General features: G+C 32.0%; 1 protein-coding gene across 2 annotated transcripts; it reads right to left on the bottom strand.

The window, feature by feature from the left end:
- Positions 1–2,994: 2,994 nt before the first annotated feature.
- LOC143255261 (glucose-6-phosphatase 3-like) lies at positions 2,995–41,408 on the bottom strand. 2 transcript variants are annotated; one of them, XM_076510662.1, is made up of 7 exons: positions 41,322–41,408; positions 25,186–25,263; positions 23,912–24,076; positions 22,070–22,176; positions 16,027–16,102; positions 14,877–14,995; positions 2,995–6,164 (listed from the first exon to the last, which is right to left on the bottom strand). In XM_076510662.1, exons 1-7 carry the CDS (start codon positions 41,375–41,377, stop codon positions 5,671–5,673), a joined length of 1,095 nt encoding a protein of 364 aa, XP_076366777.1. In that variant the 5' UTR covers positions 41,378–41,408; the 3' UTR covers positions 2,995–5,670. The 2 variants fall into 2 exon arrangements, with proteins under 2 accessions (XP_076366777.1, XP_076366778.1); XM_076510663.1 differs by lacking the exon at positions 41,322–41,408 and adding an exon at positions 40,978–41,286.
- Between the last annotated feature and the right edge of the window lie 19,540 nt (positions 41,409–60,948).

Genomic DNA, 60,948 nt, shown 5'->3' with positions numbered 1-60,948 from the left:
AGAACCCAAATATCGGATAAGAAAAGGCAATACCAATGGATGAAGGCTGTAAGGCAAGTTCCCACTGGACCCAAACCCCTTAGGTAATCACTGGAACTGTTGGTGGAGTATTGTGCATCATTGAAGAATCAGCGAGTTGAAGAAAAGACATGAAAGTGGATATATGGAAAACTAGAATCAGCATGACACTTGGCTCTGAATAAGATACCTGATAATCTCATAAGTAATATCCAATAATTTAATACAGAAAGTGCACCATAAATTCTGTCTTTGTATAAGGCTTTAATGACTAACGTGTAGTAGGACGTGTATAAAATATGTTCAGACAAATAAAAAAAACTAGCCCAACTCCACTTTTTCAGATAATTAATCAAATAAACCCTTATAACAATGGATGTGTCTGGGGAGCACATTTGGCATATAATGCTTTATGAGTTTAAAAAAGGCAATAGTGCAGCAGAAACTACATGAAATATTCAAGGTGTTTATGGTGCAGAACCTCTCAATGAATGAAAATGTCAAAGGTTGTTTCAGAAGTTCATATCAGGTAACTACAGCTTAAGTGATGTGCCAAGTTCAGGTCGTCCTGTTGAGTTTAGTGATGACTTACTGCTGGCTGCACTTGATGAAGACTATGCTGTAACATTTGAAGAACTAGCACAGAAGCTTAATTCAATCCATATTCAACAATTCACTGTCATCTGCAACAGCTTGGAAAGGTGTCAAACCTTGGAAAATGAATCCCCTGATTTGACATAAGCAAACCTTAGAGCAAGCATGGACATTTGCACTTCTCTGCACTGTCGTGAATGTAACTCACCTTTTTTGGACAGGTTAGTGACTGGAGATGAAAAATGGATATTTTATAAAAATGTGAAGCATTGCAGACAATGGCTCAGTGAAGGTAAACTGGCTAAAGCACAGCCCAAAATGAACCTCCACCCAAGGAAATTCTTGTTAAGCATTTTGTGGAATATTGTTGATGTGATCCACTTTGAGTTGCTTCCACTCAATGTAACGATTACATCAGACTTCTATTGTCTACAGTTAGAGTACTTCATTGTTGCACTGAAAGAAACAAGGCTTGCTTAGATCAATTGTAAAGGTGTTGTGTGACACCAGGATAATACATGGCCCCATACAGCAAGGATCGTATCTGCAAAGTTTGAAGAGCTAAACTGGGAAAAACTTTCACATCCTCCTTATTCTCCAGACCTTGCACCATCTGATTATCATTTATTCCAAAGTTTCCAGAGCTATCTTGATGGAAAAGAGCTTGTAACACATGAAGATGTCAAAATTACCCTCTCTACATTCTTTTCCTCCAAACCCCAACAATTTTATAGAAGTGTCATTCAGAAGCTTGTGAATCGTTTGCAGGAAGTAATTAATAATAATGAAACATACATTATTGATTAAATAACACTGAAACTATTTGAAATCCTTTCTCTTTTTCTGAACCTAACATCGAACATTACTTAAAGGATGGCCTGATAAATGAGCAACCAGATGGGAAATTGTAGATTGTTGCTGAACAAATGCCACACAAGACAGAATAGTATCAATGACAAAATGTCTTAAAATGGAGCCATACATAAATAATGGAGATAGAAAGTGGGTAAATGGGTTCAACATAAGACATTGTCATGATCCTAAAGATCCCAACAACAAGTAAGTCATACTTGTGAAGCGAGAGTGGAAGATAATAAATGAGCCAAAGTGAAGGTATGAAGGCGGAGGATGTCTTTAGAAACTCCTCAGGGTTTTTTGAATAGCCTCAGATAGTAAATGGATCATGGAAAGATACTGCAATAGGTGATGATGAGAAAACCCACTTGTAGAGAAAAATATACATGGGAAGTTCTTTCTCTACCCATACCAGCCATTTTTACATATATATATATAGTGCAATAGGGTCGTGAGATTAAGACAGAGGCAGAAAAATAGAGCATGGGTGAGACTAACGGAAACTTCAGAGCCCAAAACAGGGAAAATGGAACCCAACAGCTGTAGGTTGAGATGTGGACAGTCAGCCTGATGAAAGGCAAGGACTGACTGGTTCCAAGCCTGTGGGGAACAAGACATATAAACACCATTACCAAATTAAGATGCAAATTGGTCAGCATAAACCTGGATATTTGGGGATGGGGGAAACACCAAATAGGGTTAGGAAGTGTGATCATGCAATAACAAAATATTTGGGTCATAAGGAGCAAGGGATAAAACATCACACACCTGAGAAATAAAGTCCAAGAATTTGTGGACAACCAAAATTAATTTTCAACAAAGGTACAGAAGGGCACAACAATATTGGGAGGAGGAAACAGGCATTCAAAGACCTTGTTAACTTAACCATGTTCAATAGGTTTAGCAAAAAGAGGGTCAATATCTTGAGATAAATGTTACACATTTATATTTCTTCTCCTTGTGAATACATGTAGATGAATCACCTGTCAGGTCATCAGCACCTAAAACAAGGTATTGCACTTATCAGTGCTTTTATGTCCAGAGGAGACATTAACGTCAGAATTCATGTTGACTTAGTTAACAAAATCATTGAAAATAATGAAGAAATGCAACCAGAATATAGGTAAGTAAATTGAAATAATGTTAAAAAAAAAAGAGGATATGAAATTCAAAGAAACCACTTCAAGAAAAATACAATTTCAAATACTGATAAAGAAGAAAAAAAAGATGTCTGAGTGCAAGCACTCCTATTCGTACACAGGTGACGCACGGTGATTTTCATGAAAGATATGTTGACATGATTTGATTCCAACAGGAGGATGCATAAGATTATGCCATGCATAAGCAAAAAGGTCCCACATACAGTGTAGCAATAAATGAGAATAGTTAATCTTGTGAAAGAGAAGTACCATATCAGAATTTTAAACTTTTTTTAAAACTTACAGAGTGGAATTTTTCATATTTATATGTTTTGGACTTGTTATATCTCGAAACATTCATGTACTTGAATATTCTACACAAGGAACAGAACTTTTAGAATTTTCATTTATTTCTTGATTAATAGTGTGCTTACCTTTCAATTACATATAAATACAAGAGCTTGAGTTTTACATTTCTGTAAATGTTTTGGACTATGAATCTAACACATCTTTTGGTTATAAATACAGCTATTTGGAACATAATTTTTAAAATACTCTGTCATATTACCCCCTAATGTTTTAAGCACTTGAAAAGTTTTACTCTATTAACAACAATGTACATCTTCCTAGGGAATGTAACTAATGTTGAACGATGATATTCAGTCTGTGTGATATAACTGATTACTACAAGAAGCAATTAAACTGTTATGAAAACAATAAATAATAAAAATTCAATTCAATTGCTGCTGGTTTTGATCATTCCAATAATCATTTAATCAAAATTAAGATTAGACCAATTTTCATGAAAATAAGTAAGTAATTGAAATTATGGTTCCCGTTTATTATTATTCCAATTATCAAAGTAAACAAAATACTGCTATAATGCAATATTAGATAATGGGTTATCCGTGTTCTACATTTGCCACTAATGTTTTTTTTTTTGCTTGTATGTATCATATTTTGATAAATTTGTGTTAACTGATTAATCATATGTAATCATTAACAGGGCTATTGATTAACTAATTAGAAAAACTACCCACCACATAGTTCTAATAACAAATATAAATAAGCAAATCTGCCAATCCAAATAAAATATTTTTTAACAGTTCAATTCAAAAACTTTTAACAAATGTATGTGCAAGAAACACATCTTAGCAATATAATATGAATGATATTTTAGCAAAGCAACTGCTTTCACATATCAAATTATATTATGATAAAGAGTATTAACATACATTTACAGTTTTTTCTCTCACCCTCTTCACACACATAATCAAAACATGACAGACAAAACAAAACTTTTTCTAAACTTGAAGTGCACAACTGGTGATAAGCTTTGCAAACTCTAATAACACTTTAATGTAACTAATTAATTTCTCTTTATCTATCTACACTATGCAGTTCATAACTGTTGCATGCATTTGATTAAATAAGTGCTAATACAAGATATATGTTTTCAGAAAAAACATCTGAGTAGTAAAATTACAATTTAATCTTTAAACTGTTAAGCTTTTTAAGACGTTTTGTCATGAAAAGAGGAAAAAAAGTGTACAAAAGCCAGAACAGGATTAATCAACTTTTAAGCAACAGTAAAATATTTCAATTAAGAAATTTCAAGCTTTAAACATGTAAAATCCAGTCACTCAGTGTATGTAAATATGAAGTTTATTTGACCAATATCAACTTAGATATTCAACTTAATAAATACAATGTATAGAATAAAATGCAATTTTGATTAAGAACTTGCACCCAAGTAAATGTTTGGGAATGTCTATAAAATGTTAAAAATACAGAAGCACTTTTAAAACAATAAATTAAGTACAAACTAATCACATGAAATAAAATTGAAAAGAAAAAGCTTAACATAATAGTAATTGTAAAAATACAATAAAAAAAATACTGTTTCATAGTTAATGATGAACTATTTAAGAAATTTACCTCAGTGTAGGCTTAAGCTTAACATTAACTTAATTATCAAAACAAAAGACAAATTTTGCTAACCTTTTACCTAATAAAATGCCAATTACTTAGGATTTTATTACTTTTGCCTCAGAATTTACTAACAAGATTGAAATTTATGAGATATTATAACCTCTGTTAGATGTGTCATGTAGACATTTGACAAGAAATAAATTTATGTTATTTCACTTTTAATTAATTAAACAACCAATATCATTTAATTACAAATGATGGTAGTTTTAATAATGAAGGAAATAATTTAAGCACACTGAAACACATGTAGGTAACTGACCTGATAGAAAGTAACACAGACACATATTTCAAATTGATACAGTAGCATTCTATGCAAATAGAAAGTGATGTCAACTTTTTAAGTTCTCAGTGGAAACTCTATTCAACACAATGAAAATTGAATAAACAGTTTTGAGACATTCAGCAAAACTAAAGAGGAATTTATTGTAAAATACTTGAATAGATTTACTGCAATGATGCAAAAGCAACATTTGCTTTCAAAATTGTACTCTTAAAAGAAAAATTTCTAGAAATTACATAATGAAGGAATCTTGACTAGATCTATTTAAGAAGCTAAAATTCTCAAGAGATTTTAACTCATTTTCACAGATGCAGTTCTGAATATGTACAAATATTTAAAAATATCACAATTTTATATAATACTAAAGTAAGGTTAAATGTATTATGCCAAAACAATAATGAAACTAATAGGAAATGTTCAACAAATTAAACTGTATTTAGTTTTAAAAGTTTGTCATTACTGTTGAACTTTATGTCTCTATAACAAATAGTTGTTATATTAGTAATTTATAGAAAGGGTAGTTTTAATAATTTTTAGACCAATCTGTTTTGAAACATATGATGAAACAAACTGAAATTTCAGTTAATAATCATTGCACTTTGATTAAGACAAACAAACTATAGTTTTTAATTAGTCCATTATGTAATGATTTACAGAGAATACATGGTATGACTGTTTTAATTTACTCATAATAACTTCCTAATACTTAATATATTGTTTCTATCTACCAAAAATTTAATAATTATATTTCATATTCCAACACCAAAAGCTTATTTATTAATACCAATTTAATTAAGAAAATCTTGAAATACATAGCTTTAAACATAGTGGGACATAAACAACAACAAGAAAAGGAAATAGAAAGTAATGTATGAAAGCAATAATGTAAAGATAGATAACTTCTTCTGGGAGAACCATGCTAAACATTACTCGTGTAAGAAATATTGATATAAATGCAGTTACTAATTTGAGAATATAATGTCTTACATCAATAACAGGCACAAGTTTATATTTTTTTCCTAGCACCAAAGCTGCTCCAAGACCAACCAGAGAACCAACATATCTCATTGAACAATACAGAGGTGTTGTATCCACATGAACATATTCCTGTTTCTCACACCATTTCAAAGCTAGAGAAAGAGCATGATTTGGATTGTATCCAATAATCTGCATTGCTTTATAATGGCCCATAGTTATTGCAAACAACAAACAAGAAACTAAACAGTGGTGCCAAAATGTTAAGCGTGTTACTTCCAGAGAATTAATTGCAGCTCCGAGACCTATACCTAGGAAATATATATTTATTTTAATAATTGTTAAATTACATAAGAAACTTTTCAAAATAACAATATTGAGTAATTAATATCATTTAAACAGCCCTCAAAGACAGTAATCATAAAGAATTTAAGAGCAAAAAATGATAAGGACAGAATTAATTATACTACAATATCAGTCTATACAAACTTTTACCAGTAGTACAATTATCCTGTTAAAAATACTTAATTTTTTTACAGATTATCTCATTACTAACATGTGCTACACAGGTTTATAAACACGTCACATAGTCACAGAGAAAACTTGATTTAAAGAATACAATAATTCTCTTTTTTAAATGAGAGTAAAACATCAAATTAACTTTCATATATAAACTATGGTAAATCAACAAAGTGTACAAAATTATTAAGCAAAAAACACTTGGGGAAATAGGAATAGTTAAAAACAATGAGGCACACTGATGTTTACAAGCAAAAATGTACGATATGTGGTTCAAGCAACTTTTATGTAGTGAATACAGTTCAACATACTTTAAAGTACAAAACTCTTTTACTCCTTATTTTAGCAACATTTTTCTCTTCTATAAATCTATGAACTAATACTAGTTTTCTCCCTGTTTATTGGAGAGAAATTTGTTGAAACTGGTGTGTTGGTATATCTATGAAATAGCTAGCTCTTTAAAATAATTGCATGATATAGTTACAAGGATACCAAAACTTTGTTGTAATACTTGTTATATGAGCATACAGTAGATGTTTTAAATTTTCATATGCTAACTATTAAAAATAGAAAATATGATATATAAACTTTAAGGAAATTTGAAAATTGGAAAGCAAAATTATTCTTCATATAATCCAGATATTTGGTACACTGATATTAACAAGTAAAACACATCACTTCTAAAAACTCAGGAACTTCAATTCTTTCTTTTGAAAGAAAGATTTAGTCAATTATAATGCTAACAACATTTTCTTAGCATCTTTGCAATATTCTGATACATATGTTGTTGATATATGGGTAAGGAAGCACAATATGCTAATATAATGTAACAGTTTTATAATCATAAAGAAAAATGTTATTGATGATGGAACATACTAATGTTTTGAAAGTACATTGATCTGTCTTTTTCAAGTGTAATATATTTCAAGCAGTAAAGGGTTTATATATAGTTACAACGACAAAAGACACAAGGATTAAATGTGACACAAATGATGTCAGCAGGCAACAAGACCAGAGGTAAAGGTCAGTTATGTCCAATTGGTGTGTGAGTGGCAAAGATAACTTGCCAAATATGACTAATGTTGCTAGGCCATTATGATGGTTCAGTGAAATATTGTTTGCTTTAAACAGTCTAAACAGTGCCTTTCATTTTTAGTTTTGGGTTGTTGTAGCAAAAAACAAAATTCATTTGGAAATGTATTGGCTTGTTAAACTAGATACCTGAAATTCACCTCTACCCATGTAACCTAAATGTTCTTTATGTCTCATTCCCATGCTTATTTACTTGAAACTCAATGTAATAATTTTTACATATCAAGTAGAATCTAATAGTTATCTCCCTATTTTAGATGTTAACGTAAAAAATAAAATAAAAACACCACCTGCATGTGCATGATATCCCATTCTGTCACCATGCTACCACACAAGATTTAATCACCACCTGTCACAGAAAATATCTTCCAATTTCATCTATATAAATCATGCTAACAAATATACACCTGCAAAGAATACTTACTAACTGAATTTAACTATTTAAAGAACAGAGCACTGTGAGGAGGTTTCAACCTCAATAGCATAGACAGGGTTTTAATTAAACTTCAAAACCATTAAAAATATGTTATTTATAACCTTTTGCCTTTCAACAACATAAAACATATCAAATTTGTTCCATTCAATTTAGGCCAGAAACTGTTAATGGAATTACCAACCTATTTAATAATTCAAGCATTGTTTACTGTTTGTTTGTTTGTTTGAAGTTAAGCACAAAGCTTCATAACGGGCTATCTGTGCTCTGCCAATCATAGGTACTGAAATCCAGTTTCTAGCATTGTAAGTCTGCAGACTGTGCTACCAGGGGACTTTGAACACTGAAGTAAAACCTTTATTCAAGTCTTCACATAAGATTAACACCTTACTGCCTAACCTAAAGGAATTTCTACTAGAGGAACAAAAACAAGGTATATATAGCATTCCATGTGAATGTGTAATAAAATAGGCTAGACAAACATTAATTTTCTTGGAAACAAGATGCAGAGAACACTAAAGTTGCATGCATAGAGATGAACGTCAGATACCTGCTTTAAGTTATCATCAATATGAAACAAGTCACAAGATACTTTAGGATGAAATTTGTCTCCCACACCAACATAAAAAGAAAGATTGTTTGGAAATTAAAGATACAACCACTGCAAACAATCTTTCATAAAACCACCATAATGGTCCTAACAAGATCAGGCATATTTGGCAAGGTTTTTTCATTGCTCATACACTTCATCACACTTGACATTTATCTATAATCCTGTCAGTTGCTAACATCATTTTGGTTATATTTAATCCTTGTGTCTTTTGTCTTTGTAACTATATATAAACTCAGTATTCTTTAATACAAAATGTACTTGAAAAAAACAGACTAATGTTCTATCAAGACATGTAGCATGTTCCACCATCAATAAAGCTCTTACTTACCATTATAATTGATGGTTTGCCTACCTATTATAATATACTACTGATATGACAATGTTTGTACATGTGAACAATTTTGGTTTGAATTTCAATAACTTAAAAGGCATAAGGGTTAACTTGATAAATCACAGTCTTGATTTGTAGACCAAAACAGTAACTGTTACTTGCAACCAAATGAAGTGTACAATACCTTACCTTTCAAGGAAGTTTATGTATGTTCTTATAAGATCTATTTTTATAATCTCCTATGAAGCCAATTTTCGAATCAGGCACATAGTACATAATTTTGCATTTGTCATAAAAATGAAAGAAACAGAACTGCATAGGTTTTTAGAAACTAAAAAAAATCAAGTAAACTTAAACATTTTGAGAATATAAAATTTTGTAATTGAAATTTTTTGTAATAAATATTTATAAATAATGCAACAAAAAATATTATTTTATCATAAACCATTATTTCATTATCTCAGAAAATTATTTTAATAACACAAAATACACACAGGTAAATGTTTCTATTAGTTTCTCATAAATTAGCTTGCAAATCAAGAGAGATAAATGGTGATAAAGATGAGGTGTGCATATGAATTAACCAGTTATTTACTTTGTTTCTTCCTTTAGAGTTATCAAGGTTGTAAAGATAAAAAATAATTACTCAAGTAGGTGTTTGTACAATAAGATTCACTAGTTTCATATTTAGATATTTTATTCATTCAATAATAATAAAATGCTTTATATTACAATAATCTAAACCCATTGACAAATGACAATGTTAACCAGTTTGCTGAGTAAAGTCATCACATTACTAAATTACAATATGTTTACTTTTTTAGCCAAGTGTATGGTTGCTTTTGTACATTTCAAATGTACTTGCCTAAATCAATGGGATTCTACCAGACTGTTTGGCCAATGAATACTTAGAATGTGTAGTTCAAGAACAAAAATGCTATCTTTCTGTCTATTACATGTGTGCCACAGCAGGTCTATCAGGTGGATCAAGATTTTATCACATGGTTTGTTTCTAGGTAAATAGATTTATAGTATTATAGCAGTATGTATGAATCAGTATGACAATGCACAATAAATCACATGTGGAATCTGCATGTGTACATGCTTGTGTTTGCTTATAGCTATGGTGAGGATAAATGTCAGTGTTTCAGCACCTATTTTTGTGAATCAGAAAGAAGTGCTTGCAAAATATTGATATTTTCAATAAATTATAGTAAAATTAGCACAAATTTCAATCTCAGGGCACCTTTTTTTCAAAATTTTTCCATGAGGGTATGCTCCCAAAACTCCCCTAACACTGGCATGCTTTGCATACTATTATGAGTTGCCTGGTTAATTCAAAATTACTTCCTCCATTCTTGTATTACATTGCATAATTAAATCACCCCTATGTTATTTCAAGATTATACAATTATTTAGAACACACTCTGCTTTTTGAAAAAAACAAGTGAAAATACTGTAATTCATCCAGATAAAGAGGTGTTTGTTGCTTACACTGGATAATAATCCTTATTTTTAGATGAAAGAGCTATGGCAATAAAATATATGTGTCTATTAGAGTATGACATTAGTGTACATGCACTACTCAAGATTGGCTGTTGCAGCGTGATACATGGTTTCATGAGATCATATGCAATGTGATATGATACATCTGCATTGTACAGGAGTTTTACAATGTCATTACTTTCACATGACCATACAATAGTGTGCATGTGAGAACATGCATCAATTCAATGAATACACCTAATGCCTAATTATGCCTAACATTTCATCTAGTGAGTCTAATAAGATTTTGAGCTAGTGGCTTAGATGCTAAGTAATGAATTCACTAGCTAGATGTGAAGATTATTAACCCATGTTTTGTTGAGAGATAAACTTGGCTGATCTGTGTAGTATGGCTAATGAAATGCATCAAGCCATCCAGGAAAGCTGCAAACATCTCAAGCTATGAATATGAAGTCTCTGTGAAGAAGGCACAAATGGTTGATAGAGAAATGTGATGTGGACAATGATAATAGACCAAAGTTATGACAAAAGCAACAAAAGATATGAATCATGGAAATTAAAGAATTTTTAGACAAATTGAAACTGTTTTAATGCAACATATTACATTTTATGTAGTATTTGTACCTTAATAGGTACAGGCCAGAGTCTAGCAATAATGCAGTTCAGATGTTTATTCTCATTTCTTTACTGATTACTTTAAATTCATTGAATGATCCCTTTTCATAGCTAGAATCAAGGGATCCAACTTCCAAGGTGAAATTTTAGTTTAGGGTGGATCTACTTTGTTCATTTAATATATGTAGCTTTCAGTGTATAATTCTTTGTTTACAATTAGAGGGTTTTGCACAGATATACTATAAATATTTTGAGGTGGAGCAGTGGGAAACTAGGTTGTTTTTTTTTTCATTATGTTTGGTGAATCTTGCTTCCAAATTACTTCAAGTTTCCTTCATGTAGAATTCTGAAGATTTACTTCATGTTATTTTATAAACTGTTACTACGATGTGCACTTAAAACTTAAAACGTTTCTTGATGGAATGTCTCCCAGATTCATAAACATTCAAAGTGACTCTGTTAAATGTGCAAAACAAAGATGGATGGGTTTTTTTATGAAATAAATCTTGTGTTAGATAATTTGTATGTATGTAGTAAAAATGTGGTATGTGGATCTTTATGAAATAAGTGTGATTAATAAATAAATCATTTTACATGAAACACAAACAAAACAGTTTTTAGTTATCTGTACTGAACTTTTAATCTATCCTATGAAATAAGTATGATTGATGAATAAATTATTTTACATAAAACAAAATTTTTTAGTTATCTGTATTGAATTGTTATCCATAATAACTATTATTATACTGTGTACTAAAACACGGCATTATCTGACTATCTATACAGTATATAAACTATTATACTCAACACCTGGGAACAGCAATTTGCACACCTTGAGCTTGGTTATTTTTTATCTGGATATTTATCTGTTGTATAACTACTACTTGTCAGAAGCAAATTATATCTAAGATGGACTACTGTACTAGATAAGAAGGATTATCTTAATAAAGTGGCCCACCAAAACATGTAGATGTTTTTAGTAATGGTTGGAACTTCAACAGTTCTTTAAGTGTTATGTACTTTTAAATACTGTTTAAAGTGGGTTTTAAAATACTCTCTTTAGAAAATGCTGCATTCTTATTATTTTTAATTCCTAATAATAAATAACTCATTCTTTTTATTTTCTTTTTGATATAGTATTTGTACACATTATAAAATGTTGTTGTGAAAACAAGTCAAGCAGTAAAGGTAAAATTATTAAATTTTGCTTAAACTTTTATACAAGTTAGTTTAGTAATCAATTAATTCATGATAAATCAAATGACACCAAGTATTTCTTTAGCATAAAAACCTCACACTTGCATAATTCATTTGAAAACAGGCAATGGGAAGCAGCTAATAAAGAATCCCTAATGAATAAGATTGAACAAATAGTTGGTCTATCTGTACAGTAATTTGTGAAATACAATGTTGTTCAGAGAAAGGCAGCATTTTCATATAATACACTGTATGTCAATGTTAAACATATTTATTGTGAGAAGACGTGATGTAATAAGAATGGTTTAGTGATTCAGTTTTTAATAAGAGGTAACATTTGATATCTAAATGTATGATGAAGAATGTATTTTAACATCAGAGACACCAAACAATTTAGCCTGAGACAGTATCTGTCATAATCATAATACAAAGTAAAAAAAACAACAAATCAAACAATATAATTACACATATCTGTAAGAAAAATAAACTAAGGTATGAAAGACTAAGTCTATCAAAGTATATATTAGCAAGAAGAGACATTACAGCAAACATCTTTTGCACTAAGAGAAATTTAGCTACAATTACAAAGAGTTAATAAAGTGCTGTAATAGAAAGAGAATACCTAATGCTAAAGGGATTTTCTAGAACAAGATATAATCTAGAAACAAACATGAAAAACAAGGCAGAAGATCAGTATGCACCATCCTATTTCACATTATAATTAATGAAGGAGAAATAATAACAGTTTTAAGTACCTTAGATTTATTGAAATAGGCAAAAAGATGACATTTTTCTATTTTTGTGGTAAAAATATTATAAGTAGTGTTTTAAATACAAACATTTTTCTAAAAAGGTCTAAACAAAAAGTTCTCAAAAATAAGGTCTGAATAGAAAAAGATAAGAAAGTTCTGTTATCTTATGTTAAAGGTCAACTACCTTGTATCATCAAGACAATTTGCTAAATCCAATCTTTCTGCTAAAGAATCCCTTTTGAGCACAGTGTGAAAATCAGACACTACATGTGGATAGAAGAGTATCATGACAACATCTCCAGTCAAAAACCCAAAGATCTTGGTACAGAAAATCACCACATTCCTTATTTTACTAAAATTCTCTGATGTCACAGCTTTTGCCATCTTTACAAAGGATGGAAGACTAAACTGATATCATTATTTAAAATAATCTGATGAATACTAATACTGGGCCTTTGGATATGTAAAAGATTTAGAAAAGGAACAACAATCTTAAAAAGATTTTGAAAAAAGTGGTGAGAAGAGTGGAATAAAAAAAATTAAAATTTTGCACACAAACAACAGCTGAACATCTCTTACACTTCTTGAAGACAAAATCTAAATAAGCCTTTGACACTATTATTCATTTTTTGTACAACAGTCAACTTTTACCATAAATATTATTAAAAAGTAATTGTTCAGGAATAAGATAAAGCAATGAATGATCAAAACACATGGTAGTGTGTTGTGCAGCCAAAACAACCTGCAGGACACAATGTGCCTTATTAACATGAGTGATAGTTTAGAAATATTCCACCTTTCGTATATATGACTCTGGTAATCCAAACTATCACATATTTTCAATGGAATGTGCTCTACTGGACTCGTACTTCATATATCATATTTCAAGGCTATCCATTAAGAAATGTACATGATATAAAATTTCCAGTTTTGATTGAATTTCTTGTTTTTTAATGAAAATACAGAAACTATTTGACAGAAAAACATGGATTTTTTTTTCCAATTTTGGTACACTGATAGATCTTTACAACCTACAATTAGGTATCTAGATTTTGTCTAAATATAAGTCACACATGCAAAGTTATTCAACAAAACCTGCTCATTTTTGACCAAAATGTTTGTGCACACCTGTGCAAAATATCACATATTAAACGTTTTACTGCAGCTTCACTCAAGAGTAAAAATGGACCATACTTAGTTTTTGTTAACTAAAGATGGCTGATTTTGAGCAATAAAATTGTTGGATAAAAACACATGTAGACACACAAGTAATGGTTAGGACAAGCAAATTAGACCAGGTTCTAGCTCAAGCTTTCAAAAGAATCATGTGAGTGGCTGGTTATTATTCACTGCCAACTTTTCAGTACAAATTTGCTAAATTTTATGAAATTCTCCTAATTTAAGAGCATTGGTTCTGTTCTAAATAATAGAGTTGGGATCCTGAAGTAAATGATGGTTACTACTGAGTGTCACTTTTTCACTTACTGTAGTTTGTTGGTGCATAATGACAAAACATTGTGACATTTAACCAAAATGCACCTGAAGCATAAAAAAAAAGGTGTAACCAAGAAAGGACTGAGCATACAACTTAACAAAATGAAATGAAAATTGGTGGCCAAACTGGTGGCTATATTTATAACATTGATGCAAATTCTACACCAACTATTATTCATTAGCAAGCTAGGATGCATATTTTATTTACCCACTTTCATGTCCCACATTGAACAAAATATGCAGTCTGACTAACTAATGAATGAACATTTGTGGTAAAATCCTTATCATTGCTATAAATGTAGCTACAAGTCTGGCTGCTAATTTTGTTCTCATTTCTTTAAGTTGTATGCTCAGTCCTTTCTTGGTTACACCTTTTTTCACACTTGAAGTGTTTTTTATTATATTTTATTACATGAACTTGTGGAATGAATTATTTTTAAATAGGTCATAGAAAAATACATGTTTACTTACCAACTATAAAGCCAAGTAAGCACTGATGTGGAAAATGAGCAGCAATAAACACTCGAGCAATTCCAACAAGCAGTATAACTACAGCATAAATACTCCAGCCTCCAACTTTTACAAGGATTCTGTAATGTTATTATTATTGTATTGAATTATCACAAAAACATGCATGGAAAGAATTACAGTACGAATTGAAACTTCAGTTAAGTTTAGAGTTACAGTTCGATGAAACATTGACATTTTGACAATCTGAACAGACTAAACTAGTACAACAAATATAATTTTAAAATAAAAACAAATAAACTACCTGCACGACTGAAAGAATCCAAGAAACTACCTTCATACTCAAGGAAATATTTACTGAAAGTGGGTGTTAAAGTTAATTTATTTGAGTTTGTAAAAGTATAACATTTTAACAAGGAAATTAATTAAAAATAAATGAATAATATGGAACAGAATTAATTATATTTATCAATAATATATGTGGGGTAGTCATTTCTACATATAATAATGTGTCACATACTAATTTAAATGCCCCTCAATGGTACAGTAGTATGTCTATGAACTTTTACTGCTAGAAATTGGATTTCAGTACCTTTGTACATAATAGCGAAACAAACACAAATTTAAACTGATGGGGATTGATTGCACATCTAGTTTAAAAATTATCATACTACACTTATGTTTCATTTCAAAATGAGAGAAACTTAAGAGTTTCTAGCACGACACTATAAACAGTAATTTAAACTTAATTCAGAACCGAAAAATGTTTTCCTGAAAATTCATAAAACATTATTCTACTAAACATTTTTATTTTTAAGCAGTATATTGGTCACTTCAAGTACGTAAATTTGTGAAAAAATGTCAAGTTTGTTTTTACAAATATTTTTATAAAGAAGTACTTTAATTTTTTGCTGTTACTTAGTAAATATTTGTTACCAAATTAAAAATACATATAAACTCATAATAATGGATTAATTCATTCTTTGAACTGCAAAATAAGCCATGAACTCAGGCACACGTGAGAGTAAAAAGAGTTTTGAGTTTTGTTTTTACAAAGTATGATAATTTAATAATACATTAATATTTTAATTTACTATTGTAGTCTAGTGTAATGAAGAGCTACTGATATTTTAATAACTTGCAATACTCATACCCCTGTTTTTCTGTCAGAGCCTTAATAATCTGAAACAGCACACATGTTGTCACCATCACATGTCCTGAAGGGCTTCCTACAAAAGTGAATTTAGATTATTTTTATGGTTTTATATGGTGCAATATCAAGTCTTTGTATAAGATAAACATTTCTGAATTTAGTATAATATTCTGAAACATGGTTCCTAACTTATGATCTATTTGAATAGCCAGACAATGATCTGGATTTAATGTTTAATTTAGTGCAAGTATTTTAATATACTTGAACAAAATTTAGTACTGCTCTTATATTTTATTTTTGCTTTATTTGTTCAAGAAAAATTTCAGGATCATTATTTTATAAATCATTTTTTGATTGAAATGTGTTAGTGCTTTACCATATTTTATCCTGTAAACCTTCCCCAATACCTCTTTTTACACATCAGTGGGTAATGAAACGAATGTGATCTACACCATATAAATTTATGTTAAGTACTGAAGAGTGGCTAAGTTAGTCCAAGCAAATGTGTTACAAGTTAAATGTATTCATATGAAATTACTTTATTCTAGATTTTGGTATTTAAACAGTGAGAACATCAATGGTACTTTAAATTTTCATTTACAGTGCACTGGCATTAAAGAACTTAACATTTTGTAGTCAGAATGAAAGATTTATGTCATCCATTTAGCATAGTGATTTATTTTGCTCAGCTATTCAAAGTGCCTAAATATAAAATTATATTAATAAGAACATTCTAAGGGTATAAATGTACAAATCAACAACTCTATAAAACAGATATAAAGTATCTAAACATTACCATTTTTAAACTGGATTAATAAAGGCTCATTTCTCACATATTGGTACTACACTGGTTTCCAAAGGTTTACTAACAAATGTCAAAATTTATATAAATCCATAATGATACAAGATTTAATCACTCAGTTTCATCATAAACACATTTGCACATAATACAAAAACATCTAAAGTTAGTCTTGTCAAAAAATGTAAATTAGTGTCTGTATAAGGACACACGGCTACTGACTCTTGTCCACTTTAGCTTTGACACTAGTAAAATAACTATTTAATATCATTTGAACAAAATGTGAGGCCAGAGTATTCATGATGAAACTTTGTAGAATGGATGGCAATTGCCTGTTGTGTAGACACAAGTGTAGAGGACGACGTTTCAAAAGTCTTCCGCCTAGAAGACAGAAGGTGGAAGACTTTCAAAATGTCATCCTATACATGTGTCTACACAACTGGCAGTTGCCATCCGTTCTACACAGTTTCATCAAAATGTGAAGCCATCATCATTTGGAAGTTTCTCTAATATGAACTACTATTGGGCTTGAAGCTGGCTCATCACAGACTTAAATGGCTGAATGGTTAAATATAAATAGAAATTTTGTTTTCCATCTATGGATACAATTTAAACTTTATTGAGATCAGTGATCAATGATCAGTACAAGAATGATAACAGCTTAACATCCCCAGCAGGTTACCATTATGTGTCACCTTGTGCCTGATGAAACAGATCATTTATACCAACCCAAGTGTCTTTCACCTGTGCAAAACCACATGGAGGTAAGGCATAAACTTTAACATCATACAAAAGGTTGCGTGAATGAGGGCTTCGGTGATGTGTATTCTCTTGATCAACAAATACAAACAGGAACATTTGGAGTAGTGCCATGAACATGTTTTCTGGACATCAGATCAATGGATTAATGTTATTATTACAGATAAATCATAATTCAGTCTATAATGTGGCTTATGGTGTACACTCATCTGGAATGCACATGAAATAAGTACCCAGTTCATATAGATGGTAATAGAGATTTGATAGTTTAGGCAGGAAGTTCCATGAGTGGCTGTTTGGACCTCAATGTGTTCAAAGGTGGTACTGTGACTGGCCTTTTGTTTAACTTTATTGTAATAAACAATAATGCTTATCTGCACAAAGCACATTATCAGTTAATACCTGAATGACTACACCATGACTCACATGAACTGGCCAAAATGTTACCCTAATCTCATTCTCATAGAGTGTAGGTGAGATGCTTTATGAAAATGTGTTGACTCCTTCCAATTCCTTTCAAGATATTTAAAACTGCTCTGATAGGTCAATAGGAACTTTTCCTTTCTTCTCTTATATATCATATATAACCAGTATGCAAAGATATTCTGATCTGGAAATAGCCATAAGAAGAAACCACACCTCCGACTGAATATCCCTTCTTTTCTTAACAATTATTAATTTTTCTTTTTTTCTTGAAAGGGTGATTCTTGTTTTATCCCTTAGACACTGATTAAATATTAAATTAAATTAGCATCTGTTTTGCTACAAGTTGTATCATGTAAACACAGACATTATGTCCACATCCAGTAAATAAACCTTGCACCATTTTGCCATTAATTTATTTTAGGTTTATTGCTTAATCACTGAAAGTCACTGTGTATACAGATTTGATAGAAATAGCATTATCATATATTACAGCAGGCACTTACCATTAATGATGTCACATGTATATTTTATCCAGTTATATTTGTGAACCGATAAATAATAAAATCCTAAGATTTTTTCTCATTTCATCTTGTTAAGTCCAACTTGGGGATGATATTACACACCCACACACACATTGTTATCCAATCAATCAGACTGCCACATCAGCATAATGTCTTTACATATATATATATATATACATAGAAAGATATAATATTTCTATTTGTAATGTGGTGATTAAATGCACTCATGACTACAAGCACTAGAATGCCAAATGAAGGTGTAGAAGTTAAAGTGTTGGTTGGCAAATGTGATGTTAAGAAACTCAGAGTATATTCTTCACATGATGCATGATAATCCAACAGAGATCTTGCCAATGACCTGGCTGGTACGTATGGATGGGAATGCTACCTCTAGAATACTAAGAAGCACATTAGTAAGAAGTACCCTAAATGAGTGTGTGGCTGCTCAAAATTAGTTCATAGAAGAGAAAATTAAGTGAAAAAACAGAAATGCATAGCAAAACTTGAGCAATGATTTCAGCAAAGTTGGAGGAGGATACTCTTCACAAGTTATCTAAATTCAAACCATTGGCAACAATCAACACTACTGTGTTCAATGGTAGAGAGATAAGCAGTAACTATCCAAAGTGAACCATGTTATAGAGCACAACAACAGAAATGTTGCCACATTTCAACCAATGGTGTTGGTGGTCTAAACAAAACTGAAAGCACTCTGACTTCAGACAGATACAAATTGGTTTTTATTCATTAAGTCATCCCCTTAAGGAATAAGACCTTTTTGGCAGAGATTCATCTTTTGAGTAGACAGTGATCCATAAGGTTTAATAAATAACAAGGTTAATGAAAAAATCATAACTGTAGCCTGGCTTGGCCTGTGCAAAGTCCTGTAAACATTAATAAGAACTGTATGGGCTCTAAAAGAAAGTGAGAAGATTAAGCAGCAATAAATAATGACTACATCACACTCACCTAGAGTACGTCTGTTCCAGTACATTTGATCTGTGCTGAACTATTCACAAACCTTACATTTTAATGTTCCTTCAGGTAAGCTAACAGTTTTCTTTTAATAGAACCAATAAAACCTTGCTAACAGCAAGGACCTGAATTTATAAACAGCACTTGGTGATTTCTCAGTAATGATATGATCTATAATATAAAAATATTCCTCAAGCAATACTTAGGTTTAAAAATACATCTCTTCTGTATTTGATGATATATTCTATGAAATATATTTTATAAGTGATACTTCATATTTAGAGAATATTTAAAATATCTGATGAAGATATAATTAATGGGTATTTAAAAATTTCTTGCTGAGTTGGTTTAATAAACATTTACTTGTTCAAAGTATTTGATCAACAACAAGTATAGGAAAACCAGTTCCTCTCTTTGCTTAAGAACTGTATGATATCATTAAAATTCTTTGTGCAAGATTATATAGTACTGGAAATTCTGCAGACACAATAAGATTATATATTAACCAAATTTCTAAAACAAAGTTGGTAATACAGAGCTTGAAAGTTTAAAATATAAGTCAGTAAACATTTATTTTTATGGTATACTTATATCTGAAGTTATCATTATTCTTATGAATAAATTTATTCAATAATGAGAATTTATTGATCTTGTAGATGTTCAACAGTGAATTTTATAGTGTTATACTTGCTATTCAAGTACTTCATAAATTGAGAAACATGATTAGTGCTCCCCAGTGGCACAGCAGTATGTCTGCAGACTCACACTACCAGAAACCACGTTTTGATACCTGTGGTGGGCAGAGCACAGAGTCCATTGTGTAGCTTTGTGCTTAATTCCAAACAAATAAATACAATCAAAAGTTTCTAAAGATGGTGAAGAAGCACCTACATACCTATGGTAATATAAAGGTTTTTAAGACTGATATTAGAGTGATAGAATGGTTATAAATTCTAGATATGCTTCCTGTTTAGCCAAACTATTTCTATCAGGCAGAAAATGAGATTTATTAGTTGCAAAATTGATCAATTTCAAAAATACTGATTTGGAAATGCTCAAGCCACTAGACTTGTTATTAAAATTCAAATTAGCATTTAACTGCATAGTTATAACCTTAAAGGTAGTACAATGAACAATACTTTAAAATTTGAATTTTTGTACTTTATCAGAAAATTCAAAACCATCTTTCAAATTACATTCATTAGTAAAGACATTCATAAAATCAACCAATTGAAAACAAGTAGGAAAGCATGATTGTAAGCTTAAATATTTGAAATTATAGGTCATAACAGACATCCTCCTTCATGAGTTATAGGAAGATCATAAATAATTCATGATTGACAAGTTAATAGTCTAGTTTTTAAAAGTTGTTTATCATTTAAAACACTTATCTTTCTTTAGTTTTAATGAGTATCTTTGTAACCTAGTCCTTGTTGTATCAGTGGGATGAAAGTGTTACTTATAAAACTTTGTTGAATCACTTATAATGTTTTTAGCCTTTTTCATACATTACTCTTCATTCAAAATTACTATACAATACCTTTTTACCAGACTTTGAAATATCAGTATTACCAGCTTTCCTTAAATTCTTCAAAGCTGTTAATGTATTTGTACTTGAATTAGGAAAACGTTTGTTATCAGACTTATAATAGTTAAAAAGTGTTAAGAGTTGAAACATTAATGTGAGTTCTAATGTTATTAATACACTATCACATACTGATATGACATAAATTGCAAAAAACACTCAAACTGCGTATAAAATAATTTTCAACTTCAACTTTTTAGGAACATGAACACATCTTATTTTATAAACAGATTTTTACCTTGTTGTTGTTATAAATTAACTAACTGTTTTTCTGATATTGTATTATGGTTTTATTATTCAGTGTTTCAAATAAGAATTTACAGAGTAAAAAAAAACAAATAGTGTATTTAGTGTTTGAATGAAGTAAAGGTCTTTGAAGATTTAAATTTGTCTGACCTCAAAATTGAACAGTACTTTTTTGCACCTTATAATACTGTCTAGAGAAACAATATTGAGATATCCCCACCTTAAAATTTAAAAACCAAGCAACATCTTTACATGCTTGCATTCATTTATGAAATTTATATATCTGATTTACTTTGGAAATATTACAAATACAGATTTTCAGTATTTTGACAAGTATTATTTTAAACATTAAGTAAATAATAAAGGCTCATCTCTTTATGAAAAGCCTAAGGTGTAGTTTAATTTACATGCAGAAGTTTAGAGTAAAACAACAGAGCTGTCAAATGGTAGAGACTAGTAAGGAAACAAATGCAATAAAATATAGTATGTGTAATTTGTTAAATACTTGGAATCATGTTTAAAATGTATTACCTGTTTACTTGAAGAAATGAATTTATATTGGGCATTAGTATAAAAAAATGTTTAATGTGGTCTCATTTGAATTATTGTGGTATATTTATATTTTAGAAATGGTGTAATATAACAAAGCATAACATTTTATCACTAGAACCTAGTTCAGTAAATTGCCATCAGCTTAATAAACTAAAAAAGAGAAAAACAACAACAAATCACCTGGTCCCGTTTCACATGTTATAGGAAACTGCCTAAGTGTCAAATTTAGTTCACGGCCATCAGAATCCTCAGAAACCCACCAATATGGACGATCTTCCTGAAGTAGCCTACAAGTATAGGCAACTTTTTGTGATAAAGAGAAATCTTTTCTTGTGACTGCACATTATTAACACTTTTATGTATGTTCAGAAAAGCCAAAATTAAACAGTGACTAATTCAAGCAGTTGCACAATTTTCAATTAGAGAATTTTACTACAGTATAATTCATCTCTCACAGATATGAACATAATGAAATATATAATACTTGCAAGGTGAAACATTTCTAGAAGGTTTAAGTATAGACTCAGATTGTTGTAGTTTTTCAAATATCAACTTTTAATATTCTGAAACTAATAGAATCTTATCTCTGTCATAAAGTATCAATATTTTTCTGGTAAACTGCAAATATATATATATATATATACACATATATTTCTAATTATTTTTATTGATCTCTAACAGTGAAATTTCTCAAGAATCCATATAAAATACTAATGGTTACTACAAGACTCAAAAGAAAGCTTTAGGAAACAATGAGAAATTTAAACAGAGTACCTAAAGTTCAATGACCAATTAATAAAGACAGAAGTATCAGACAGTTCTTTAAATAAGTATTTATGGCTTTCTGTAGCTGTGAAAGAAACTACAAGTACACAAAAAGACAAAAATAGAACAACAAAAAATAATAAGCATAAAAAAATCATCAGTTGAGACCCCCTGACTCGAAGCCTGTGTAATGGCACTTGAAGTAATGCTAAGCATATCAGAAATTGTAACACAGACTTTAGAATTCATCTTAAACTGGGAAGAAGTCAAAAAGAAGGAAAAATTATTGATAAGCAAAGGTGAGATATTGTGGCAAAATACTAGAGAAAACTTATTGTAGCAAATGAATAATAGATAATGCACTATAGTGCAAAAATGTAAATGAACGTGTGAAGAGAGCACAATTGAAAAATTTCTGAACCAGGTCACTGCTTAATGGGAAGTGACAGTTTGGTAGAAACAAATAAAGGAAGTCACATGTACCAGGAAGATGTGCCTCACTCCTATTGGTAGAAGACTGTTGCAGATAGTTTACATGCAAGTAAAATAATGTATATTATTGTAATGACTCAAAACATGGAAATATTATCAATAATATCAGATCAGATTTCTAGGCATTATTACTGACAATAATAAACATGAAGAAAGTACAATTACACTAATTTAAAAGGCTGAAAAGAAATCAGAAAGTTCTCATGCATAATATGAAAGATATTATTAAGATAAAAAAGAGAGAGAAAGAACAAACTACTCAAAAGCAAATTTACGTTAAAAAGTGTTTGTGTCACTATAACAAAGCCACATCAGGCTATCCTACTGTGTCCACTAAAGGGAATCAAACTTCTGATTTTAGCATGAAGTCCATAGACATACTGCTGTCCCTCTGGGGTCTTTAAAAAGTGACAATAGAAAAATATTAAGTAGCAGGACAGCAATCACTTATCTTATGAAAATACATATAGAAAATAAAATGGTGCTGTTATGTAAAAGAGATTTTACAAATTATACAATTTCAACATGAAATAAGAGTAGTTAAAAAATATCAACAAAAACAGATTTAATGTTTATATACAATAGTGTATATTTTATCAATTACCCAGGAGAAAAACAAACCACTATAATATTTAAGAAGTGGGTTGTGATTATGAATCAATAATCCCTTTTTTTTTATAGGTTTGATGGATACATAATGCAAACAAAATGCTGAAAAATATCGACTCAGATTAGACTTAATTCACTTAAAACTTGACTACTTACCACTTTAGTGCTAGATTCAACCACTCAGACAATGTAGCAGCCCAAAGTACTTTTATACCAATAGAATGGCTGAAGTAAAAGACTAAAGGAAAATAAATAACATAGGCATGTCGTGGATCCCACATGTAACAAGCAAAGAGAAACAATTCATCAAGGTTGTTATACCTGTAAAGTTCCAAACAACTGTTTTAAAAATGATATACAACACAAAAAAATCACAATGTAATAATGATTTAGAAAAATCATATTTCATTCGCTATTGACTATTGTTCTCATAATACAAAGATGCACAAAAAATTAAAAAAAGCAAGTGTCCAAAAAATTTACTCTAGGTGGGGAAAGCTGTCATAGAGTGCAGACCATTTGCCTTCAAATTTAAATTTGATGCCTTGGCTGATTATGGCTTATTTCATCATTTATATTTAAACTGCATTATATTCTATTATAGTTTAAGAAAAAATTACTCAAATACAATTTACTCTAAAATGCCAGGAGCGAGGCAACAGGCGTCTCTTGTCTTATCCTGCAAATACCAATGTTTAAAGAATATTACTGAACTACTGGCATACTGCATTTAGAGTAGTCTACACAAGAATTTCACTTTTCACTATAAAAAAATAAGCTTAATTCACTTTTTTTTCACAATTTAAAAACTTACAACCCTAAACTACAAAAAACAATTGCTACAACACTCAGCAAATTGTTACCATTGTCCTTATATGTAAAAAAACAATAAAATTTCATAAATATAAGTTTTTACATAACATTTAAATACAATCAAAGTATTTTGGTTAATATACACAAAGACGATTTTTTTCAATGTAGCAAATAACTGTCACCTGATAAAGCTTTATATGCTTTAATGTGTTTGTCTTAATATTATTACACTTCTGCATAAAATGTTGAAAATAAATGATCCTTGGGTTACAATCATGGGATTCCATATGCTAAAGGGGTTCCTCAAGTTTTGGAATTTACAGAAGATAATCCAGGAATTCTCCAGATTGTATTCACTCTTTCTTGACTGAAAGGGTATCACTAATTTCTTTCTTCTCAGAGTTGCAACACTGAAAATAGTTTTTCTTCCAACAATTTCACTAATTTCTTCTAATATTTAAGATTTTATCATGATATAGTTGCACTTGTTCATTATTCATGTTAATTTCAACACGTGTAAAGTGCGGTTATTTACATGTAACTGGCCTACAGTAAAACATCATAACATTTTGTGACAATTTAACTTACACAGTTGTTAGAAAAGAAATTAATATCACCTTTGTTGAAGGTAGTGGATACATTTAACACCCAGAGAATTCAAATGAAGTAATGAGTCATTCATCCTTGTCAAGAACCTAGGGAAGTATTAGAAGATAAATAATTATTCATATCAACTGACAATAGATGTAAAATCTACATACATCAAGATCAGTTTTCTTCTTAACTATAGATTTTCATATTATTTCCTCTGTCATTGTCAAAGACAAAAGAAAATGATACATGCAATTTGATGTGTAATTGTATAGTTTACTTGGCATAGGTAGGAAATATACAGACTGTGTTTCACTTAATTTTTTTTTGTCTGAAGTTAGAACTCTCTCCAATGATTACAAATTTTCATATTATGGGATAAGTACAATTTAAGTACATGTAATGTAACATGAAGTGTGATATCCACACACTACATGTACAATGCAATAGTGCACACAAAAGTAATAAATATGCAAGCTTAGTTCAGTAGTATATTTAATGTTGGTGCAAAAAGAGCAACACACTGATTGGCTCCTCATACTGAGAGCCCATAAGTAATGCATATAAATAAATTTATATTTATAAATCTATATACTTATGAATGAGCAGTATGGACAGGCTCCCTAAGAAAATTGCACTGAGTAGTTTTGAGTGTTAAAATTTTCCTGGCTTAGCTTGAAATCATTTTAAAACTACATAGTAAAGTTCCAGCTAAATGTAATTCTTTAGTGCTCTAGATTCCTCTAGGTTATTTCTTTATAAAAGAAATCACAATTATATACAGCACTATAAAAATAAGACTAAACAAGTCATCAACAGTTAGAATAATTTTTTCTCTTAAAGATTTGTATTTTGAAATCAACCTTTAAACTTTTATTTTAAACCATACTACAGTAGCCTATTTCTACCACAACTATACATTCAAGTGGCAGTTTCACACAGAGCTTCAGTTTAATGACCATCTACTTACCAGGAACAGGTAAAAATGGGTGTACCACATGCCTCACAAAGCAGGAAAATTATCCAAAAATGTTTTCCCACACTTAAATTGAAATTGTTTTCCCCAATCACATTTTCCATAGGTACCTGTTTTGTACAATGTCCACGTAAAGCTTAATAAAAACTACTCTTAGGTGAAATGGAATGGTTAAACCCAGATTGATGCTAGATGAAACTGCAAAACTAAATCAACATATATATGCAGGCAAAAGAGATGTTAAGTTTTGAGAAAGAGCAGTGCAAGATACAGAAGCGTAATGTAACAATGATTGCTTACCTCCTTCCCATATCAAAAACACTTCCAAACTATTTCTGAAAAACTATAAAAGATTTAAAAGTTTATCATTCTTTTACATTGTGAATTATTTCTAACTAATCATAAACAGTAGCTTACAGGGGATATTAAAAGGGCAGGTGCTAACTGAAAAAATATAAACACTTTTAATTCATTGTAAGATAAACATTTTGTTTTTCTTGGAGATGGGTGAGGGAGGTAAGAGAGACTATGAGAAGGTAGAAAACCATAAGAATCAAACAGATCCTCTTTTTATCAGTCTGTGTTATCAACATATTTGATGTCTAAAACTAAACAGTAAATTCTTGCATAATAACACTTAATACCAATCATTTTTTACTGTAAAGACATACAAATTGCTATGTTTTAATCAGTTTAGAGTAAAAACCTTTTATTTAACTCACAGCAAGCAAGGAATGGAATCAGATGTATCTTTTAGTAGTTGTGGACAATTTTTATTACCAAGAAAAAGTTCACTTTAGTGCACAAGAGGAGAATAGTGTGGCATTTTTAGGTGAAAGTGATGTCACAAAATGTATCAGATAAGCAAATCTGCAAATAACAACAAATTCTATCAAGAACTAAGAGGAGTATTCTGCAGTAGATAAATTGACCAAGTTTTGAAATAAACAGACTGGATACATTTGAAGGACAGAAAAATAAAACCATATTTAGACAAAACAACAAAAAACCATGTGTAGTTAAATGGACAGTTAAATTAAATAAAATTGAACTAAGACAATGCACTTAAATTCAACAGTAAATTGTTTCTTTGTCTAGTTGACATCATCACCTCAGGACTATTTAATTTTTTCACAACAATGATGATTGGCTGACTCATTCAGACAATGTCAAACTTGGCCAGAAAATAATATAGAAGTGCTAATTCTTTCAACATGAATGGTGTCAATTACCTAATATAGAAAATAAAGAAACTGGACTAAGACAATCTCAGTGCCTTTTCAAGCCACATATTACTTCCATTATAGTGCAAAAAATTAAAAACCAAAACTCTTTAAAAATCTGTATCACTAAAACAGATAGAAAGCATGGTGTTCCTATACATTACTTTTCTTTATATCTCTTGTTTTAGTAATAATGATGGTGACATTGCAATTCCATTATGGTAGAATGGACAGACATATCTGGTGGCAGTTGGTGTTGAATCACAAGCAAACTACCTTAACTACTGAACTTTGTTGGCCTGGGGTTTCATAATATGATTGAAAAAAGATATTCATTGATGAAAAGAATAATTCAGAATTCTTATGAATGTAGCCAGCCAAATGCCTTCTTTCTTATCAGTAGTTCACAGTTAGAAAGGACAGCATACGAGGTCTGTTAAAAAAATACACGGACTGTTTGAATTGCGAGGCTCCAGTTGGTTCCAGGGGAATCCGCTTGGTGTCGCTAGGTTCGCACAGATCAGCTGATTACGATGCCATTTCCCAATTGCAGATATCTTCATTTGTGTATTAGCTAGGCGGGTTTAAGTGAAGTGCGATTTTTTTCGTTTGGCGGATTTCAGAATGAATGACCTGAAGGAGCAATGACTTGCTGTGAAATTTTGTGTTAAACTTGGAAAATCTGCGACTGAAACTTTTGCTATGCTTAACACGGCTTATGGTGATGTTGCTATGAAGCGTACGGCATGTTTCAAGTGGCATGAACGTTTTAAGGATGGTCGACAGTCCATTGAAGATGATGGCGTCCTTGGCGTCCTTCCCGTCAACTGGCGACCCACACGTCGACAAGATCAACACCCTGGTGTGGGCAAATTGATGTCTGACTGTCAGGGAGCTTGCTGAAGAGTGTGGGATATCAGTTGGATCTTGTTACGAGATTTTGACCAAAAAATTGAAGATGCACCGCGTTGCTGCAAAATTTGTGCCTCAGAACTCGTGCATTTTTGGCCAAACACTCGATCACTGTTCTTCCCCACCCCCCCTACTCACCTGACCTTGCTCCTTGCGATTTTGTCTTGTTCCCCAAACTCAAAAGACACTTGAAAGGAAGAAGATTTGAGACGATTCCCGAGATTAAGGCAAATGCGATGACGGAGCTGAAGGACATTACAAAAGAAGGGTACCAGGACTGTTTCAACAAGTGGAAATACCGTTGGGATAAGTGTGTGCATTGGGGAGGAGAGTACTTTGAAGGGGTCCCAGACCTGTAACTTCTAAATAAAGTACATTTTGTTTTATGACGTCAGTCTGCGTATTTTTTTTAACACACCTCGTATAGCCTTAGAAGCTTTGCCAATTTGTTAAGCTTCAGATGTGTACAACAGGAAATCGTGCACACTACAACAGTTAATACTATTTCCCTTGGTGTGGCATCATGCATGGGTTCTGCTTATACACATCACAAATGTGAAGTTGTGGCCATTGGGCTAAATAACTAACCACAGTAATGTTTGCTGTTCATATCCACTTTTTGCCTTAAATGTGTCTTTAACTTAATATATTGCTTATGTAAGGTGCATATGAATGAAAGAGAGCTTTAGCCCTCTTCAAGACCATAAACTTTTAAACTTTGTGCATACATTTATATTCAGAAAATTCATATACAGATAAGCTCATAATAGTTAGGCAACTAGATGAACTTATCAATCAATTTATTGTATATCTCATTAATGAATTACATTCCATATAATAGCTATTAAGTACTCCCTTTTGATCCTCTAGTCTGCAAGTAATTTTCCCTTTGGTCTTGTGTGCTGTTTTCACCCTGGCACTGTCTCAAAGTTTTTGCACTGAAAGGTTTTTCTTCTATGCTTTATTCAGTTCCTGTATAAATTTATAAGCTTTTTCTTGCGAGAAGTGGGCTAGAATAGACTGCTGTCTCCTTTGTCCCAGTTCTGAATTTAAGCAAGTATTTCATACCTCTCTAGGACAGCATCTATTTTGTCTTTCTGTTAATCAAATTTGAAAAGCTTATGTAAACTGGCCTTAACCTCACTGTCACTTTTGGGTCCTTCCTCTTTCTGTTAAGTGGGCTTGATGATCTCAATTTGTGCTCTTATTCTCTCTATATATATATACTCAATCTCTCCTTTTGTCTTTCTCAATTTGTATTCTTATTCTCTTCTCCTCTTTTCTCTGTTGACCTTCTCTTTCTAAGTCTTGTTATTGTTTAGTAAACTCTTGTAGATAACTGTTTTTGAATCCAAGTTGCTCACCTCTCTATTCACTTATCAAAATTCCTTGACACAGTTGTATAGTGTAACCATAATTTCTACACTATTTTGCCATCACTACAGGTGTACACATATAGACCTACTTTTACTGTCATTCACAACTTTTCTTTACTACCGTTTACCACCTTATAATTCTTGCTGGTTTGTCAATGTCAGGTTTTCAAAGGTACTGTGAGTCTATACAGTAGGTGTCTGTGATTTGTTTGTGATAAATTGCAACAATTACTGGACAACACCCAGTCCACCAATGTATGTAAAAGAAAAAAGTATTTACAGTACAGCTAAACAGTTGTATTCAGAGGTTTAACTGTATATTTTTTGTCAAAGTCCACACAGACAGTTTCAATTACTTTCAGAACACTGACTGACAAGCCAAATTATTCTCTCCTACTCTGTTATGACAATACAATTAGTGATACAGACACTTACATTACTCTGCAAGTTGTCACAGCTGTATCCAGAGCTTTAAACAATTCAATTTTACATCAAAAGTCCACATATGCTGGCTTAGTTACCTCATAATCCAACTGACAAAAGGAATTATTGTTCTCTATTCTGTTATTACAGTACAATTTGCAATTATAATACTTTAAAAGTTGCCACTATACACTCTTTATAGCTTAAGCTATAACAAAGTCTAGGTCAATATCTACTATTAATTTTGTCTTACTTTCACTTTGATTAATTTCCTTACTTGCATTAACTTAGTCACCTATAAATATATACATATATTGAGTAACTGAGGCCTAGAACTACAATGGCTGTGTTACCTCTGCCCTCTTTCACTAATTGGCACCTCTTATTCTAGCCACAATGGTTAGTTCTGAATGTTTCTTCATGGTATGCCACTACAGTCCATACAAATTGCTCCATTCAACAAAAAACAGAAAGGAATTCATAATGAGAAAACCCATAGAAAATGCCCAGATCTCTATTGGTCTTGTTTCAGCTGAAAATGTCTTTCTCCAAAACCAGTACAATGGATGACCTCACAACCCTATTTTCAAAAGTGAGCAAGTACAAACCAGAGGAGCAGACAAAGTACCACCCCTGGTGTGGTTCTTTTTTTTCCATGAAAGTTTATGTAGTAGGTGTGGTCTGCATTGAAAAGGAGTCAGATATTAGAATATAACATGAAAATATCTCAAATGCTCTTATAGTTGACTGACTGATTGATTTAGTGTTTTATGGCACAAAGCAGCTAGACTATCTGCACCAAATGTCCTGTAAAAAAGTAAAAATAAATTAAATGTAGCAAAATACATAAAAGGAAATGAAGATAAAACAAAACATAGAAAAACAGAAAAAGCATAAAACCAATGTTGACACCTAGGCTACAATGTTAAGAGAGAAAGCAGAGTAAGAGAAGTTGTAAAGGACTTTCTCTAGCAAAGTGGTAATGATCATAACCTGCCAGGAAGACTAACAGGTAAGTACAAGAACCACCATCAGTTACATGAAGTTGGCCTTTCCAGTCCTGGTTCTGGGCTACGTTGTCATTACAGCCATTATCAAAAGGTAAAATAAGAAAAGTGTTAAAAGACATATAGCAAAATCGTAATAAAAATTAGACAAATGTCCTGTAAAAAGGTAAAAGGAAAGGAAATTTAGTAAAATTCGTAAAAGGAAAGAAGGTATAAACAAAACAGAAATTAAGAATAGAAAATGGCATAAAACTAATGTTGACATCCAGTCTACAAAGTTGTAAAGGGCTTCCTGTAGCAAAATGGTAATTATCATAACCCACCAGGAATAGATTAACAGGTAGGTACAAGAACCACCACCAGTCACCTGAAGTTAATCTTTCTAGTCGTGGTTCCGGGTTATGTTGTCATAACAGCCATTATCAAAAGGTAAAATACGAAAAGTGTTAAAAGACATATAGCAAAATCGTAATAAAAATTAGCCAAATATCCTGTAAAAAGGTAAAAGGAAAGTAAATGTAGTAAAATTCTTAAAAGGAAACAAAGGTATAAACAAAACAACAAAGTCGTCAACATAGAGCCTGTTTGCAACAGTGAGAGGAAGTTGTTCAGTGATGGCATTTATCTTTATACTGAAAAGTGTGACACTCAAAACACAGCCCTGAGGGACCCCAAGTTTCTGTACAAAAGAACGGGAAAGTGTCGAACCCACACAAACTTGGAATCTCCTGTCCATTAAAAATTTTTTAATAAACCTGGGTAAATGGTCACGTAACCCATATATATGGTGTCGCAAAATGGCATACCTCCATGTTGTGTCATAAGCCTTCTCAATGTCAAAGAATATTGAAACAAGATGTTGGCATTTGAGAAAGGCTTCTCTGATTGATGTTTCAAGTCAAACTAGGTGGTCCGTGGTGGAATGCTGTCATCAGAACCCACACTGGGTGGGTGAGAGGAGGTTGTTTGATTCGAGAAATCAAACAAAATGAGCATTAACCATCCTCTCTAAAATCTTACAGAAACAGCTTGTCAAAGCAATTGGATGATAGTTTGAAGGAATCTTGGGATCTTTCCCAGATTTAGAGAAAGGTAAGATTATAGCCTGGCACCAGGCATCAGGAAAAACATTCTCCTACCAGATCCGGTTAAAAACAATTAGAAGAATATCAAGCGAAGCAGGAGAAAGATAGAGCAACATGTCATAGTGTACATCATCAGGTCCAACAGATGTAATGTCAGACCGATGAAGGGCCATTTTCAGTTCCACCAGTGTAAAGGGACAATTATAGTCAAAGAGACAGTCAGTTCGAAAGGAAAGAGGTGAACGCTCTGCCCGACTCTTGATGGCCAAGAAGGTGGAGGAACAAGCAGAAGTGCTAGATACCCTCCAAAAGTTTTCACCTGGAGTATCGGCAATGCTCCTGATATCAGCTACCTCTTGGCCATCAGAGAGTAAGATGAAGAGGGGGACAGAATTGTAGTGCCCACTGACCTTTTGAACCCTGTCCCATATGACCTTGGAACTGGTGGTAGAAGATATGCTAGTTGTGAACTTAATCTAAGATTCTTTCTGGCTTTGACGTCTTACCAGCATGTGCACGGGCCGTTGGAAAGCGATGCGGTTCGAAAGTGTGGAATATCTATGGAAAGTATCCCAGGCCCGTTTTTGAGCCTTCCCTGCCAAGTGGCAAGCAGGATTCCACCATGGACGAGGATATCGTAGAAAACGTGTCAAGGTTTTAGGAATACACTGAGCAGCTTGTATAATACAATCAGTTACCACTGCCACACATTCGTCTATTGATGGCTGATTCACGATGGCAGGGTCAAGTTTTGCGAGAGCAGTGAAAGTGGACCAGTCTGCCTGATCCAGCTTACACTGGGGCACGCAGGTAGGGTGACATCAACCATGGTCAGTCTCTCTCAAAAGTATAGGAAAATGATCACTGCCCAGTGGATTATTGTCAACTTTCCAGGAAAAATGGGAAAATAATGAAGGGGAGCAAACCGAGAGATCAATAGCAGTAAAGGACTGACTAGGTGTGTGAAAATAAGTGGATGAACCAGTATTGAAAAGAGAAAGGTTGTGATCAGAGAGCATATGCTCTGCAGAGCGAACCTTCCTATCAATAACAGCACTTCCCCAGAGGGGATGATGTCCATTAAAATCCCCCAGGATTAAAAAGGGAGACAGCAACTGTTCAACAAGAGCATCAAGGTCTGATTGATCATATGTCTCTCCAGGGGACAGGTAGATAGAACAGTGACGGTATGACCCAAGGAAACATGGATGGCTATGGCCTCCAAGGGTGTGTTGAGTGACAAAGACAGGGTAGGCACATGCTGATCAACCAATAGTGCCATCCCTCCACGTACTCTTCCATCACACAGCCTGTCATTTCTGTACAGAGAAAACTGCTGAATGGTGACTGTATCAGCAGGTTTTAGAAATGTTTCTTGTAAGGAAAGACATCCACGATGGTAGGAAGCAATCAGTGTTTTGATATCATCCAGATTAGAACGTAAACCTCGATAGTTCCATTGTATCAAGGTGGCCATTTTTAATGACAGGTAGGCAAAGTGGCTGGAGAACCCTTCTGTTTACGACCACATCTTTTTTCTTTACTGTTCTTATTTGGAGGAGGTCTATCAACCTCCATGGATCCTGCCCTGGGTCAATTGGGCAGGTCTTTGTTTTTGGAAGGGGATTCCAGTGACTGAGGATGCAAACGAATGATTGTTTTGCATTGTTGGGTGGGAAAAAAAGATGTATCAGAAGAAATGCCTGTATTTGAAACCGAGGGATGTGAATCTTGAGATTTGTTGGAATGTATGGGAGGAACAGAGATGAGTGTAGAAGTCGATTCATCAACCTTTTTAACCATGGAGGTCAAAAGGCTTTTCATTTGTTTTGAAAACGATTCTCTTGGAGCCACAGAGAGATCTGTCTGCACTCCCACTGTAGTTGTGGAATGAAGTGCAGCAGCATATGTCCAAGATGGAGTGGCGGACAGCAATTTCCAAGCCTCAGGATAACTAATGTTATGAGTCGTTTTCAAATGCTGCATCTCTTTTTCCTACAACCAATTTGGGCAAGAACGAAAGTAGGAAGGGTGGGAACCATTGCAGTTGACACTATGTGGGTCTGTGTGACACTCATAGGCATCGTGGTCCTTGCCACCACAACGAGCACATGTCAGGGAATCACGACAGGACGTCTTTGAGTGGCCGAACCTCGGACATTGGAAACATCGAAGAGGGTTTGGAATGTTCAGCCGTACCCTGCAAATTAGAAAACCTGCCTTGATGGTGGCAGGTGCACGTGGTGATGTAAATGTCAAAATGAGGATATTTGTCGGCAGTGTAACTCAGTGTTTGCGAGTGGAGATGCGCCTCACTGCAGAAACTCATTGAGTGGAGAGACCAGCAAAAATCTCTGACTCAGGGACATTCTTCAAATCCCTCTCAACAATAACTCCTCATGATGAATTCAAGGTAGCATGAGGGGTAACCTCAATAGGTACATCCCCAATTGCCTTTGAATTCAAGAGAAGTTCACTGTGTTGGGATGTGGATGTTTCAACCACTATGTCTCCAGATCGAAGCTTCTTTACTGATGTTGGAGAGCCAGCAAGTCCCTCTAGTCTCTTCTGAATAAAAAAGGGGGACATTTGCCCTAAAGGTTATTCTGAAAGAGAATGTAATATAAGAAAATGGGGTACAGGTGTTACAGATGTTGAAGATTGCTGCTCAGAGTCTTCAAGACATGGTCGTTTACCTATTGACTGTTTTTTCACTATTTTATTTAAATTTTTTGTTGGAGGATCTATAGGCAAAAAGGAAAATTTCAGTACCCACTGACCTCACCCACCATGGAGCCCTACGAGAGGACTCACTACAATGTCATGCAAGGACCTGCAGCAATGCCAGGGTTTCGTAAGCACTATACCCAAACACCAGCATCAGACCAATGTCCACAACACCTGTTGAGAACTTCCAAAACTGTTACTTGGTTGACTCTAGCCTAAGTGGACCAGCCGATTGACCCAAGGGGAGCCACCCAAAGGCTGCCCGTCTACAGGAATTCAAGGCCAAAGTGGTGTGTTAGGGTTGGACCCCTCAATCATCAGGATCCTCTCCTCCTCTTCACGGGTTGCCACGCATGGCAAACACGTGAGTAGATGTTTATATCCCAGAGGAGGTAAACTGAAAGATCAGAACCTTCCCCTGGGAGGTCCCCTCACCACATACAGGAATCCACACCAAGGGGTGCTCTTATAGAACACCTTATCTCTGCAGTAGGCATATATGTAACCAGAGTGAATGGTATGAGAGCTTTGCATTGTCCTGACTTGATACATATTTGTTGAAAATAAAAGTACCCTGGGAGGCACCATTACCCACATGGCAGACAACCGTAAGCAAATGTTATAACCAGAAGGAGAATGTACTCACCTAAGATTTTGGGTAGAATGTTGAATGGAGGCAAGAAATTCAAATGCTGAAGAGAGTGGGTGAAGTTATGCAAGGTAGTCAAATATACCAATATGAAAGATTTCATTCAATGGCAATCATATATGAGTGTCAAGTGAATGAGAAAAGTGACAAATTTAATGAGATGAAATGCAGAAAATCTTGTAGCACAATATACTACAAAAAATAGATGAAATATATATATAAAATAGCAAACCCTATCTATAAGGGTAGAAGGAGATTTCTCTCCGGAGAATGAGAAATCCCAGGTAATGTTATATCAAAAACAGAAATCCCAAAAGTGTGAGAAGTAAGGGCTAAGTGTTAACAAACAGCAAAAACACTGCACAAATATATCTGTCTGTGTTTGAACAATCATAGAAGATAGTAATAGAAGGTTTGCTTACTTGTTTGTTTTAAAAGAAAGTTACATTGGGCTATCTGATGTGTCCATCACAGGAAAACAAACCCTAGATTTTAACATTAAAAATTTATACACTTATTACTGAAGACAGAGGCATGGGTAAGAGTATGCAGGATGATACGTGGGTGCCAGTTGGGCATGGAAAACTGGTAAGTGTGTTTATGGATAAGGAAGGACCAAAAAAAAAAAAGAGCACTGGGTAGGAAATATCTTGCTGTATCAAGAAAAGCAAAATGCTGAAAACAAGACTAACTGATAGCCAGCAGTTGTGAAGACAACTGAACTCTGTTAAATAGCTACATAAAAAGATAGGAGATGCCCAACAGTAGGATGATAAGGAAGAAAGTGATGATGAATGAACAGAACAACATCACCAAGTTCGATTCAACAAGCAATATACTGTACAAATCCAAATGGCAAGATGGAAGGATAACTTACCTTGATGGAAAGGATATTGTAGATGTTGAAACAATAGTGTATAATTTGCAGGGAAAGAGAGGTTGGGCTGTCAGGTAGTAGAACAAGCCAAACTGAAGCCAGCCAGAAAGATCCCAAAAGAGGACATGAGAAGGAGATTCTCCAGTCAAAGCCAGGACCAAACGTAAAAAATAGAAAGGTGAGGGAGCATTATGACAAGTATAAGACCAGACCTAGTGGAAGGCAGTAACATCCAGGGTTGAGGGACAGAGAACAGATGACCAGGAGAGAAAAAGCATGAAACTGAGAGGGTTGAAAAGCAATGGTGAGTGAAATAACCAAAAAAGTACCCAAATGGTAAAACTAGGGGAGAAGAGACTGCTTTGCAGGTAGAATATAATCTAGCAAAGAGAGGCTGTCTGTAACCCAGTTCATAGAACTCAGTATAAGGCATACAAGGAAACAATCCTACTGAGAATTAGCTTAAAAGGAGGATCCAGAGTTTAAAAGCAATGGATATTGGATAAGATTTTCCAATGGCAGTTAATTTAAGAAAAACCAAGTAGTTGTTGAAATAGAGCATTAATACTAGGAGTGGTGATGGTATCATGCCTGACAGTCTATTTGAAATTCAAGCATGTGGATATGGAGGCCCATCTGCCAGATATATAACTGTTGTTCAGGAATGCTCTCAAATAGGAAGAGGAAGCATTGGTGAAGAGGAGTATGTGAAGATTGATAGGAAGTAATGTAACTCAGATAGTGATACTGGATTGGTCCACCCACTAATAAAAATACCAAAATAGAGGAAGGGATACAAGAACCATTGAGGTAAAAGATTCATGTGAGGCATATCTCTAGTAAGGATCAACTGAAGAGAAAAATATATGTGTGACCCAAAGAGATAAGCAATCTCCAAATATTAAACCTCTAACACAGAACAAGTAGGATAGGTGCAAATCCTAGTATCTATAAGTTCCATAGCTGGCAAGCAGATCAGAGAAGACTGATCTCAGTTGCAAATAGGTTGAAATAAAACTTACCCCTTCAACCAAATAAAATATTAAGTGAGAATGAAGAAATGTTGGAAGCAATAATGAACAGAGCCCTTCATGAAACATTGAACATAGATAGAAGCAAAAGGAAAGAAAACAAGATGAGGGCTGAAATGTGGGAGGGAGAAAAAGGAAACTGGAAAGAACGTCTATGGGTAAAAAGTAGAATAACCCCTAGTGTAGATGGAAAAAGTGACCATAAGAGCTCAACTGTGATAACTAGGTACCTGCAGGACCCAAAATGATGGAAACGTCAACAATGTGTTACAGGAGTTTGGTGCCAGGTAAAAGAGTAAGTTGTGAAGTGGGAACCAAGAAATCAGAAACTAAAGGCTTTGACAAGGTACATTAGTAGAGGTAAGGTTGGGGAGTGTGGAAACAAAGTACAAAAGCAAGAAATGATGACAGGCAGTCTCAATCCAAGACTCAATCAAAAAACTTCAAACTTCTAAACAAAGTGAAAAAAATGAGACAAATAGACTACAAGGTGAAACATGTTTAGTGGTTTGTGGAGGTGCCTGCAGAATAAGGCTCACACACAGATAGAGTTACACCACCTATCAGTCTTAAACTCCATTTGCAAAGCTTCACATGTAAAGAAATAAATAAAAGCAAAATAAGAAAAATAAGAAAAATAAAGATAGATAGGACAGCAACAAGATGCTTAAGTCCACAATATCCCACATCTAAATCACCCTTCACTGTTTTTACATAGTTGTGGAAGGTGATTGCTCTTAAATGAAAAGATCCCATTATTGAGGGCAGTAAGTGAGAAAATCTTGCTATTTCAGTCCTCAAGTGTGTGTGCTTTCTTATAGCAAAGCCACATTGGGCAATCTGCTGAGTTCACTGAGGGCAATTGAACCTCTGATTTTAGCATTGCAAATCTGTACACTTACTGCTGTACCAGCAAGGGACCATTCTCACAGTAAAAGTTCAAATTAATATGAAAATATAAGTAGTACAGCAGACATATTATGCTAGAATAAAACCCCACTGAACTGCCTAAAGTTCTACAAGTATGACATCCACCCTCCATCCTTAAAAATCTATTTAACTACTAATTTCAAACAGTCTTCTACTTTTTATAAGAGTTTGTATATTCATACACAATGTTAATACATGAATGAAAAGTGTAAAGATGTTCCTTGCTTAACTGACCTTATTAAACAAAAATAAAAAAAAATCTAAAGTTTCATCACAAATGTTAAGCACAATATATTAATTACTACTTCTTGATACTTACATAATGTTTTCTTATGTGTTACAAAATACTTTAACTTATTTAATATTTGTTTATCAGACCCATTAAATATTAATTTTTATACCAATATTTTGGCATTAGTTACAAAATTTTGTTATTTTTGTTACAAATTCTATGAAACCTCAAGTAGTTGTGAATTTGTAATACAAGAATATTAAACATTACTGTTAGAAGACTAAATACTGGAAAAACATTTTTTTATCCAAAATACTTAAATTAATATCATTATGAACTCTTTTAATTGCCAGATCATAATATCTCCTAGTACCACAGCAGTAGATAGTTAATAAAATTATTTATTTCAGGATTATTTACACTAATTAAATCAAAAACCATCTGGATTTATAATATTTTCAACAAACTTATTTTCATAAAAATAAAGACAGAAATTAGCTATATAAGTAGAATAGTTATCTGCCATTGAAACTTCTATTACTGGTATAAATACATGATTATTGAAACAAAATTATCATAAATACAGAAAATGTATTAAAAGAACAGGATTATAATCCTCTCTGTATTTTTACAAAAGTATAAAAATATATGAAGTTTCTGTTTAAATGCATGATTACTGAAACAAAATTATCATAACTACAGAAACTTCATATATTTTTTATACTTTTGTAAAAATACAGAAGAATTACAATCCTGTTATTTTTATACATTCATAATTAATTAGGTCTATCAAATGCATTGTTGTATGTAAAGTAGTGAAACAAAATGCTTGAACAGTTAATTGTTCAAAATTACTTAAGTATTCTAAAATAAGTTATTTTTTATTACCTAAGATATGTTTATTATCACTGTTCTATACATTTATAACAGTCAAATAAGATATTAAGAAATGTAATAAATAAAGTGGTTGGTTGTTTGGAAATAATTTCTAAGGAGATGTAAATAAATTTAAATTTTATAGAAGGTTTATGCAATTTCGATATAGCATACAAGAAAGTTTAATCTTTAAAGGATTTGGTTTGGAATGAAATTTTATTAGTAAGCTTCAATGAAATTATTTTTTTCTGTATCTTTGAAGTGATTAACCAGTTCAAACATTTCTATAATAATAATTTCATTAATAATAAGATGTACAAAACTTTTTATAAATAAACCTGAAATTACAATCAACTTTATATGCATGAGAACAATAACATTTTTCTTGTAATTCTTGTATCTTATTTTTTTTAAGTGGAAAAACATTATACCTATTAGAAATTTAAAATTTATTTGAAAAAATTTAAATCTTGCTTTATTAAGTACATTAAACTTCCATTTTAAAAACCATCTAGGTGGATAACATGTAACATAATTAAGTTTCAAAATGCACTTACTAATATTATTTAACTGATTTAAGAATATCTAGATTATTGCATTTTGTGGCAATATTATATTTATATCCTTTTTATTGAGAATTTCATACATCAGTTTTATCTTCTACAATATCTAAGTGACCAGTAATGGCATGTTTATGAGAAGTATCACTAAATATACTATTTTTACACTTATGTGATAAGGAAGTTACTTGAACTACATCCAGGTTGTTTAATAAGATTATATGAAAGTGGTACAGTCAGAATTCTACATCTATAAATATACATATAATGTGGTAATAATATACAGTCACAAAATAAGAACTTGACATCATCATGTACAAGGAGGTAAAAGCTACCAGCAACCATAAAACAATGAATTAAAAATACCTTAAAATGTAGTTAAAAAGCATACAGACACAAAACATATTAAAATAATGTCAAAAACATTTTAGTCATGAATGGCTTGTAATTGTACATTATCATTCAATTACAAAGAAACTATTGCAGAAAGTGAAGGTGTAGTTTGGTTCAGAACATATGGATGCAATCAACTCAACCAGGCCTCTAACAACTTTAAATGTGCTCATTGGCAAACTGAAGAGACATACTATCTTCTATATGATTTTAATGCTAGTATCCAATTTTCACCACTCATGACTAAACAAGTTTGATATTTGTTTTTGGTATGCTTTGTCTTTGAAAGTTTTTGGATTACATTTTACAACACATACACACACACAGGGGGTTTTGTGTAATAATCTCCAAAAATGTTCCTTCCACCCACATAAAAATTCCCAGGACTCTTGCAGATAAGACAAACACACTGTCAAGCCAAATTTTATATGCCCTCGTAAAACTAAGCTACATGCTTATTTTCATTTCTTTCAACCTCAATATATTGTACTATCATACATGTTTTCAAATTAAAGATGTTTATACAAAAATTATGAATTACGTTTTCATGTGCACTTTTGTACTCTGATGAAGATGGCAGCTGTATTTAGCTTGGTTTGGTCAAACATATGTATATACAACATGAATAAATAATACGACCACCAGCAACTTATTCTATAGTGTACGTTCCTTCTGTATTTTAAACAATTTAACTCCTTTCTGTTTAAGTTTAAATGATTGATTCATAGTAAAATTTACTAATACTGCCAGTTTTTCAAAACGACAGGAAATTCATTGTTAAAACATTCTACCAATTCAAGTGGCATCATTGACTTCATTACATTTAGCAATTGTGGCGAAATATTTAAAAACTTGAAACATATATTAACACTCCCTCCTACTTACGATTTCTTCTTAACTAAAACAACCGGAAAGAATAAATAACTTAACTTATATTGCATGCCCTCTATCGAAATAAGAAATGAAATTATTATCAACAAAAAATTATATAATTTCATGGAAATACATGTTATACTGCTATAAATTAACAGTCATAAAAATATACAAGAAGAGAGATGAAACTTATCTGTGCAACTTTTAACACGTGTAATAATATGAATGAAAATCAGTTTTAATGAACTTAACCAACCAACAATTTGTACTGATATTGTTATTAAAAAAAAAAAATGTCTAGAGAGTGTTTTCTCTCATGAATTAACACATTTTGTAGGGAAAGCGATATTCATTAAAATTATTAAGACACACCAATACAATGTTTTACAAATACCAAAAGTGTTTGCGCATAGCTGCCCCTAATTTTGAAATGGTATACTACAGGTAATTGTTGCTTAGCCTTTCCTAATTTTTTGGCTACTCTAATCAAGGCCAGTTTAATTGTTTTATTGGTCTTATACTTTAAACTTATAGAGGTCCCCTCAAGACATAAAATCTACGTGCAATACACTTACAGTCATAGTACGAGGCTCCTTAATTAGTGTGAGACCCTTAGCTTCAGCCCGGTAAACCCATGCTTTAATCTGGGGTTGACTCTAGTCTTATCTGACCAAGTAATGGGAAATGACCGTTGCCGTTATAGTGTAACATTTGGAGATCGAAGCAAATGGTTTTAAACTACGACACGATCAAATATACCATTCTCATTGAGTATTCTTAATACTGTAGATCTGGTCACTTTTCTTTCACTTGGTACATGGTTGTTTATCTCATGCATAAAGTCAGTGGCAGTCTTCATTCTTGTGTCGAAAACTGCATAAAGGAAAATATTTAACATTAGTAATATTGAGTTTAGATGTTCTTCCTCTTCCTTTCTATTTCTAAATGTACCTGTCTCGGTCTCACGATCTAGGGCATACTTGGCAGTATTTGGGGAGCAATTCAAGTCTGCAGCAATTTGTCAGAGAGTCCAATCAGTGTCAAGTAAAGTTTTCATGCGAACTCTCTGCTCTACTGACAATTCTCTATGCTTTTTTGGGACGTGGCTCAACAAAATAGCTTAATATAACGTGTTAAACACAGTTTTCCTTATCAAGGGTCATTTGTGGAGTTCTATTAATTAAATTGATTTCTTATACATAAACATGTACCCCATGTTAAGTCCTTGTTAGTTTCAGTTATTTCAGACTCTAATTTTGATCAGTATTCTCATTCAAGTAGAACCATTATGGCATGCCCTTGGTAAAAGCGTATAGAAATTCTAAAGAATGACAAGTTTTCTCACCGCGGCTCATTCAACTGTTATCAAGGATTAGCAAGGCGTTACAATTTACATACTGCAATGGCATGGAAGAAAACCGAGAAGTATTAAACCAACAAAAATAGAAAAAATAATAAAATATTCTCTTGTCCTAACTCCCTTTCACAGTACTGTGTGTACTTTGTTTGTTCTGAAACGCAGAACAATACAATGGGCTGTCTGTGCCCATCACGGTTAACGAAACACGGTTTTTAATAGATATTCAGTGATAGATAAGAGAGTAAATGAGTAATAACAGTTACTGATTATCGGTATTCTTGTTAGATAAGAAAGTAATACAGTGATAACAGTTACTGGTAATAGATATTCAGTGACAATTAAGAGAGTAAGTTAATGATAACAGTTACTGGTTATCGATATTCATATTAGATAAGAGAGTAAGTTAGTAATAACAGTTACAGGTTATCGGTATTCATGTTAGATAAGAGGGTAAGTCAGTGATAACAGTTACTGGTAATAGATATTCAGTGTTAGATAAGAGAGTAAGTCAGTGATAACAGTTACTGGTAATAGATATTCAGTGTTAGATAAGAGAGTAAGTCAGTGATAACAGTTACTGGTAAAAGATATTCAGTGATAGATAAGAGAGTAAGTGATTAATAACAGTTACTGATTATCGGTATTCATGTTAGATAAGTAGATAAGAGGATACGTCAGTGACAACAGTTACTGGTAATAGATATTCAGTGATAGATAAGAGAGTAAGTTAGTGATAACAGTTACTGGTAATAGATATTCATTGATAGATAGATAAGAGAGTAAGTTAGTGATAACAGTTACTGGTAATAGATATTCAGTAAGTTAGATAACAGTTACTGGTTATCGGTATTCATGTTAGATAAGAGTAAGTCAGTGATAACAGTTACTGGTAATAGATATTCAGTGTTAGATAAGAGAGTAAGTCAGTGATAACAGTTACTGGTAATAGATATTCAGTGATAGATAAGAGAGTAAGTTAGTAATAACAGTTACTGGTAATAGATATTCAGTGATAGATAAGAGAGTAAGTCAGTGATAACAGTTACTGGTAATAGATATTCAGTGATAGATAGAGAAAGTTAGTAATAACAGTTAGTAATAACAGTTAGTAATAACAGTTACTGGTTATCGGTATTCATGTTAGATAAGAGTAAGTCAGTGATAACAGTTACTGGTAATAGATATTCAGTGATAGATAAGAGAGTAAGTCAGTGATAACAGTTACTGGTAATAGATATTCAGTGATAGATAAGAGAGTAAGTTAGTAATAACAGTTACTGGTTATCGGTATTCATAGATGTAGATAAAAGTTACTGGTTATAGATAAAGTAAGAGAGTAAGTCAGTGATAACAGTTACTGGTGGTATAGATATTTAGTGATAGATAAGACGGAAAGTCAGTGATAACAGTTACTGGTATTAGATATTCAGTGATAGTTCAGAGAGTCTGTTAATGATAACAACTACTGGTTATCGGTATTCATGTTAGATAAGAGGGTACGTCAGTGATAACAGTTACTGGTAATAGATATTCAGTGATAGATAAGAGAGTAAGTTAGTGATAACAGTTACTGGTAATAGATATTCAGTGATAGATAAGAGTTGAGTTAGATAAGTAATAACAGTTACTGGTTATCGGTATTTATGTTAGATAAAAGGGAAAGTCAGTGGTAATAGTTACTGGTAATAGATATTCAATGATACTTAAGAGAGTAAGTTAATGATAACATTTACTGGTTATCGTTATTCATATTAGATAAGAAGGTAAGTCAGTGATAACAGTTACTGGTAATAGATATTCAGTGTTAGGTAAGAGAGTAAGTTAGTGATAACAGGTACTGGTAATAGATATTCAGTGATAGATAAGGGAGTAAGTTAGTAATAACAGTTACAGATTATCGGTATTCATGTTAGATAAGAGGGTACGTCAGTGACAACAGTTACTGGTAATAGATATTCAGCGATAGAAAAGAGAGTAAGTTAGTGATAACAGGTACTGGTAATAGATATTCAGTGATAGATAAGAGAGTAAGTTAGTAATAACAGTTACTGGTTATCGGTATTCATGTTAGATAAGAGGTAAGTCAGTGATAACAGTTACTGGTAATAGATATTCAGTGATAGATAAGAGAGTAAGTTAGTGATAACAGTTACTGGTTATCGGTATTCATGTTAGATAAGAGAGTAAGAGTGATAAAGTTACAGTAATATACAGTAGATACTAAGTTAGGATAACAGTTACTGGTAATAGATATTCAGTGATAGATAAGAGAGTAAGTTAGTGATAACAGTTACAGGTAATAGATATTCAGTGATAAATAAGAGAGTAAGTCAGTGAAAACAGTTACTGGTAATAGATATTCAGTGTTAGATAAGAGAGTAAGTTAGTGATAACAGTTACTGGTTATCGATATTAACAGTTACTGGTAATAGATATTGTTAGATAAGAGAGTAAGTCAGTGATAACAGTTACTGGTAATAGATATTCAGTGATAGATAAGAGAGTAAGTCAGTGATAACAGTTACTGGTAATAGATATTCAGTGATAGATAAGAGAGTAAGTTAGTAATAACAGTTACTGGTTATCGGTATTCATGTTAGATAAGAGGGTAAGTCAGTGATAACAGTTACTGGTAATAGATATTCAGTGATAGATAAGAGAGTAAGTTAGTGATAACAGTTACTGGTAATAGATATTCAGTGATAGATAAGAGAGTAAGTTAGTAATAACAGTTACTGGTTATCGGTATTCATGTTAGAAAAGAGGATAAGTCAGTGATAACAGTTACTGGTAATAGATATTCAGTGTTAGATAAGAGAGTAAGTCAGTGATAACAGTTACTGGTAATAGATATTCAGTGTTAGATAAGAGAGTAAGTCAGTGATAACAGTTACTGGTAATAGATATTCAGTGATAGATAAGAGAGTAAGTTAGTGATAACAGTTACTGGTATAGATATTCAGTGATAGATAAGAGAGTAAGTCAGAGATAACAGTTACTGGTAATAGATATAGAGTAAGTTAGTAATAACAGTTATGGTTATCGGTATTCATGTTAAAGAAGTAAGTAGTGATAACAGTTACTGGTTATCGGTATTCATGTTAGATAAGAGAGTAAGTCAGTGATAACAGTTACTGGTAATAGATATTCAGTGATAGATAAGAGAGTAAGTTAGTGATAACAGTTACTGGTTATCGGTATTCATGTTAGATAAGAAAGTAATACAGTGATAACAGTTACTGGTTATCGGTTTTCATGTTAGATAAGAAAGTAATACAGTGATAACAGTTACTGATAATAGATATTCAGTGATAGATAAGAGAGTAAGTTAGTGATAACAGTTACTGGTAATAGATATTCAGTGATAAATAAGAGAGTAAGTCAGTGATAACAGTTACTGGTAATAGATATTCAGTGATAGATAAGAGAGTAAGTTAATGATAACAGTTACTGGTTATCGGTATTCAGTGTTAGATAAGAGAGTAAGTTAGTAATAACAGTTACTGATTATCGGTATTCATGTTAGATAAGAGGGTAAGTTAATGATAACAGTTACTGGTAATAGATATTCAGTGATAGATAAGAGAGTAAGTAAGTTAGTAATAACAGTTACTGGTTATCGCTATTCATGTCAGATAAGAGAGTAAGTCAGTGATAACAGTTACTGGTAATAGATATTCAGTGATAGATAAGAGAGTAAGTCAGTGATAACAGTTACTGGTAATAGATATTCAGTGTTAGATAAGAGAGTAAGTCAGTGATAACAGTTACTGGTAATAGATATTCAGTGATAGATAAGAGAGTAAGTTAGTAATAACAGTTACTGGTTATCGGTATTCATGTTAGATAAGAGGAGTAAGTCAGTGATAACAGTTACTGGTAATAGATATTCAGTGATAGATAAGAGAGTAAGTTAGTGATAACAGTTACTGGTAATAGATATTCAGTGATAGATAAGAGAGTAAGTTAGTAATAACAGTTACAGGTTATCGGTATTCATGTTAGAAAAGAGGATAAGTCAGTTATAACAGTTACTGGTAATAGATATTCAGTGTTAGATAAGAGAGTAAGTCAGTGATAACAGTTACTGGTAATAGATATTCAGTGTTAGATAAGAGAGTAAGTTAGTGATAACAGTTACTGGTATAGATATTCAGTGATAGATAAGAGAGTAAGTCAGTGTAATAACAGTTACTAACAGTTACTGGTTATCGATCAGTGTTAGATAAGAGAGTAAGTCAGTGATAACAGTTACTGGTTATAGATATTCAGTGTTAGATAAGAGAGTAAGTCAGTGATAACAGTTACTGGTTATAGATATTCAGTGATAGATAAGAGAGTAAGTTAGTAATAACAGTTACTGGTTATAGATATTCAGTGTTAGATAAGAGAGTAAGTCAGTGATAACAGTTACTGGTAATAGATATTCAGTGTTAGATAAGAGTAAGTAAGTCAGTGATAACAGTTACTGGTAATAGATATTCAGTGATAGATAAGAGAGTAAGTCAGTGATAACAGTTACTGGTTATAGATATTCAGTGATAGATAAGAGAGTAAGTTAGTGATAACAGTTACTGGTTATAGATATTCAGTGTTAGATAAGAGAGTAAGTCAGTGATAACAGTTACTGGTAATAGATATTCAGTGATAGATAGATAGATAAGAGTAAGTTAGTGATAACAGTTACTGGTAATAGATATTCAGTGATAGATAAGAGAGTAAGTTAATGATAACAGTTACTGGTTATCGGTATTCATGTTAGATAAGAGGGTAAGTCAGTGATAACAGTTACTGGTAATAGATATTCAGTAAGTTAGTGATAACAGTTACTGGTTATAGATATTCATGTTAGATAAGAGAGTAAGTCAGTGATAACAGTTACTGGTAATAGATATTCAGTGATAGATAAGAGAGTAAGTCAGTGATAACAGTTACTGGTAATAGATATTCAGTGATAGATAAGAGATAAGTAAGTCAGTGATAACAGTTACTGGTTATAGATATTCAGTGTTAGATAAGAGTAAGTCAGTGATAACAGTTACTGATAATAGATATTCAGTGATAGATAAGAGAGTAAGTTAGTGATAACAGTTACAGGTTATAGATATTCAGTGTTAGATAAGAGAGTAAGTCAGTGATAACAGTTACTGGTAATAGATATTCAGTGTTAGATAAGAGAGTAAGTCAGTGATAACAGTTACTGGTAATAGATATTCAGTGATAGATAAGAGAGTAAGTTAGTAATAACAGTTACTGGTTATCGGTATTCATGTTAGATAACAGTTACTGGTAAAGTCAGTGATAACAGTTACTGGTAATAGATATTCAGTGTTAGATAAGAGAGTAAGTCAGTGATAACAGTTACTGGTAATAGATATTCAGTGATAGATAAGAGAGTAAGTTAGTGATAACAGTTACTGGTAATAGATATTCAGTGATAGATAAGAGAGTAAGTTAGTGATAACAGTTACTGGTTATAGATATTCAGTGTTAGATAAGAGAGTAAGTTAGTGATAACAGTTACTGGTTATAGATATTCAGTAGATAGATAAGAGAGTAAGTTAGTGATAACAGTTACTGGTTATCGGTATTCATGTTAGATAAGAGAGTAAGTCAGTGATAACAGTTACTGGTAATAGATATTCAGTGATAGATAAGAGAGTAAGTTAGTGATAACAGTTACTGGTAATAGATATTCAGTGATAGATAAGAGAGTAAGTCAGTGATAACAGTTACTGGTAATAGATATTCAGTGATAGATAAGAGAGTAAGTTAATGATAACAGTTACTGGTTATCGGTATTCAGTGTTAGATAAGAGAGTAAGTTAGTAATAACAGTTACTGGTTATCGGTATTCATGTTAGATAAGAGAGTAAGTCAGTGATAACAGTTACTGGTAATAGATATTCAGTGATAGATAAGAGAGTAAGTTAGTAATAACAGTTACTGGTTATCGGTATTCATGTTAGATAGAGGTAAGTCAGTGATAACAGTTACTGGTAATAGATATTCAGTGATAGTAGTGATAACAGTTACTGGTAATAGATATTCAGTGTTAGATAAGAGAGTAAGTCAGTGATAACAGTTACTGGTAATAGATATTCAGTGATAGATAAGAGAGTAAGTTAGTGATAACAGTTACTGGTAATAGATATTCAGTGATAGATAAGAGAAGTAAGTTAATGATAACAGTTACTGGTTATCGGTATTCAGTGTTAGATAAGAGAGTAAGTCAGTGATAACAGTTACTGGTAATAGATATTCAGTGATAGATAAGAGAGTAAGTTAGTGATAACAGTTACTGGTAATAGATATTCAGTGATAGATAAGAGAGTAAGTTAGTAATAACAGTTACTGGTTATAGGTATTCAGTGTTAGATAAAGAGAGTAAGTCAGTGATAACAGTTACTGGTTAGATAAGAGAGAGTATTCAGTTACTGTAATAGATATTCAGTGTTAGATAAGAGAGTAAGTCAGTGATAACAGTTACTGGTAATAGATATTCAGTGTTAGATAAGAGAGAGTAAGTAGATAAAGTTACTGGTATATATTCATGTTAGATAAGAGGTAATCAGTGATAACAGTTACTGGTAATAGATATTCAGTGATAGATAAGAGAGTAAGTCAGTGATAACAGTTACTGGTATAGGTATTCAGTGACAGATAAGAGAGTAAGTTAATTATAACAGTTACTGGTAATAGATATTCAGTGATAGATAAGAAGTAAGTTAGTAATAACAGTTACTGGTTATAGGTATTCATGTTAGATAAGAGAGTAAGTCAGTGATAACAGTTACTGGTAATAGATATTCAGTGTTAGATAAGAGAGTAAGTCAGTGATAACAGTTACTGGTAATAGATATTCAGTGATAGATAAGAGAGTAAGTTAGTAATAACAGTTACTGGTAATAGATATTCAGTGATAGATAAGAGAGTAAGTAGTGATAACAGTTACTGGTAATAGATATTCAGTGATAGATAAAGAGTAAGTCAGTGATAACAGTTACTGGTAATAGATATTCAGTGATAGATAAGAGAGTAAGTTAGTGATAACAGTTACTGGTTATAGATATTCAGTGTGTTAGATAAGAGAGTAAGTAAGTCAGTGATAACAGTTACTGGTAATAGATATTCAGTGATAGATAAGAGAGAGTAAGTTAGTTATGATAACAGTTACTGGTAATAGATATTCAGTGATAGATAAGAGAGTAAGTTAATGATAACAGTTACTGGTTATCGGTATTCATGTTAGATAAGAGAGTAAGTCAGTGATAACAGTTACTGGTAATAGATATTCAGTGATAGATAAGAGAGTAAGTTAGTGATAACAGTTACTGGTTATAAGAGGTATTCATGTTAGATAAGAGATAAGAGAGTAAGTCAGTGATAACAGTTACTGGTAATAGATATTCAGTGTTAGATAAGAGAGTAAGTCAGTGATAACAGTTACTGGTTATAGATATTCAGTGTTAGATAAGAGAGTAAGTTAGTGATAACAGTTACTGTTAATAGATATTCAGTGTTAGATAAGAGAGTAAGTCAGTGATAACAGTTACTGGTTATAGATATTCAGTGTTAGATAGAGAGAGTAAGTTAGTGATAACAGTTACTGGTAATAGATATTCAGTGTTAGATAAGAGAGTAAGTCAGTGATAACAGTTACTGGTAATAGATATTCAGTGATAGATAAGTAAGAGTAAAGTTAGTAGATAACAGTTACTGGTAATAGAGTATTCAGTTACTGGTAATAGATATTCATGATAGATAAGAGAGTAAGTCAGTGATAACAGTTACTGGTAATAGATATTCAGTGATAGATAAGAGAGTAAGTTAGTAATAACAGTTACTGGTTATCGGTATTCATGTTAGATAAGAGGGTAAGTCAGTGATAACAGTTACTGGTAATAGATATTCAGTGATAGATAAGAGAGTAAGTTAGTGATAACAGTTACTGGTTATAGATATTCATGTTAGATAAGAGAGAGTAAGTCAGTGATAACAGTTACTGGTAATAGATATTCAGTGATAGATAAGAGAGTAAGTCAGTGATAACAGTTACTGGTAATAGATATTCAGTGATAGATAAGAGAGTAAGTCAGTGATAACAGTTACTGGTAATAGATATTCAGTGATAGATAAGAGAGTAAGTTAGTGATAACAGTTACTGGTTATCGATATTCAGTGTTAGATAAGAGAGTAAGTTAGTGATAACAGTTACTGGTTATAGATATTCAGTGTTAGATAAGAGAGTAAGTCAGTGATAACAGTTACTGGTAATAGATATTCAGTGATAGATAAGAGAGTAATTTAGTAATAACAGTTACTGGTTATAGGTATTCATGTTAGATAAGAGAGTAAGTCAGTGATAACAGTTACTGGTAATAGATATTCAGTGTAGATAAGATAAGAGAGTATTCAGTGTTAGTCAGTGATAACAGTTACTGGTAATAGATATTCAGTGTTAGATAAGAGAGTAAGTCAGTGATAACAGTTACTGGTAATAGATATTCAGTGATAGATAAGAGAGTAAGTTAGTGATAACAGTTACTGGTAATAGATATTCAGTGATAGATAAGAGAGTAAGTTAGTGATAACAGTTACTGGTAATAGATATTCAGTGTTAGATAAGAGAGTAAGTCAGTGATAACAGTTACTGGTAATAGATATTCAGTGATAGATAAGAGAGTAAGTTAGTAATAACAGTTACTGGTTATCGGTATTCATGTTAGATAAGAAAGTAAGTCAGTGATAACAGTTACTGGTAATAGATATTCAGTGAGTTACTGGTAATAGATATTCAGTGATAGATAAGAGAGTAAGTCAGTGATAACAGTTACTGGTAATAGATATTCAGTGATAGATAAGAGAGTAAGTTAGTGATAACAGTTACTGGTTATAGTATTCATGATAGATAAGAGAGTAAGTCAGTGATAACAGTTACTGGTAATAGATATTCAGTGATAGATAAGAGAGTAAGTTAGTGATAACAGTTACTGGTTATAGATATTCAGTGTTAGATAAAGAGTAAGTAAGATAACAGTTATAACATATTCACTGATAGATAAGAGAGTAAGTTAGTGATAACAGTTACTGGTTATAGATATTCAGTGTTAGATAAGAGAGTAAGTCAGTGATAACAGTTACTGGTAATAGATATTCAGTGATAGATAAGAGAGTAAGTTAGTAATAACAGTTACTGGTTATCGGTATTCATGTTAGATAAGAGAGTAAGTCAGTGATAACAGTTACTGGTAATAGATATTCAGTGTTAGATAAGAGAGTAAGTCAGTGATAACAGTTACTGGTAATAGATATTCAGTGTTAGATAAGAGAGTAAGTCAGTGATAACAGTTACTGGTAATAGATATTCAGTGATAGATAAGAGAGTAAGTTAGTGATAACAGTTACTGGTAATAGATATTCAGTGATAGATAAGAGAGTAAGTTAGTGATAACAGTTACTGGTAATAGATATTCAGTGTTAGATAAGAGAGTAAGTTAATGATAACAGTTACTGGTTATAGATATTCAGTATTCAGTGTTAGATAATAAGTTAGATAAGAGTAAGTCAGTGATAACAGTTACTGGTAATAGATATTCAGTGATAGTTAAGAGAGTAAGTTAGTGATAACAGTTACTGGTTATAGGTATTCATGTTAGATAAGAGAGTAAGTCAGTGATAACAGTTACTGGTAATAGATATTCAGTGATAGATAAGAGAGTAAGTTAGTGATAACAGTTACTGGTTATCGGTATTCATGTTAGATAAGAGGGAAGTCAGTGATAACAGTTACTGGTAGTAGATATTCAGTGATAGATAAGAGAGTAAGTTAGTGATAACAGTTACTGGTTATAGATATTCAGTGTTAGATAAGAGAGTAAGTCAGTGATAACAGTTACTGGTTATAGATATTCAGTGTTAGATAAGAGAGTAAGTTAGTGATAACAGTTACTGGTAATAGATATTCAGTGATAGATAAGAGAGTAAGTTAGTGATAACAGTTACTGGTAATAGATATTCAGTGATAGATAAAGAGTAAGTCAGTAATAACAGTTACTGGTTATAGATATTCAGTGTTAGATAAGAGAGTAAGTTAGTGATAACAGTTACTGGTTATAGGTATTCATGTTAGATAGATAAAGATAACAGTTACTGGTAATAGATATTCAGTGATAGATAAGAGAGTAAGTTAGTGATAACAGTTACTGGTTATCGGTATTCATGTTAGATAAGAGATATTCAAGTCAGTGATAACAGTTAAGTCAGTGATAACAGTTACTGGTAATAGATATTCAGTGATAGATAAGAGAGTAAGTCAGTGATAACAGTTACTGGTAATAGATATTCAGTGATAGATAAGAGAGTAAGTTAGTAATAACAGTTACTGGTTATAGAGTATTCAGTGTTAGATAAGAGAGGTAAGTCAGTGATAACAGTTACTGGTAATAGATATTCAGTGATAGATAAGAGAGTAAGTCAGTGATAACAGTTACTGGTAATAGATATTCAGTGTTAGATAAGAGTAAGTTAGTGATAACAGTTACTGGTAATAGATATTCAGTGATAGATAAGAGAGTAAGTTAGTAATAACAGTTACTGGTTATCGGTATTCATGTTAGATAAGAGAGTAAGTCAGTGATAACAGTTACTGGTAATAGATATTCAGTGTTAGATAAGAGAGTAAGTCAGTGATAACAGTTACTGGTAATAGATATTCAGTGTTAGATAAGAGAGTAAGTCAGTGATAACAGTTACTGGTAATAGATATTCAGTGATAGATAAGAGAGTAAGTTAGTGATAACAGTTACTGGTTATAGATATAACAGTTACTGATAACATACTGGTTATAGATATTCAGTGTTAGATAAGAGAGTAAGTTAGTGATAACAGTTACTGGTTATAGATATTCATGTTAGATAAGAGAGTAAGTCAGTGATAACAGTTACTGGTAATAGATATTCAGTGATAGATAAGAGAGTAAGTTAGTGATAACAGTTACTGGTTAATAGATATTCAGTGTTAGATAAGAGAGTAAGTCAGTGATAACAGTTACTGGTTATAGATATTCAGTGATAGATAAGAGAGTAAGTTAGTGATAACAGTTACTGGTAATAGATATTCAGTGATAGATAAGAGAGTAAGTTAGTGATAACAGTTACTGGTAATAGATATTCAGTGATCAGTAAGTTAGATAACAGTTACTGATTATCGGTATTCATGTTAGATAAGAAAGTACGTCAGTGACAACAGTTACTGATAATAGATATTCAGCGATAGATAAGAGAGTAAGTTAGTGATAACAGTTACAGGTTATAATAGATATTCAGTGTTAGATAAGAGAGTAAGTCAGTGATAACAGTTACTGGTAATAGATATTCAGTGATAGATAAGAGAGTAAGTTAGTGATAACAGTTACTGGTAATAGATATTCAGTGATAGATAAGAGAGTAAGTCAGTGATAACAGTTACTGGTAATAGATATTCAGTGATAGATAAGAGAGTAAGTTAGTGATAACAGTTACTGGTAATAGATATTCAGTGATAGATAAGAGAGTAAGTCAGTGATAACAGTTACTGGTTATAGATATTCAGTGTTAGATAAGAGAGTAAGTCAGTGATAACAGTTACTGGTAATAGATATTCAGTGTTAGATAAGAGAGTAAGTCAGTGATAACAGTTACTGGTAATAGATATTCAGTGTTAGATAAGAGAGTAAGTCAGTGATAACAGTTACTGGTAATAGATATTCAGTGTTAGATAAGAGAGTAAGTCAGTGATAACAGTTACTGGTAATAGATATTCAGTGATAGATAAGAGAGTAAGTCAGTGATAACAGTTACTGGTAATAGATATTCAGTGATAGATAAGAGAGTAAGTTAGTGATAACAGTTACTGGTTATAGGTATTCAGTGACAGATAAGAGAGTAAGTTAATGATAACAGTTACTGGTTATCGGTATTCAGTGTTAGATAAGAGAGTAAGTTAGTGATAACAGTTACTGGTAATAGATATTCAGTTGTCATGTTAGATAAGAGTAACAGTTACTGGTAATAGATATTCAGTGATATAGATAACAGTTACTGGTTATAGATATTCAGTGTTAGATAAGAGTAAGTCAGTGATAACAGTTACTGGTAATAGATATTCAGTGATAGATAAGAGAGTAAGTTAGTGATAACAGTTACTGGTTATCGGTATTCATGTTAGATAAGAGAGTAAGTCAGTGATAACAGTTACTGGTAATAGATATTCAGTGATAGATAAGAGAGTAAGTTAGTGATAACAGTTACTGGTTATAGATATTCAGTGTTAGATAAGAGAGTAAGTCAGTGATAACAGTTACTGGTAATAGATATTCAGTGATAGATAAGAGAGTAAGTTAGTGATAACAGTTACTGGTTATCAGTGATAACAGTTATTCAGATATTAGATAGATAAGAGAGTAAGTCAGTGATAACAGTTACTGGTTATAAGAGGTATTCATGTAATAGATATTCAGTGTTAGAGAGTAAGTCAGTGATAACAGTTACTGGTAATAGATATTCAGTGATAGATAAGAGAGAGATAAGTTACTGGTAATAACAGTTACTGGTTATGGTAAGATAAGATATTCAGTGTTAGATAGATAAGAGAGTAAGTCAGTGATAACAGTTACTGGTAATAGATATTCAGTGATAGATAAGATAAGAGTAAGTCAGTGATAACAGTTACTGGTAATAGATATTCAGTGTTAGATAAGAGAGTAAGTCAGTGATAACAGTTACTGGTAATAGATATTCAGTGATAGATAAGAGAGTAAGTTAGTAATAACAGTTACTGGTTATCGGTATTCATGTTAGATAAGAGAGTAAGTCAGTGATAACAGTTACTGGTAATAGATATTCAGTGATAGATAAGAGAGTAAGTTAGTGATAACAGTTACTGGTTATAGATATTCAGTGTTAGATAAGAGGTAAGTCAGTGATAACAGTTACTGGTAATAGATATTCAGTGTTAGATAAGAGAGTAAGTCAGTGATAACAGTTACTGGTTATAGATATTCATGTTAGATAAAGAGTAAGTAAGTCAGTGATAACAGTTACTGGTAATAGATATTCAGTGATAGATAAGAGAGTAAGTCAGTGATAACAGTTACTGGTTATAGATATTCAGTGATAGATAAGAGAGTAAGTCAGTGATAACAGTTACAGGTAGATAGATATTCAGTGATAGATAAGAGAGAAAGTTAGTGATAACAGTTACTGGTATAGATATTCAGTGATAGATAAGAGAGTAAGTTAGTGATAACAGTTACTGGTTATCGGTATTCATGTTAGATAAGAGAGTAAGTCAGTGATAACAGTTACTGGTAATAGATATTCAGTGATAGATAAGAGAGTAAGTTAGTAATAACAGTTACTGGTTATCGGTATTCATGTTAGATAAGAGGTAAGTCAGTGATAACAGTTACTGGTAATAGATATTCAGTGTTAGATAAGAGAGTAAGTCAGTGATAACAGTTACTGGTAATAGATATTCAGTGATAGATAAGAGAGTAAGTTAGTGATAACAGTTACTGGTTATAGATATTCAGTGTTAGATAAGAGAGTAAGTCAGTGATAACAGTTACTGGTAATAGATATTCAGTGATAGATAAGAGAGTAAGTCAGTGATAACAGTTACTGGTAATAGATATTCAGTGATAGATAAGTAAGAGTAATAACAGTATAGATATTCAGTGATAGATAAGAGAGTAAGTTAGTGATAACAGTTACTGGTAATAGATATTCAGATTAAGTTAGTGATAACAGTTACTTATAGATATTCAGTGTTAGATAAGAGAGTAAGTCAGTGATAACAGTTACTGGTAATAGATATTCAGTGTTAGATAAGAGTAAGTCAGTGATAACAGTTACTGGTGGTAATAGATATTCAGTGATAGATAAGAGAGTAAGTTAGTAATAACAGTTACTGGTTATCGGTATTCATGTTAGATAAGAGAGTAAGTCAGTGATAACAGTTACTGGTAATAGATATTCAGTGTTAGATAAGAGAGTAAGTCAGTGATAACAGTTACTGGTAATAGATATTCAGTGATAGATAAGAGAGTAAGTGAGTGATAACAGTTACTGGTTATAGATATTCAGTGTTAGATAAGAGAGTAAGTCAGTGATAACAGTTACTGGTAATAGATATTCAGTGTTAGATAAGAGTAAGTCAGTGATAACAGTTACTGGTTATAGATATTCAGTGTTAGATAAGAGAGTAAGTCAGTGATAACAGTTACTGGTAATAGATATTCAGTGATAGATAAAGTAAGTCAGTTACTGGTTATAGATATTCAGTGATAGATAAGAGAGTAAGTCAGTGATAACAGTTACTGGTTATAGATATTCAGTGATAGATAAGAGTAAGTTAGTGATAACAGTTACTGGTAATAGATATTCAGTGATAGATAAGAGAAGTAAGTTAGTGATAACAGTTACTGGTTATAGATATTCAGTGATAGATAAGAGAGTAAGTTAGTGATAACAGTTACTGGTTATAGATATTCAGTGTTAGATAAGAGAGTAAGTCAGTGATAAGTTACTGGTAATAGATATTCAGTGATAGATAAGAGAGTAAGTTAGTGATAACAGTTACTGGTAATAGATATTCAGTGTTAGATAAGAGTAAGTCAGTGATAACAGTTACTGGTAATAGATATTCAGTGTTAGATAAGAGAGTAAGTCAGTGATAACAGTTACTGGTAATAGATATTCAGTGATAGATAAGAGAGTAAGTTAGTGATAACAGTTACTGGTAATAGATATTCAGTGATAGATAAGAGAGTAAGTTAGTAATAACAGTTAGTAAGTTAGTGATAACAGTTACTGGTTATAGATATTCATGTTAGATAAGAGATAACAGTTACTGGTAATAAGTCAGTGATAACAGTGGATAATAGATATTCAGTTATAGATATTCAGTGTTAGATAAGAAGTAAGTCAGTGATAACAGTTACTGGTATAGATATTCAGTGATAGATAAGAGAGTAATAGTGATAACAGTTACTGGTAATAGATATTCAGTGTTAGATAAGAGAGTAAGTCAGTGATAACAGTTACTGGTTATAGATATTCAGTAACAGTTACTGGTAATAGATATTCAGTGATAGATAATAAGTAAGTTAGTGATAACAGTTACTGGTTAGTATTCATGTTAGATAAGATAACAGTTACTGGTATAGATATTCAGTGTTAGATAACAGTTAGAGAGTAAGTCAGTGATAACAGTTACTGGTAATAGATATTCAGCGATAGATAAGAGAGTAAGTTAGTGATAACAGTTACTGGTTATCGGTATTCATGTTAGATAAGAGAGTAAGTCAGTGATAACAGTTACTGGTAATAGATATTCAGTAGATAAGATAAAGATAACAGTTAGTAAGTTAGTGATAACAGTTACTGGTATATTCAGTGATAGATAGATAAGTAAGTCAGTGATAACAGTTACTGGTAATAGATATTCAGTGATAGATAAGAGAGTAAGTTAGTGATAACAGTTACTGGTTATCGGTATTCAGTGTTAGATAAGAGAGTAAGTTAGTGATAACAGTTACTGGTTATCGATATTCATGTAGATAGATAAGAGATAACAGTTACTGGTAAAGATATTCAGTGTTAGATAAGAGAGTAAGTCAGTGATAACAGTTACTGGTAATAGATATTCAGTGTTAGATAAGAGAGTAAGTCAGTGATAACAGTTACTGGTAATAGATATTCAGTGTTAGATAAGAGAGTAAGTCAGTGATAACAGTTACTGGTAATAGATATTCAGTGATAGATAAGAGAGTAAGTCAGTGATAACAGTTACTGGTAATAGATATTCAGTGATAGATAAGAGAGTAAGTTAGTGATAACAGTTACTGGTTATAGGTATTCAGTGATAGATAAGAGAGTAAGTTAATGATAACAGTTACTGGTTATCGGTATTCAGTGTTAGATAAGAGAGTAAGTTAGTAATAACAGTTACTGGTTATAGATATTCAGTGTTAGATAAGAGAGTAAGTCAGTGATAACAGTTACTGGTTATAGATATTCAGTGTTAGATAAGAGAGTAAGTCAGTGATAACAGTTACTGGTAATAGATATTCAGTGATAGATAAGAGAGTAAGTTAGTGATAACAGTTACTGGTTATAGATATTCAGTGTTAGATAAGAGTAAGTCAGTGATAACAGTTACTGGTTATAGATATTCAGTGATAGATAAGAGAGTAAGTCAGTGATAACAGTTACTGGTAATAGATATTCAGTGATAGATAGATAGATATTCAGTGTTAGATAAGAGAGTAAGTTAGTGATAACAGTTACTGGTTATAGATATTCAGTGATAGATAAGAGATAACAGTAAGTTAGTGATAACAGTTACTGGTTATAGATATTCAGTGTTAGATAAGAGAGTAAGTCAGTGATAACAGTTACTGGTAATAGATATTCAGTGTTAGATAAGAGAGTAAGTCAGTGATAACAGTTACTGGTAATAGATATTCAGTGATAGATAAGAGAGTAAGTCAGTGATAACAGTAATAGGTTATTGGTATTCTTGTTAGATAAGAGGGAAGTCAGTGATAACAGTTACTGGTAATAGATATTCAGTGATAGATAAGAGAGTAAGTCAGTGATAACAGTTACTGGTAATAGATATTCAGTGTTAGATAAGAGAGTAAGTCAGTGATAACAGTTACTGGTAATAGATATTCAGTGATAGATAAGAGAGTAAGTTAGTAATAACAGTTACTGGTTATCGGTATTCATGTTAGATAAGAGGTAAGTCAGTGATAACAGTTACTGGTTCAATAGATATTCAGTAAGAGAGTAAGTAGTGATAACAGTTACTGGTAATAGATATTCAGTGTTAGATAAGAGAGTAAGTCAGTGATAACAGTTACTGGTAATAGATATTCAGTGATAGATAAGAGAGTAAGTTAGTAATAACAGTTACTGGTTATAGAGTATTCAGTGTTAGATAAGATAAGAGTGATAACAGTTACTGGTAAGTCAGTGTAATAACAGTTACTGGTTATAGATATTCAGTGTTAGATAAGAGTAAGTCAGTGATAACAGTTACTGGTAATAGATATTCAGTGATAGATAAGAGAGTAAGTGATAACAGTTACTGGTAATAGATATTCAGTGATAGATAAGAGAGTAAGTCAGTGATAACAGTTACTGGTAATAGATATTCAGTGATAGATAAGAGAGTAAGTTAGATAACAGTTACTGGTTATAGATATTCAGTGATAGATAAGAGAGTAAGTCAGTGATAACAGTTACTGGTATATATTCAGTGTAGATACTAAGTTAGTGATAACAGTTACTGGTTATAGATATTCAGTGATAGATAAGAGAGTAAGTTAGTAATAACAGTTACTGGTTATCGGTATTCATGTTAGATAAGAGTGATAAAGTCAGTGATAACAGTTACTGGTAATAGATATTCAGTGATAGATAAGTATTCAGTTAGTAAGTTAGTGATAACAGTTACTGGTTATCGGTATTCATGTTAGATAAGAGAGTAAGTCAGTGATAACAGTTACTGGTAATAGATATTCAGTGATAGATAAGAGAGTAAGTTAGTGATAACAGTTACTGGTTATAGATATTCAGTGTTAGATAAAGATAAGTAAGTCAGTGATAACAGTTACTGGTAATAGATATTCAGTGATAGATAAGAGAGTAAGTCAGTGATAACAGTTACTGGTAATAGATATTCAGTGTTAGATAAGAAGTAGATAGTTAACAGTTACTGGTAATAGATATTCAGTGATAGATAAGAGAGTAAGTCAGTGATAACAGTTACTGGTAATAACAGTTACTGGTTACTGGTTATAGATATTCAGTGATAGATAAGAGAGTAAGTTAGTGATAACAGTTACTGGTTATAGATATTCAGTGTTAGATAGAGAGAGTAAGTCAGTGATAACAGTTACTGGTAATAGATATTCAGTGATAGATAGTAAGTCAGTGATAACAGTTACTGGTAATAGATATTCAGTGATAGATAAGAGAGTAAGTTAGTGATAACAGTTACTGGTAATAGATATTCAGTGTTAGATAAGAGAGTAAGTTAGTGATAACAGTTACTGGTAATATATTCAGTTAGATAAGAGGTAAGTCAGTGATATTACTGGTAATGATATTCAGTGATAGATAAGAGAGTAAGTTAGTGATAACAGTTACTGGTTATAGATATTCAGTGTTAGATAAGAGAGTAAGTCAGTGATAACAGTTACTGGTAATAGATATTCAGTGTTAGATA

Source organism: Tachypleus tridentatus, chromosome 7 (assembly GCF_004210375.1).
Source record: "Tachypleus tridentatus isolate NWPU-2018 chromosome 7, ASM421037v1, whole genome shotgun sequence".
Taxonomy (NCBI): Eukaryota; Metazoa; Arthropoda; class Merostomata; order Xiphosura; family Limulidae; genus Tachypleus; species Tachypleus tridentatus.
The sequence above is the reverse complement of the archived record's forward strand: the minus strand, read 5'-3'. Positions and strand labels throughout refer to the sequence as shown.

Coding starts and splice junctions, on each gene's coding strand:
- LOC143255261 (XM_076510662.1), bottom strand. CDS start 41,377: ATGCAATATAAGTTAAGTTATTTATTCTTTCCGGTTGTTTTAGTTAAG. Junction 16,103..22,069: donor AACATGTGAAACGGGACCAG/GTGATTTGTTGT, acceptor TCACTTTTGTAG/GAAGCCCTTCAGGACATGTG. Junction 14,996..16,026: donor GCTCTGACAGAAAAACAGGG/GTATGAGTATTG, acceptor ATAACATTACAG/AATCCTTGTAAAAGTTGGAG.